Genomic DNA, 69,741 nt, shown 5'->3' with positions numbered 1-69,741 from the left:
AGGCGTCAGGAAGCAAACCGCCATCGTCACGATTTAAAGGAGCGTGGGCGGAGTTTATATGCCAAGCCTCCAAACAAAAGCGCTGGTGGTAACGCCATGAGGAGAGACTGTTTACCTTTTGAATGGTGAGCATCACACGCTAATGCAACAGAGAACAATAGAAATTTGACACATACTCGACAAGTTGGAAGAATTATGAACCTGGCGCCCATACTCTTGGTAATTAAACAAATTCTTTTAGAGCTTAAAACACCTTTTTACTGTTTCAGTTATTTGACAACAATCGAACCGCCCTTTCTCAAAGAAACAAGAAGTGTTTTTTTTAGGCGCAAAATCAAACTGCTTGTGACAAATGGGGTTTTTCCCTGTTCTTGCAAGGCAATTACAATTAAGAACACCGCGTAACTGTTGAAATTTGAGCAACGTTCATAATTCATAAAATCAACTGAAAACGGAAGACTAATAAAACGGCATTGGCATAATCTTCATTATCTTGACAAATTCTTGGCTGAGTTCAAGCACCTGGAGTTCAATTTCAACTGTAACCCAGGTCACCATGTTTTAATGTGAGTAAACAAATTTTCAGTCATCATCGTCCCTGTTCATTAGTTTAAATTTTGTTCCACTTCCATTTGAATTCTGATCTTGGCAAAGTTGACACACTGAAGTCAGTGGCCTTATGTTTACATATTTACACTTAAAGCTGTGAAAGATCACAAGATTTGAGCGCAAACTGGATTAAGTGATGTGGATTGTCACTCTCCTGTACTTGATTTCAAGCGGTGGGTGTTCTTGAATAACTTATGCCAACTTCGCGATGGGTCTTCTGGTCCTAGCTGATTGATTTTTTATTCAGTGTTAACTTAGTGTGGCATTAATGCCTAAAAATTTCATGTATATGCAAGCTTAATGAGGCAACTGAATAAGACGTTTCTTGGGGTCGTATATCCCATATCAATTAGAACTCAAACAACAGAGCAGTTCCTGGATCTTCTGCCTTCGTTTCGAACCATCAAATAACCCTCAGCAATGATTAGCCTACTAGTATATGTCTCCTGTTTTCATTGACTCGATCAGGGGAATATCTTTAGTCTCTTTGTGTAAAGGCGTTTCTTAATTTCGCGGGAGGATTTGCAAATAATGAAGGTCGAGTCATGAGCCGTCAGCAATCGATTCGGAAGAAGATGCGTCACGCGAAATTTGCGTTAACAAAATTAAATGGAAAAATTCGAGCGAGATCCATTCGTCAGTTTATTTATGAATTCTCTCATATACTTTTTTAGATGCCGCAACATTTGGAGAGGCCAGCATTTTGTTCCCAGAAGAAACATTGGGTAAGATTTCTTACGTCGAATGTTTTCCTTCAATCTTCGCCTTTTTGCTCTCTACTGCAGCTTCCAAAATTGTCACTGACTGTGAGACCGAAGGTCGACGGCCGGCAGCTAAAACTGAAATCAGGGTTGTCGATATTAATTTGACAAATGCTAATAGAAAGAACTTTGGAATCTTTTTAGGATGAAAAAAGCTACAATGCTTACATTACCTCGCGGAAGTTTAATTTTGGAATTTAATATTCTACATAAGTATAAGTTACAAACCTTTGCTGTTTGAGATTTCGACTCAATACCAAAATAGATTACGACATGCATACGTTCATTGGTTAATTAACTTCTGCCTATCGAAATTTGACCTACGAAATATCTCCTTTTGCAGACAGTACGGAGCAAGGTGCTGAGGTGGTTAACTTCAGCTGGTTGTTAAATAATGATTATTTTGAGGTTTCGTCATCATCTTGTCTCTTATCGATGAAGGATAAAATTGATGTGTGAAAACGGCTATCTTTAAAACAAGGAACGGGGAATAGGAGGATGGGGAATGGGAATGGGTGTTGCAGAATTCTCCATTGCGATAGGGAAGATCTGTATCTTTCCGATTTCTTGCGTTTATTTACGATCGATACAATATCCGAACTTTCTACTTTCAAACGATCTCGATCTTCTGTTACAAGATAGTGATTCCTTTTATCTGCCATTACAACGGAAATACACGCCTAAATTACGTAAATCCAAGATTGACATCTCTTATTCGTGATTTGTTAAAATCCCAAGCTATTTCCTGTCAACTTGATTTTAACAGCTGTTTACACATCTGTAATTTACACCCGCACGCACGCAAAATTAGCGGCACGAATGACACATCACGCAACATCACGGGATTTACGCAATTTCTTATCTAAATTATTTCAGACCATTATTGATTTTCTATATCACGAACATTCTTACTACAAGTCTGTCATTACCGTGCTACGCTCAATTCTACACCTTAATCTTAAGTAACCCAACTATCATCAAATACAAATTTAGAAAATAAACTGTCACGCGAAACGCTTACAGGATTATCACGATACACTCCCCCCGTTGACTCGTTTACGAGTCAAGCATTAGTTGTGATTTCCACCGAGCATCCAATACTGCATTTCTACGAGGGAAATTCCTTGTGGGTTTTCCCATACCTCGATTACAAACACCAGTTGTCCGTAGTCCCTCCCCTTCACTCCGAACCTCTAACGGATAGAGCTTGTGAACTGGCCTGGAAATGTGCACAGGGTTCCAGTTTGTAATAACTATTAATTTAGCTCCTCTAATGATACTATCCCTACCTGTAACTAGACCTTCCACTCACCCATCTTCCATTCTCCTCCTTTCTTTTCTTATACATAGACTACAACTACATCTCCTACTTCAACTGTTCTTCCCTTCCTTCCTGATCTATACCGGTGAAATTTTCTAAGATTTGTTAAGTATTTCTTTCGCCACCTGTTCCAAAAATGCTGCATTCTGGTGCTAAGATACTTAAATCTGGAAGAGCAGTTTTCTTCTCTTATCACATCGTCTGGTTCTACGATCTCATCCGGCAATGCTTTGATCCTCCTTCCGCGTGAGGGGGCGTTAAGACTTTTTGAATTGAATTGAGCGTAGATTCCACTTCGGTGAGCAGAGTCGAGAATTCGTCGAAGGACAACCTAGCGTTACCTAGTGCTTTCCTCAAACAATCTTTAACACTTGCTACTATTCTTTCAAAAATCCCACTCCACCAGGGTGCCCTTCTAGTTAAATTTCCACTCTATTCTCTCGTACTCTAAATCTCGGGGTGGTTGAATGGCTTATTCAACGTTTTCTCGGTCGCCTAAAAGGTCTTTGCATTGTCTGATACGATCAGCGCTGGCGCCCCATATCTAGCGATGAACCTTCGCAAACAACGCCTAAATACGCAAGCTGGTAAGTCTTCCACTAGTTCTAAACGTGCTGCCCTGGTCACGCAACATGTAAACAAGGCGACATAAGCCTTGTCCATCCGTCCCGATCTACCCTTCACGTAAAAAGGCCTAGCAAAATCTACTCCCATCCTTGAAAAAGGTGGTGCTTCTCTGCTTTCAAGTCTGGAAGCACAGCCGCTGGCGGGTTGTTGTATGGTTTACCAACCAGCTTTTTGCAAACAACGCATTCACCCAGGATCTTCTTTACTACTTGCCTGCCTCTTGGTACCCAGTACTTTGATCTCAACTCCGCCAATGTGACTCTTACTCCACTGTGATGTACTCTCTGATGACATTCTTCCATGACTAACCTTGTCAACCTGTGCTGTCGGGGTAAAATTTCCGTTCCTCTGGCATCAAACTCTAGATCTGAATTAACTAACCTTCTCTCACATCTCGAGGCTTCCCTGTCTTCTTTTACGCCAAGTTCACTTACCAGTTGCTTAAAGTTCTCTTGTTTCTTTAGGTCGTCTTGGGCCGACTTGACCCATTCCACTTCTGCGTTTTTCAATTCAGCCACTTTTAACTGACCTGTGCGCCTAGTCCTTTGTCCAGAACGTGCCCTTAAGTTGTCAACAAAACAAATCACCCATGCAGTTACGGTTACGAGCCTTTGCATTGTGCTGTAATTGTTTGTGCTAACCACAGCAGCGATGCCAGATGTTTGTTTCGTATCTATTAACATTACCTTCTCTTCTGTTGGACAATACGTCCAGTCTTCTTTGTTACCTAACTTCAAGATTTCATTCACTCTGTGGCGCACGAATTGTTTCCATTCTCCTTTGTCCTGTATTTAGGTAAGCGCTGTTTTGCCTTCCAGCCGATACTTCACGCTATCCACTTCCAGCTGTGGTTGGGCATCCCTTATCGCGTGCATGAGTTGGGCAAGTATCCTCGCTGCCATCAACTCTAAGCGCGGAATTGAAAGCACTTTTACAGGGGCAACCCTGGTTTTGCTCGCAATTAATGTGACATGGGTTTTCCCGTCCTCAGCACTATACACAAGATAAACCATGGCGCAATACGCTTTCTTGCTCGCATCCCCAAGCCCATGCAAGTTACACCCTATCACGCACCCTCCCCCCGTTTCGTAAAGGCACTTACTGATTTAAATTACCTCCGTTTCCGCCTAATCTTGAACCCACTTGACCCATTTTCGTTTGATTTCTCCTGTCAACTCCTCGTCCCAATCGGTTTTGCCCTTACAAACTTCCTGAGAGAGTATTTTCATGCTCACGGTAATTGGACTTATTATTCTCAATGGGTCACTTTGCGCAGTTAAAATGGATTATGTCGCTCTCACAATTCCACGCCAGACCCAACTCACTGTAATGTGTTTCTACTTTGTCGTAAAACGTTTGTAATATCCGAGGGTCTCTGTCGCCGCACATGGGCTGTACTTTCAGGAGTTCGCTGATGTGGGCTCTTTCGATGGTGATCTTTCTTCCAAATCTTCTTTGTAACAGCGTTATAGTTTGCCTCGGTCAGGGCAAACCCGGCGATGCTAGCTTTGGCACGTCCTTCAATCCATCCACGAAGATTAGAAAACTTATCTACGTCCGATAGTGAGTCATTACAGTGAATAGCACTTCTGCCGGGTTACCAGTCCCAGAACTCTTGCCACTCGTGAATTCTTCCACTAAACTTCTTGACCTCCAGCTTTGGTAGGGGTGCCTTTGCCTTTTCACTCTTCGGTAGTGGAATTAACAGGGGTTGGCTTGTCGGCGGTGGTGCGGCAACAGGGTCTCATTTCAGCTTCTCTTCGATCGCGAGTACCGCTCCTCGTGTCTCTGCCTTGACTTTATCTGAATCTTCAATTTTGGCAGCAATCATTTCTTCTCCATTTTTAGCCTGCAGAGCAGGCCTAATTTTGGCGAGCGAGTGCTCAGTAATTTCATAACGAATATTATAACCGCCATCTTTGATTTTAATGGCAGCGGAAGACTGGGGAGAGAAATGAATTTGTACCAAGAGGGGCGATCGACGGCCAAAAACAAGGAGAGGGGCGGGGGTGGGGGAGTAGAAAATCTAGAATCATATCATCTAGGCGTTTCAGCGTTTCCAATTTTTCTCTCAGGACAATCTCCGTCTGCATAAGACTGTCCTTCTCCGTTCCATCATAGCCTTCAAAGAGGTCTCTCGCTGTTCCTAAATTCAATTAATTTAAAGGCCATTATTCACCACTTGGAAGGTTTATTTGGATCCAACATAATGACCAGCTCCCGGTTGGCTTGTTAGCTCAGTTGGTAGAGCTTTGCACTGGGTAGAGAGGTAGAGAGGGAACCAGTGGCTCATAATAGTTAAAAAAAACACTTAATCCACCTAAATCCACCTTTAAAGTATCAAAAGGTCTGGGGCTGGTTTCTTCTTGGGGTAATCTCAGATTTCACTTTGTTACACGATCATTATGACATGACGATTAACACCTTTCTTTGTTTTCTGAAAGAGTTCAAAATTTGTCTTCTCACTATTTAACATTCTTTCAGTTCGAGCGGGAAGTAGAGGGAAGCCATAGTAGAAGAGAATTTCCCTGTTTTCTTTTAAGGCGACTTTTCTTTTTTACCATAGGATCAACCTGCAACAGTTCGCTCGGCATGCAAACTTTCTGGATTCAGGAAGCTGCCATAACCGCCTCGTCAATCCGCGACAATGCCCATGATCCCGCCCAAGCACGTCTCCATGGTAACGGAGCGTGGATGCCGCTTATTCAAGACGCCAATCAATTTTTGCAGATAGACTTCGAAAACAAAGCTAACGTGTCAGCGGTCGCTATCCAGGGTCATCCTACAAATGACTTCTGGGTATCAAAGTATTCGTTATCATTTAGCAAGGATGGCAAACTCTGGGATGATATATCAGAGGTACTTTTTATGCGAAGTACTTAATACGGCTGTCTATCAGTGGTTTACAATTTTTGTTTGTTTTTTATCTTTGTTTTTGTTTTTGTTTTTGTTTGTTTTTTTTTTTAATGTGGAAAGGGGCGGTTTTGTAAGGGATTGGAACAGGGATTGATCATCCTACCATGTCAATCTGCGTAATTTTAGCAGACATGGACAAAAAATTTGATTACATCTGGCCCCAGTTGTTCAAAGGTTGTAGAAGCCTAGTGGACAGCCCGGTGCGCTTGGCGAACATGATCACATATCCGCCGGATGTCGATTTATCCGTTGGATAGTATTATCCGAGCTTTGAACAACTGAGCTGGGCCCTGGTTTGATCTCTTGGAGTGACGTATACCAATTTTTCTTGTGGTATCTCCTTATAATCGAGAAAAAGCAGAGTACGCCCAGCATTTATCATGACACAAATAACATTGATAACTCTGAAATGTGCCGTAACTATTCACAAAAGATGTACATATACTATTCAGATCTTTGAAGGCAGTGGAAGCAGACATGAAGTCAAAACCACCCAACTAAAAGAACTTAAAATGGCGCGTTTTTTACGCATTAAGCCCACGGAATGGAATGGTGCTATTGCTCTTCGAACAGAAATTTATGGCTGCATGCGAGGTGAGCAGTGATTTAATATAACTGAGTTGAAGAGAAGAATGTCTTTTTCAGAAATAGTTGTTAAAATTCGGAGATTAATTGCTTCTGCTTTGACTTGAAGAAATTCTCCTTACAATAACAACACAATATCAAACAGACAAGTAATGAGAAGATAGAATAATATCAATTAGGGGATCATAAGTCAGATAGTTAGGAGAATTGCTAATGAGATCTTAGGAGTGGAAGAGCTAATCACCGGATATGAGAGTTCCCAGCTCGTGCTAAAATAACTCAGTTGGTGGCAAGCGAGGCAGTAGTCATCAGTACAGGTTCAAGGAAACATTAGGCATTTGAAAAAAACCCTGCTAAATCAATCCTATGGGAAAATTGATTTGTATTTATATTTTGTTTTTGTATATCAGTGCTCTGTTAGCAATCTGACGATACGTCGTCATACAAAAACACGATTTTCTTTATCTCTGATAAGTTTCCTCTCTATTGTAACTCAGTAAAAACTTCTTTTTCTTTGCAAAGATTTTCCAAAATGTGGAAGTCGCCGACAAGACGAAATTCATCATTCCCGCCAAAAGCGAGTTGTCGGCGGCGACATCGCTAAGCCAAACTCATGGCCGTGGCAAGTTGAATTACTAGAGAATGGGACTAAGCACTGGTGCGGGGGCTCCATCATTCACCCTCAGTGGATCATTACAGCCGCTCACTGTGTGGATGAAATTTACTCATCGGCACCAAAAGAAATACGCGTTGGAGAGCACAACAGCAAGGTCCTCGAGGGCTACGAAGAGGTTATCGAAGGAGACAGGGTCTACATACATCCAGGATTTAAACACAACCGCCCGACGATGGTCAGCGCTGGAGACTACGACTTTGCTCTTTACCGTCTGAAGAGACCAGTCACGTTCTACAGTCGAGTCGGTCCGGTGTGTCTGCCCAAAGAAGACTCGACTATCAGCGACGAGGTTGGCCGAATGTGCTTCTTGACAGGTTGGGGTCACACCCAAGAAAATGGAAATTTTTCCGATATTCTTCGAGAGAACGAAGTGCCCTTAGTTTCTTTTGAGGAATGCAACAAAGAGGACTCTTATAACGGTAACATTAAGGAGCGTTACATGTGCGCAGGATATCCTGAAGGTGGAAAAGACGCTTGTCAAGGAGATAGTGGAGGACCCCTAGTATGTCAAGATGGCGCAGGAAAGTGGGTGCTGGCTGGTGTGGTGACTTGGGGTGTCGGATGTGCGAGACCGCAAAAATATGGGGTTTACGCTGATGTCCGCAGATTTCTCCCCTTTATTGAAAGCACCATATATGGTATGCACTAAATAAGATGGTAATAAAATATACTCTCGATTGTAAAAACGACGGCTAAAAAGCGTTATCAATGAACGATGAGACCCAATGGCTTTCTGGGTACACATGTCCATGGCAACCGCAATAGGCCATTTTACAGTTGTGTACTTAGTTGCCAAGCCTTTGATTTGGAGTGAGGCTGAAGGTGACCTTGTTGTGATAGAGACCAGTATCTAGTTGGCATGATAACAAAGTAATTTGCATTTGAAAAGCAGCAAGGTTTGTATCACCCTAAGTCTCATTCCGGTTCAAGCAAATGGACTATTAGCTGCAAGTGGTAAATGATAAAAGCCACCCAGCTTTCCTGACAGAAAAGAATTGTCCTAAACAAATATTTTCCATAAATAATGGAAAAAGTAAATCACTGATTATGTAACTGTGCAAAAATTTGGGTCTCATCGTTCATGGATCATACCTTTTAGGCGTTTCTGCAATCGAGTGTTTACATTTATAACAACACCTAGTGCACATCAGAAAAAAGCTTAAAGAGTATTTTTGTAAAACTGTGAGATGCGTATTTGATAACTCTACCCGTCTTACCAATGAACATACTTAAAACACTTCACTTACCTCAACAAGACATCACCAGCTACTCGATAGCTTTTCATATCCTTCACAGCCAAGTATTATGAATCATAGTGGGATTAAATTTAAATACAGTTCTCTGACGTGATACACATATCCATCCAAACTATTTAATTCTCGTTCCAGGTTACCCACAATGCGGTATTCGGCCATTTCCTTCTTTAATGTCTCGTATCGTTGTTGAACGCGAAGCTCGCCCCAACTCCTGGCCGTGGCAGGTCGATTTTCTGGTCAATGGTACTTCTCACTACTGTGGAGGCTCTCTAATTGATCCTTTATGGGTTGTGACTTCAGCTCACTGTTTCTATGTGTACACTAAACCAGACCAATGGCAGGTCAGGGTTGGCGAACACAACGAAACTAAATTCGAAGGATACGAGGAAATGATTGATATTGAAAACATAATAGTCCATCCCGGATTCATTATTGGCGATGCAAAACATCCTGGCGATTACGATATCGCGATCGTCAAACTCAAGCGACCGGCGGTTTTCCATAAGCTAGTACATGCCATTTGTCTTCCCGACATGGAAACTAGTTTACCAACTGGTAAATCCTGTTTTGCCACCGGATGGGGAAAGCAGGACGAGAATGCAGCTGAGTATTCAGATGTTCTTCGAGAAGTGGAGGTGAACCTCGTATCTAAAGAAGTCTGTAACAGCAACATCTCTTATGATGGGATCATACACGAGCGTTATTTTTGCGCAGGTGTTGAAGCTGGTGGTAAAGACTCGTGCAGGGGTGACAGTGGAGGGCCACTGGCTTGTCCAAAGGACGATGGAAGTTTTACTTTAACCGGGATCGTTTCATGGGGAGACGGTTGCGCTAGCGCTGATAAATATGGCGTGTATTTAGATGTACGCTATATGTCGCCATTCATTGAAAGCACTCTGCACGGTAAGTAAGTAAGTAAGTAAGTGAGTGAGTGAGTGAGTGAGTGAGTGGGTGAGTGAGTGGGTGAGTGGGTGAGTGGGTGAGTGGGTGAGTGGGTAAGTGGGTGAGTGGGTGAGTGAGTGAGTGAGTGGGTGAGTGGGTGGGTGGGTGGGTGGGTGGGTGAGTGGGTGAGTGGGTGAGTGGGTGAGTGGGTGAGTGGGTGAGTGAGTGAGTGAGTGAGTGAGTGGGTGGGTGGGTGGGTGGGTGGGTGAGTGAGTGAGTGAGTGAGTGGGTGGGTGGGTGGGTGGGTGAGTGAGTGGGTGGGTGAGTGAGTGAGTGAGTGAGTGAGTGAGTGAGTGAGTAAGTAAATAAGATCCTCTACTTCAACACGATGAGAATGAAGGCATTACATGCCTGAGGGGTCGTATGATATGGTACATGTGCATATAGTGCCAGTTACAACATTTAATGTAAAAAAATCTTGAAAAAAAACATTGGCTTTATGAATTATTTGAATTTGGTTGTTATAAGTTCCAGGGAATTATTTCAGGATACTTTCCTTGAAATTAAGATAGTGGTTTAATTTGTGACGATGAGAAAGATTAAAAAAAGCATGAAAAAAATCATGTTTAACGTTTTACACAAGGTTTGGTCAAAGACACATCTTATTTTAGAGCCTCGAACTTGGCATTTGATACCTCCATACACAAATGTAAAGGTTCCTTAAAAGGATTTTCATGTACGTTCTAATCTTCTCTGTCTGGTTACTCTACCATTTTCTAGGATATCCATCTTGTGGTGTTCGTCCAGTTCCTTCCCCTTCCTCCCGAATCGTAGGAGGCCTAGAAGCTCACCCCAACACCTGGCCATGGCAAGTCGCTCTTTTTGTTGATGGTACTTCTCACTATTGTGGCGGCTCGCTGATTGATCCTTCGTGGGTTGTGACCTCAGGCCATTGCTTTTATTATATTCCACAAGTAGACTGGTGGCATGTAAGGGTTGGGGAACATAACGCGACAAAATTCGAAGGCTACGAGGAAAAGATCGAAATTGAATACGTCACGATACATCCGGGACTGGACCCTTATTTCGAAGATTACGACATCGCCCTCGTCAAGCTCAAGCGACCAGCGGTGTTCCACAGCCGAGTACATTCAATATGTCTGCCTGATATGGACACTACCTTTCCAACAGGCAAATCCTGTTTTGCCACCGGATGGGGAAATCAAGAAGAAAATGCTACTGAGTATTCAGATGTTCTTCGAGAAGTGGAGGTGAACCTCGTATCTAAAGAAGTCTGTAACAGCAATATTTCTTACAATGGTACTATACACGAACGTTATCTTTGCGCTGGTTTTCAAGGCGGTGGTAAAGACACGTGTAGTGGTGATAGCGGAGGACCGCTGGCTTGTCAAAATGAGGATGGCCGTTTCGTACTGACGGGCGTTGTAAGCTGGGGTGAAGGCTGCGCCCGAGCTAATAAATATGGCGTGTATTTAGATGTGCGCTACATGCTGCCATTCATTGAGGGTACCCTATACGGTAAGTCGTGTAGAATAAGCCGACATAGTGCATTTTTGCCTCGCTCTGTGATTGGTCGATAAGAATACGTGTTACCCGATGGAAACAAATTACTGAGTAGCAAAACAGAAACAAATCGTAGCCTTATTTGGTTGTCTTTTTCGCCTTTCAGCTATTTTCCTTTGTTCTTGGTTTAGTGTTAATGACAATTAACTGATGGAAAAGCACCCTGAGTGAAAAGAAAAGAAGTATCTAAACGGCTTTGGTTGCCTTTTAGATCTGCTTCGTTAGGTTTGCTCTAAAGGTTGACCTAACGAGTAAAGGCGGCGAAATACGAGATACAAAAACCCTTAACTTGTCGCGCAACATTGTTTTGTTGCAAGTTTTTGTCGATGTTTCCCGTTTTTCACCATGCATGATCAACTTGTCACGCAACAAAAACATTTGTTGCAGGTTGAAGAAATTTGTTGCGAAATGTAGAGCGCGGGTCTACTTTGAGCAACAAATTTTGGCTTTGTTTCTCGTTTTTCATCAAACTCACAACTTGTCACGCAACAAATTTGCTCATGTTGCGTGATAAACTGAGGGTTTTTGTATCTCATATTTCGCCGCCTTAAGGTTTTTCTGTTACCCATCATTGCCTCAATTCTCACATACACTTGCTTAACTTTTCTTTATACAGGTGTGCCTTGTTTTCCAAAAATTTACATTTAAAATTTGAAAGAAAACTCGCGAAATTTTAAGAAGAGAATATTGACAGAAGAGCATAGCCAATTTAATAACCGCACTGAAGAGACTGTAAACTTCTTTATTTCAGACGGTTATTTTAATGATGGCGATTCTCCGATGAATTTCGATTATTTTATTCATTCTGTTTAGGTCATCCGAAATGTGGCACCCGCTTCCTATCCTCAGAAAGTTCTCCTGCTCTCAGCCATAACGAGGCTCGTCCCAACTCCTGGCCGTGGCAGGTTGAGCTGCTATTCAAAGATAGGCATGCGTGTAGCGGCTCTCTGATCAACCGGCACTGGATATTGACTTCGGCAACTTGTGTGAACACAAGCCATAGTACCGATAACTGGATGGTCCGACTCGGTGAACATGACCGAACAGTCATCGAGGGATACGAAGAAAGTATTAAAGTCAAAGAAATTTACACAAGTGCAAAACATCATGTCACACTGCTGAAATTGAAGCGAAAAGCTGTCCTTCACAAGCGAGTTCTTCCTATCTGTCTTCCGGAAGACGATGCAAACGTTATTGTAAATTCTTCGTGTTATGTGACCAGTTGGCAGTTTGCCAACAAGGACGGGAATTTCACGGATGTGTTAAACAAAGTCCAAGTTGAAATAGCCCCATTTCAAGACTGTAATGCATCATACAGTGGAAAACTCTCCGAGTATGAAGTATGTGCAAACTTCACCCGAGGGAAAGCACAAGGTTGTAATGTCGAGAGGGGTGCGCCTCTAGTTTGTCCAGGGATCGATGGACGATTTGTATTAACAGGCGTAGCTTCTGCCGAAGACGGATGTTCGAATGCGGGACAATATGGTGTCTTCCTCGATGTCAAAATGATGCTTCCGTTTATTAATGACGCTATTAGTATGATCCAGTATCCAGACAGTGTTTAAATAGTTCTGTGTAAGTTCGAACAGCTCGAACTTGTGTAACGAAAGTAATTTTTGCATCAAATTGCACAAAGCAACCAGGTGGACAATCAGACATGGTTTGATGCTACTCTGGTTTAAAGATTTAACGAATGTAACTGAGGAGTTACAGTGTTTATCGGAGCACACATGCCTAACTAACCATGCAGTTGGGTGGGACAATTCTAAAATTTTCACCACTAATCGACGTTACCACCAGCGCCTTTGTTTGGAAGCCTGGCATATCAACTGCGCCCACGCTTCTTTAAATCGTGTAGTCTCCCTAATGACATTCATGGATAGACAGTAGAGCCTTACGACTCGTTTCGTTTCCATCGTTTCCTTAATGAATATTCATGGTCGACGAATCGTACGAGTCGTGACACATAAGACGACTCTTACGGATCGTTCGACTCGTGAATACATTAGACGACTTGTATCAAGCCCTGGTATTGAACAACCCTCTGGTACATATAAGTCTTATGAATCTTAAAAAGGCCAGAAAACAAGTTATTCAAGTTTCGGTGTGAGAAGTACTGGTGAGTCACTCAAAGATGTTTCGGTGCGACCACTATTTGTTCAGTACTCGTTCAATTTCTTGTAAATTAACAAGCTGGAAACGTTTCCTGTGCTAAAGATTTTGGATTTTAACACTTACCTAGCCTCATTTGTTACTTAGTATAGGCTCGGAGAAGGAATTCTAAATTCACTTGGGTTTTTTTGTTTTTTGATATGTCTTAAACTAATAATTGTAAGTGAATCAATCTTTTTTGAGCAAAGCTGCGACAAATTAACACCCTTCAACAGTCTCAAAAAGTCCTGAAACCATTGAATTATTGCAGCTCATCTTAGATTACTTGAAACAATTTTTTGGACAATTGCACCTCGAATTAAAAGCGTTTGGGTTGCATAGTGACCCGTTTAGATGCTTGGTCTCCATTACTCAAGATATCCTCTTCAGGCCACGAGTTGCTATGGGTGTTCTTACTCTTTAACAGGTTGGCGAGTTTTCGTGCTAATCTTCTCAGATGGGACATCTTTTCTAAGCTAGAACCCTTCGTTCACACTACCTAAAAAAGGAAGCTCAGACGGGGAAACTGATCACAAACGCTTTTGTTAGCCCTTTCGCTTGGTGTCAAACTTATAGCCAAGGTTTTCCTCTAGAGGCCAACATACCCTTAGTAAACTCAAGTTGTTTAACAAAGGGGGAGGGGGGGGGGGGGCAACAACAGACGAGACCTTCAGTTATACTTTTTGAGTCTGACTACTGTGAATAGCCATCCACAACAGAAATGCATTGCCCTGTTTTTTACGTTTCATCTCCCTCAGAAAGCTCGTCAGAGCCACTCTCTGTGCTCTCAGACATGCTCTCGTCACTCTTTGGCGGAAGAGTTTGTAATCCTTTAAGCCGTTCCGTGCTTCTCTCAGTTTCTCATCAAGTACCATTGCTTTTGCTTGTGCCTCTAGCATGTCCTTTTTAGCGGTAGCCTGTTCATGACGTTTAGTCTTTTTTGTCAAACTTACAATGAGTTAACAGCCGAACGCGCAAACCGATTGCGCCACGGAGACTTCGCCACATGACGAGGGATTTCTTTTTGTTTATAATAATTTTCTTCCGCAATGCTCTATACCCTTCTGTGCGCAGGCTAAATTACGCAAGGAATCTAACAAATCTTGAAGTACAACGGTAAAATAACAACAAAGATCAACGTGTGCATTGCTGATCTTGAGAAATTGAGGTTACACATCCTCTTACAATTTTGTAACTCCTCTTCCTCTCTAGAATTCTTAATCGTCTTGTTTGCCGCGAGTTGATTACCGTACTGAACTTCTACTTATTTTTTGCTATAACAGACAGATAAAACATAACTGACCTTTCAATTCTCTCCTTTAACCCTTTAACTCTCAAGATCTCATTAAAAATTCTCCTTACTGTCTGCCATATATTTCTCGCAATGTTAGTTTTGAGAATTTGATAGTGGATCGACTTATAATCCCCAAATTGATATCTTTCTCCATTCTTATCACTTGTTTGCTTGATTAACCTTAAATTAAAACAACATGAAGGGAGACTGTTTACCTTTTGAATGGTAAGCATCACACACCACCGCAAAAATTTGACACATACTTGACAAGTTGAAAGAATTATGAACCTGACGCCCATACTCGCGGTAATTAAACAAATTCTTTAAGAGCTTAGAATGGACTCGCTAAAACACTTCGATACTGTTCCAGTTACTAGACGAAAATCGAACTATCCAAAAACTGAAAAGAAACAAGAAGTGCTTTCTTTAGGCGCAAAATTAAATTGCTTTTCCGTCTTCTTGCAATGCAATTACAATTAGGAACACCGCGTAAATTTTGAAATTTCAACAATGTTCTTAATTCATAAAATCAACTGAAAACGGAAGACTAATACAACGACATTAGCATAATCTTCATTATCTTGACAAATTCTTGGTCGAGTTCAAGTACCTGGAGTTCAATTTCAATTTCAATTGTAACCTAGGTCACCACGTTTTAATATGAATAAACAAATTCTCGATCATCATCGTTCCTGTTCATTGGTTTAAATTTTATTCCACTTTCATTTGAATTTTGATCTTGGCAAAGTTGACACACTGAAGTCAGTGGCCATATGTTTACATATTTACACTTAAAGCTGTGAAAGATCACAAGATTTGAGCGCAAATTGGGATAAGTGATGTGGATTGTTACTCTCCTGTGCTTGTTTTTAAGCGGTGAGTATTCTTGAATAGCTTCTTTCAAGTTCGCGATGGGTGTTCTAGTTCTAACCGATTGATTTTTGATTCAGTGTTAACTTAGTGTGGCATTAATGCCTAAAACTTTCATGTATATGTAAGCTTAATGAGGCAACTGGATTAAAAAAGAACTTAAGACGTTTCTGGGGGTCGTATATCCCATATCAATTAGGACTCAAACATCAGAGCTGCCTGGATCTTCTGCCTTCATTTCGAACCATCAAATAACCCTCAGCAATGATTAGCCTACGAGTATATGTCTCCTGTTTTCATTTACTCGATCAGGGAATATCTTTAGCCTCTTTGTGTAAAGGCGTTTCTTAATTTCACGGGAAGATCTGCAAATAATGAAAGTCGACATCACGAGCCGTCAGCAATTGAATCGGACGAAGATACGCCATGCGAAATTTGCGTTAACAAAATTAAATGCAACAATTAACGCGAGATCCCTTCGTCAGTTTATGTATGAATTCTCTCATATGCTTTATTAGATGCCGCAACATTTGGAGAGGCCAACATTTTGTTCCCAGAAGAAACGTTGGGTAAGATTTCTTACGTTGAATGTTTTCCTTCAATCTTCGCCTTTTTGCTCTTTAATGCGGCTTCCATAACCGTCACTTGTTGTGAAACAAAAGGTCGACAGTCGACAATTAAAGCTGAAATCAGGGTTATCAACGTTAATTTGACAAATGCTAATAGGAAAGAACTTTGGAATCTTTTTGGGACAAAAAAGCTGCAATGCTTTCGTTACCTCGCAGAAGTTTAATTTGGACTTTAATATTCTCCATCAGTATAAGTTACAAACCAGATTAATATCACTGTTTGCTGTTTGAGATCTAGACTCGACACCAAAATAGATCACTACATGCATACGTTTATTGGTTGATTAACTTCTGCTTTTCGAAACTTGTCCTACGAAATATCTCCTTTTGCAGACAGTACAGAGCAAAGTGCTGTGGTGGTTAACTTCAGCTGGTTGTTGAGTAATAATACTTTTGAGGTTTCATATTCACCTTGTCTCTTACCATCGACGGATAAAGATAATGTGTGAAAATAGAAATTTTAAAGAAACTTGTTGCTAAGGATTTTTCACCGTGACATCACAATATCCATCGAAGGCAGTACAGAAGAGAGGGAACCAAAGGCTCATAATATTTAAAAAAACTATTTATTCACCTGGATCGTTTCTTCATATTTACTGTATTTGGAATCGTTGCTACGCTTACTTGATTTTCTTATTACGGGGTTTGTTTGCATTATTCGAATGATGTTACACATGAATTGTCAACTTTTCTTTCACATAAAACTAATTTACATGGTAATGCAAAGCCGGTGGAGGGATGCGGCCACTTGACCTGATTTATACCTCGATGTTGACATCTGTAAACTCTTACAATAAGATCTTTATGTTTTAGGCCACACAAGCTTTCGTATACGAACAAGCGGTGTTATACCACGCCAATGTCTCAGCTAGCAATTTACAATAGTTTCTTCTAAAGACTTCTCATGCAATTATGAATCACCAACTGCTGCGAAGTGCACCTCCTTTCAATATTCACAAAACAAACAAACACAGCTTTAAGAACACCTAATTTTAGATGTAATGTCCGTTTGCGCTGATGAGGAAACGAGATTAGGTTTCGAATTGTAATATCTGTTGATTTTGACAAATGTGTAGTGATAATGGTTTAAAGGAAATGAACACGTTATAGAGAAGATACAATAATAAGGAAGGTAAAAATGCACATGAATGTCGATGAAAGGGAGATTTTAGAAGCTGCTTCGAGAGTGTGACAAGAACAAGGGATTCGCTGAGGGTTCCGGTGAGATTAACAGTCAGTCGTAAAACGGCTTGAGCATTAAGCCGTTAGGCGTAAAAAACTCCAAATTTTAACCGTTAGTCGTGAAGAAAATTACCCGTAAAAATGTTTCCTCACTACAGTGTGTCATTTTGTGTCATTTTTTAGTTAACCGTAGGGGTTAAATGGCCAAAATTTTATCTGTTAGCCGTAATAGTCATCACCTCGTTGGGATCCTCTTCGTGTGGATTAAAGCTTCAGACATTCGGATTTAGACTATCAAAAGCTCTGGGGTTGATTTCCTCTTGGGGTGCTCTCAGATTTCAGTTTGTTACACGGTCATCATAACAGGACAATTAACGTCTTTCTTTGTTTCCTGAGAGTTCAAAATTTATCTTCTCACATTCTATTTTCTTCCTTTTTGGCAGATAATATTCTTTCAGTTCTAGCGGGAAGCCATTAAGGGAAGGGAAGGGAAGGGAAGCCATTAGTTTTCGAGAATTTCCCTGTTTCTTGTTAGGGCGACTGAAACAACCTTTTGTTTTCCACCATAGGATCAACCTGTAACAGTTCACTTGGCATGCAAACTTTCTGGATTCAGGAAGCTGCCATAACCGCCTCATCAATTCGCGACAGTGTCCATGATCCCGCACAAGCACGTCTCCATGGTAACGGAGCGTGGATGCCGCTTATTCAAGACGCCAATCAATTTCTGCAGATTGATTTCGAAAACGAAGCTAACGTGTCAGCGGTCGCTATCCAGGGTCATCCTACAAATGACTTCTGGGTATCAAAGTATTCGTTATCATTTAGCAAGGATGGCAAACTCTGGGATGATATATCAGAGGTACTTCTTATGCGAAGTACTAAATACGGCTGTCTATCGGTGGTTCTCAATTTTTCGTTGTTTTTTTGTCTTTGTAGTTGTTTTTTTGGTCATTGGAAAGGGGCGATTTTGTTAGGGATTGGAATAGGGACTGATCGCCCTACCATGTCAATCTGCGTAGTTTCAGCAGAAATTGGACAAAAAATCGGGTTACATCTGTTCCCGGTTGTTCAAAGGTTGTAGAAGCCTTGTGGACAGTCCAGTGCGCTTCGTGAACATGATCACTTATCCGCCGGATGTCGATTTAACCGTTGGATAGTATTATCGGAGCTTTGAACAACTGGGTCTGGGCCCTGGTTTGATCTCTTGGAGTGACGTATACCAATTTTTCTTTTGGTATCCCTTTATAATCGAGAAAAGCAGAGTACCCCCAGCATTTGTCATGACACAAATAACATTAAATATACCGTAACTATTCACAAAAAAAATGTTCATATACTATTCAGGTCTTTGATGGCAGTGAAAGCAGACATGAGGTCAAAACCACCCAACTAGAAGAGCTTCAAATGGCGCGTTTTTTACGCATTAAGCCCACGGAATGGAATGATGCTATCGCTCTTCGAATAGAAATTTATGGCTGCATGCGAGGTGAGCAGTGATTTAATACAACTGAGTTGAAGAGAAGAATGTCTTTTTCAGAAGCAGACGTTAAAATTCGGCGATAACTTCTGCTTCTGCTTTGATTTAGACAAATTTTCCTTACAACAACAATACAATATCAGGATGACAAGTGATGAGAAGATAGAATCATATCAATTGGGGGATCATAAGTCAATATCAAATTCTCTGAACTTTCATCATAAGAAATGTATCACAGATAGTTAGGAGAATTGCTAATGAGATCTTGGGAGTGGAGGAGCTAATCACCGGATATGAGAGTTCCCAGCAGGTACTAAAATAACTTAGATGGTGGCAATAGTGCTCTAGCAAGGCAGTAGTCACCAGTACAGGTTCAAGGAAACATTAGGCATTAGAAATAAACCCGGCCAGATCAATCCTATGGGAAAATTTATTTGCATTTGTATATCAATGCTTCGTTGGAAATTTGACGGTACGTCGTCATCCAAAAACACGATTTTATCTATCTCTGCAAGTTTTCTCTCTGTTGTAACTCAGTGACAACTTCTTTCTTTGCATAGATTTTCCAAAATGTGGAAGTCGCCGACAAGACGAAATTCATCATTCTCGCCAAAAGCGAGTTGTCGGCGGCAACATCGCTAAGCCAAACTCGTGGCCGTGGCAAGTTGAAATACTGGAGAATGGGACTAAGCACTGGTGCGGGGGCTCCATCATTCACCCTCAGTGGATCATTACAGCCGCTCACTGTGTGGATGAAATTTACTCATCGGCACCAAAGGAAATACGTATTGGAGAGCACAACAGCAAGGTTCTCGAGGGCTACGAGGAGATTATCGAAGGAGACAGGTTCTACATACATCCGGGATTTAAACACGACCGCCCGACAATGGTCAGCGCTGGAGACTACGACTTCGCTCTTTACCGTCTGAAGAGACCAGTCACGTTCTACAGTCGAGTCGGTCCGGTGTGTCTGCCTGAAGAAGACTCGACTATCAGCGACGAGGTTGGCCGAATGTGCTTCTTGACAGGTTGGGGTCACACCCAAGAAAATGGAAATTTTTCCGATATTCTTCGAGAGAACGAAGTGCCGTTAGTTTCTTTTGAGGAATGCAACAAAGAGGACTCTTATAACGGTAACATTAAGGAGCGTTACATGTGCGCAGGATATCCTGAAGGTGGAAAAGACGCTTGTCAAGGAGATAGTGGAGGGCCCCTAGTATGTCAAGATGGGGCAGGAAAGTGGGTGCTGGCTGGTGTGGTGACTTGGGGTGTCGGATGTGCGAGACCGCAAAAATATGGGGTTTACGCTGATGTCCGCAGATTTCTTCCCTTTATTGAAAGCACTATATATGGTATGCACTAAATTAGATGGTAATAAAATACACTCTCGATTGTAAAAACGACGGCTAAAAGGCGTTATCAATGAACGATGAGACCCGGTGGCTTTACATACATACATATATACTTTATTTAATTCTCCCCAAGGGGCTTTTCAGAATTAATTTACAATGTGTATATATAATATGAAAGACTAATGATATAAAATAATAACTTACTTGTACTTGATATAGAAATAACTTAAAATTACTACTACTAAATTAACAATCATAACAACTAAGCTATATGTTGAGATACCAGTATCCTATTTCTTCCCTAACTCAGCCTTTGCTGCTTTATAAATGATCGTAGTGATCGAGCAGTTCTAGTGTTGTTGCTGAGATTATTCCACACTTTTGCTTCCCTATAAAAGAAACCACGCTGGGCAGCCGCTGTCCGGCATTTTGGCAAGTTTAGATCTTCACTGTTGCGGAGATTGTAAACGTGCGAAGTTGATCGCTTCCCTATTTTACAGCTTTTTTTACGGCTTTCTGGGTACACATGTCCATGACAACTACAATTAGCTGCTAAAAGCCACCCAGCTTTCCTGACAGAAAGGAATTGTCGTAAACAAACTTTTTCCTTAAATAATGGAAATAGTAAATTACTGATTATGTAACTGTGCAAAAAAAACCCATAAAGCCATTGGGTCTCATCGTTGATGGGTCATACCTTTTAGGTGTCAACGTGTCCGCAATCGAGTGTTTACATTAATAACAACACTTGGTGGACATCAGAAAAACTTAAAGAGTGTTTTTGTAAAACTGTGGGATGTGAGTTTAATAACTCTTCCGATCTTATCAACGAATATGAACAGTAATAGAACACGTACGTATCCAATCTTAGCCACTTCACTCGGAACACTATTTCATCCTATCTGTTTGTTTCAGTTTCCTCAACAAGACATCACCCGCTACTCGATAGCTTTTCATGTCCTTGACGGCCAAGTATTATGAATCGTCCTGGGAATAAATTGAAATACGGTCCTCTGACATGATACACATATTTATCCAAACTCTTGCAATTCTCGTTCCAGGTTACCCACAATGCGGTATTCGGCCATTTCCTTCCTTAATGTCTCGTATTGTTGGTGGACGCGAAGCTCGCCCCAACTCCTGGCCGTGGCAGGTCGATTTTCTGGTCAATGGTGCTTCTCACTACTGTGGAGGCTCTCTAATCGATCCTTTATGGGTTGTGACCTCAGCTCACTGTTTCTATGTGTACACTAAACCAGACCAATGGCAGGTCAGGGTTGGCGAACACAACGAAACTAAATTCGAAGGATACGAGGAAATGATTGATATTGAAAGCATAATAGTCCATCCCGGATTCATTATTGGCGATGCAAAACATCCTGGCGATTACGATATCGCGATCGTCAAACTCAAGCGACCGGCGGTTTTCCATAAGCTAGTACATGCCATTTGTCTTCCCGACATGGAAACTAGTTTACCAACTGGTAAATCCTGTTTTGCCACCGGATGGGGAAAGCAGGACGAGAATGCAGCTGAGTATTCAGATGTTCTTCGAGAAGTGGAGGTGAACCTCGTATCTAAAGAAGTCTGTAACAGCAACATCTCTTATGATGGGATCATACACGAGCGTTATTTTTGCGCAGGTGTTGAAGCTGGTGGTAAAGACTCGTGCAGGGGTGACAGTGGAGGGCCACTGGCTTGTCCAAAGGACGATGGAAGTTTTACTTTAACCGGGATCGTTTCATGGGGAGACGGTTGCGCTAGCGCTGATAAATATGGCGTGTATTTAGATGTACGCTATATGTCGCCATTCATTGAAAGCACTCTGCACGGTAAGTAAGTAAGTAAGTGAGTGAGTGAGTGAGTGAGTGAGTGAGTGAGTGAGTGAGTGAGTGAGTGGGTGAGTGAGTGGGTGAGTGGGTGAGTGGGTGAGTGGGTGAGTGGGTGAGTGGGTGAGTGAGTGAGTGAGTGGGTGAGTGGGTGGGTGGGTGGGTGAGTGGGTGAGTGGGTGAGTGGGTGAGTGGGTGAGTGGGTGAGTGGGTGAGTGGGTGAGTGGGTGAGTGAGTGAGTGAGTGGGTGGGTGGGTGGGTGGGTGAGTGAGTGAGTGAGTGGGTGGGTGGGTGGGTGGGTGGGTGAGTGAGTGGGTGGGTGGGTGGGTGAGTGAGTCAGTCAGTGAGTGAGTGAGTGAGTGAGTGAGTGAGTAAGTAAATAAGATCCTCTACTTCAACACGATGAGAATGAAGGCATTACATGCCTGAGGGGTCGTATGATATGGTACATGTGCATATAGTGCCAGTTACAACATTTAATGTAAAAAAATCTTGAAAAAAAACATTGGCTTTATGAATTATTTGAATTTGGTTGTTATAAGTTCCAGGGAATTATTTCAGGATACTTTCCTTGAAATTAAGATAGTGGTTTAATTTGTGACGATGAGAAAGATTAAAAAAAGCATGAAAAAAATCATGTTTAACGTTTTACACAAGGTTTGGTCAAAGACACATCTTATTTTAGAGCCTCGAACTTGGCATTTGATACCTCCATACACAAATGTAAAGGTTCCTTAAAAGGATTTTCATGTACGTTCTAATCTTCTCTGTCTGGTTACTCTACCATTTTCTAGGATATCCATCTTGTGGTGTTCGTCCAGTTCCTTCCCCTTCCTCCCGAATCGTAGGAGGCCTAGAAGCTCACCCCAACACCTGGCCATGGCAAGTCGCTCTTTTTGTTGATGGTACTTCTCACTATTGTGGCGGCTCGCTGATTGATCCTTCGTGGGTTGTGACCTCAGGCCATTGCTTTTATTATATTCCACAAGTAGACTGGTGGCATGTAAGGGTTGGGGAACATAACGCGACAAAATTCGAAGGCTACGAGGAAAAGATCGAAATTGAATACGTCACGATACATCCGGGACTGGACCCTTATTTCGAAGATTACGACATCGCCCTCGTCAAGCTCAAGCGACCAGCGGTGTTCCACAGCCGAGTACATTCAATATGTCTGCCTGATATGGACACTACCTTTCCAACAGGCAAATCCTGTTTTGCCACCGGATGGGGAAATCAAGAAGAAAATGCTACTGAGTATTCAGATGTTCTTCGAGAAGTGGAGGTGAACCTCGTATCTAAAGAAGTCTGTAACAGCAATATTTCTTACAATGGTACTATACACGAACGTTATCTTTGCGCTGGTTTTCAAGGCGGTGGTAAAGACACGTGTAGTGGTGATAGCGGAGGACCGCTGGCTTGTCAAAATGAGGATGGCCGTTTCGTACTGACGGGCGTTGTAAGCTGGGGTGAAGGCTGCGCCCGAGCTAATAAATATGGCGTGTATTTAGATGTGCGCTACATGCTGCCATTCATTGAGGGTACCCTATACGGTAAGTCGTGTAGAATAAGCCGACATAGTGCATTTTTGCCTCGCTCTGTGATTGGTCGATAAGAATACGTGTTACCCGATGGAAACAAATTACTGAGTAGCAAAACAGAAACAAATCGTAGCCTTATTTGGTTGTCTTTTTCGCCTTTCAGCTATTTTCCTTTGTTCTTGGTTTAGTGTTAATGACAATTAACTGATGGAAAAGCACCCTGAGTGAAAAGAAAAGAAGTATCTAAACGGCTTTGGTTGCCTTTTAGATCTGCTTCGTTAGGTTTGCTCTAAAGGTTAACCTAACGAGTAAAGGCGGCGAAATACGAGATACAAAAACCCTTAACTTGTCGCGCAACATTGTTTTGTTGCAAGTTTTTGTCGATGTTTCCCGTTTTTCACCATGCATGATCAACTTGTCACGCAACAAAAACATTTGTTGCAGGTTGAAGAAATTTGTTGCGAAATGTAGAGCGCGGGTCTACTTTGAGCAACAAATTTTGGGTTTGTTTCTCGTTTTTCATCAAACTCACAACTTGTCACGCAACAAATTTGCTCATGTTGCGTGATAAACTGAGGGTTTTTGTATCTCATATTTCGCCGCCTTAAGGTTTTTCTGTTACCCATCATTGCCTCAATTCTCACATACACTTGCTTAACTTTTCTTTATACAGGTGTGCCTTGTTTTCCAAAAATTTACATTTAAAATTTGAAAGAAAACTCGCGAAATTTTAAGAAGAGAATATTGACAGAAGAGCATAGCCAATTTAATAACCGCACTGAAGAGACTGTAAACTTCTTTATTTCAGACGGTTATTTTAATGATGGCGATTCTCCGATGAATTTCGATTATTTTATTCATTCTGTTTAGGTCATCCGAAATGTGGCACCCGCTTCCTATCCTCAGAAAGTTCTCCTGCTCTCAGCCATAATGAGGCTCGTCCCAACTCCTGGCCGTGGCAGGTTGAGCTGCTATTCAAAGATAGGCATGCGTGTAGCGGCTCTCTGATCAACCGGCACTGGATACTGACTTCGGCAACTTGTGTGAACACAAGCCATAGTACCGATAACTGGATGGTCCGGCTCGGTGAACATGACCGAACAGTCATCGAGGGATACGAAGAAAGTATTAAAGTCAAAGAAATTTACACAAGTGCAAAACATCATGTCACACTGCTGAAATTGAAGCGAAAAGCTGTCCTTCACAAGCGAGTTCTTCCTATCTGTCTTCCGGAAGACGATGCAAACGTTATTGTAAATTCTTCGTGTTATGTGACCAGTTGGCAGTTTGCCAACAAGGACGGGAATTTCACGGATGTGTTAAACAAAGCCCAAGTTGAAATAGCCCCATTTCAAGACTGTAATGCATCATACAGTGGAAAACTCTCCGAGTATGAAGTATGTGCAAACTTCACCCGAGGGAAAGCACAAGGTTGTAATGTCGAGAGGGGTACGCCTCTAGTTTGTCCAGGGATCGATGGACGATTTGTATTAACAGGCGTAGCTTCTGCCGAAGACGGATGTTCGAATGCGGGACAATATGGTGTCTTCCTCGATGTCAAAATGATGCTTCCGTTTATTAATGACGCTATTAGTATGATCCAGTATCCAGACAGTGTTTAAATAGTTCTGTGTAAGTTCGAACAGCTCGAACTTGCGTAACGAAAGTAATTCTTGCATCAAAGTGCACAAAGCAACCAGGTGGACAATCAGACATGGTTTGATGCTACTCTGGTTTAAAGATTTAACGAATGTAACTGAGGAGTTACGGTGTTTATCGGAGCACACATGCCTAACTAACCATGCAGTTGGGTGGGACAATTCTAAAATTTTCACCACTAATCGACGTTACCACCAGCGCCTTTGTTTGGAAGCCTGGCATATCAACTCCGCCCACGCTCCTTTAAATCGTGTAGTCTCCCTAATGACATTCATGGATAGACAGTAGAGCCTTACGACTCGTTTCGTTTCCATCGTTTCCTTAATGAATATTCATGGTTCGACGAATCGTACGAGTCGTGACACATAAGACGACTCTTACGGATCGTTCGACTCGTGAATACATTAGACGACTTGTATCAAGCCCTGGTATTGAACAACCCTCTAGTACATATAAGTCTTATGAATCTTAAAAAGGCCAGAAAACAAGTTATTCAAGTTTCGGTGTGAGAAGTACTGGTGAGTCACTCAAAGATGTTTCGGTGCGACCACTATTTGTTCAGTACTCGTTCAATTTCTTGTAAATTAACAAGCTGGAAACATTTCCTGTGCTAAAGATTTTGGATTTTAACACTTACCTAGCCTCATTTGTTACTTAGTATAGGCTCGGAGAAGGAATTCTAATATGTCTTAAACTAATAATTGTAAGTGAATCAATCTTTTTGGAGCAAAGCTGCGACAAATTAACACCCTTCAACAGTCTCAAAAAGTCCTGAAACCATTGAATTATTGCAGCTCATCTTAGATTACTTGAAACAATTTTTTGGACAATTGCACCTCGAATTAAAAGCTTCATAGTGACCCCGTTTAGATGCTTGGTCTCCATTACCCAAGAAATCCTCTTCAGGCCACGAGTTGCTATGGGTGTTCTTACTCTTTAAAAGGTTGGCGAGTTTTCGTGCTAATCTTCTCAGAAGAGATATCTTTTCTAAGCTAAAACCCTTCGCTCACACTACCTAAAAAAGAAAGCTCAGACGGGGAAACTGATCACAAACGCTTGTGTTAGCCCTTTTGCTTGGTGTCAAACTTATAGCCAAGGTTTTCCTCTAGAGGCCAACATACCCTTAGTAAACTCAAGTTGTTTAACAAAGGGGGGGGGGGGGGCCAACAATAGACGGGACTTATGACATTTTTTTATGGATTAAAACCTGCAGTTATACTTTTTGAGTCTAACTCCTGTGAAGAGCCATCCACAACAGAACTGCATTGCCCTGTTTTTTGTGTTTCTGTGCTCTCAGACATGCTCTCGTCACTCTTTGGCGGAAGAGTTTGTAATCCTTTAAGCCGTTCCCGTGCTTCTCTCAGTTTCTCATCAAGTACCATTGCTTTTGCTTGCGCCTCTAGCATTTCCTTTTTAGCGGTAGCCTGTTCATGACGTTTAGTCTTTTTTGTCAAATTTCCAGTTAACAGACGAACGCGCAAACCGATTGCGCCACGGAGACTTCGCCACATGACGAGGGATTTCTTTTTGTTTATGATAATTTTCTTCCGCAATGCCCTATACCCTTCTGTGCGCAGGCTAAATTACGCAAGGAATCTAACAAATCTTGAAGTACAACGGTAAAATAACAACAAAGATCAACGTGTGCATTGCCGATCTTGAGAAATTGAGGTTACACATCCTCTTACAATTTTGTAACTCCTCTTCTTCTCTAGAATTCTTAATCGTCTTGTTTGCCGCGAGTTGATTACCGTACTGAACTTCTACTTATTTTTTGCTATAACAGACAGATAAAACACAACTGACCTTTCAATTCTCTCCTTTAACCCTTTAACTCTCAAGATCTCATTAAAAATTCTCCTTACTGTCTGCCATACATTTCTCGCAATGTTAGTTTTGAGAATTTGATAGTGGATCGACTTATAATCCCCAAATTGATATTTTTCTTCATTCTTATTACTTGTTTGCTTGATTAACCTTAAATTAAAACAACATGAAGGGAGACTGTTTACCTTTTGAATGGTAAGCATCACACACCACCGCAAAAATTTGACACATACTTGACAAGTTGAAAGAATTATGAACCTGGCGCCCATACTCGCGGTAATTAAACAAATTCTTTAAGAGCTTAGAATGGACTCGCTAAAACACTTCGATACTGTTCCAGTTACTAGACGAAAATCGAACTATCCAAAAACTGAAAAGAAACAAGAAGTGCTTTCTTTAGGCGCAAAATTAAATTGCTTTTCCGTCTTCTTGCAATGCAATTACAATTAGGAACACCGCGTAAATTTTGAAATTTCAACAATGTTCTTAATTCATAAAATCAACTGAAAACGGAAGACTAATACAACGACATTAGCATAATCTTCATTATCTTGACAAATTCTTGGTCGAGTTCAAGTACCTGGAGTTCAATTTCAATTTCAATTGTAACCTAGGTCACCACGTTTTAATATGAATAAACAAATTCTCGATCATCATCGTACTGTTCATTGGTTTAAATTTTATTCCACTTTCATTTGAATTTTGATCTTGGCAAAGTTGACACACTGAAGTCAGTGGCCATATGTTTACATATTTACACTTAAAGCTGTGAAAGATCACAAGATTTGAGCGCAAATTGGGATAAGTGATGTGGATTGTTACTCTCCTGTGCTTGTTTTTAAGCAGTGAGTATTCTTGAATAGCTTCTTTCAAGTTCGCGATGGGTGTTCTAGTTCTAACCGATTGATTTTTGATTCAGTGTTAACTCAGTGTGGCATTAATGCCTAAAACTTTCATGTATATGTAAGCTTAATGAGGCAACTGGATTCAAAAAGAACTTAAGACGTTTCTGGGGGTCGTATATCCCATATCAATTAGGACTCAAACATCAGAGCTGCCTGGATCTTCTGCCTTCATTTCGAACCATCAAATAACCCTCAGCAATGATTAGCCTACGGGTATATATCTCCTGTTTTCATTTACTCGATCAGGGAATATCTTTAGCCTCCTTGTGTAAAGGCGTTTCTTGATTTCACGGGAAGATCTGCAAATAATGAAAGTCGACATCACGAGCCGTCAGCAATTGAATCGGACGAAGATACGCCATGCGAAATTTGCGTTAACAAAATTAAATGCAACAATTAACGCGAGATCCCTTCGTCAAGATATGTATGAATTCTCTCATATACTTTATTAGATGCCGCAACATTTGGAGAGGCCAGCATTTTGTTCCCAGAAGAAACGTTGGGTAAGATTTCTTACGTTGAATGTTTTCCTTCAATCTTCGCCTTTTTGCTCTCTAATGCGGCTTCCATAACTGTCACTTGTTGTGAAACAAAAGGTCGACGGTCGACAATTAAAGCTGAAATCAGGGTTATCAACGTTAATTTGACAAATGCTAATAGGAAAGAACTTTGGAATCTTTTTGGGACAAAAAAAGCTACAGTGCTTTCGTTACCTCGCGGAAGTTTAATTTGGACTTTAATATTCTCCATCAGTATAAGTTACAAACCAGATCAATATCACTGTTTGCTGTTTGAGATCTAGACTCGACACCAAAATAGATCACTACATGCATACGTTCATTGGTTGATGAACTTCTGCTTTTCGAAACTTTTCCTACGAAATGCTGTGGTGGTTAACTTCAGCTGGTTGTTGAGTAATAATACTTTTGAGGTTTCATATTCATCTTGTCTCTTACCATCGACGGATAAAGATAATGTGTGAAAATAGAAATTTTAAAGAAACTTGTTGCTAAGGATTTTTCACCGTGACATCATATTATCCGTCGAAGGTAGTACAGAAGAGAGGAAACCAGAGGCTCATAATATTTTTAAAAAACAATTTATCCCCCTAGATCGTTTCTTCATATTTACTGTATTTGGAATCGTTGCTACGCTTACTTGATTTTCTTATTACGGGGTTCGTTTGCATTATTCCTATAATGTTACACATGAATTGTCAACTTTTCTTTCACATAAAACTAATTTACATGGTAATGCAAAGCCGGTGGAGGGATGCGGCCACTTGACCTGATTTATACCTCGATGTTGACATCTGTAAACTCTTACAATAAGATCTTTATGTTTTAGGCCACACAAGCTTTCGTATACGAACAAGCGGTGTTATACCACGCCAATGTCTCAGCTAGCAATTTACAATAGTTTCTTCTAAAGACTTCTCATGCAATTATGAATCACCAACTGCGAAGTGCACCTCCTTTCAATATTCACAAAAGAAACAAACACAGCTTTAAGAACACCTAATTTTAGATGTAATGTCCGTTTGCGCTGATGAGGAAACGAGATTAGGTTTCGAATTGTAATATTTGTTGATTTTGACAAATGTATAGTGATAATGGTTTAAAGCAAATAAAGCTGTCGAGGAAATGAACACGTTATAGAGAAGAAACAATAATAAGGAAGGTAAAAATGCACATGAATGTCGATGAAAGGGAGATTTTAGAAGCTGCTTCGAGAGTGTGACAAGAACAAGGGATTCGCGGAGGGTTCCGGTGAGATTAACAGTCAGTCGTAAAACGGCTTGAGCATTTAGCCGTTAGGCGTAAAAAACTCCAAATTTTAACCGTTAGTCGTGAAGAAAGTTACCCGTAAAAATGTTTCCTCACTACAGTGTGTCATTTTGTGTCATTTTTTAGTTAACCGTAGGGGTTAAATGGCCAAAATTTTAACTGTTAGCCGTAATAGTCATCACCTCATTGGGATCCTCTTCGTGTGGATTAAAGCTTCAGACATTCGGATTTAGAGTATCAAAAGCTCTGGGGTTGATTTCCTTTTGGGGTGCTCTCAGATTTCACTTTGTTACACGGTCATCATGACAAGACAATTAACGTCATTCTTTGTTTCCTGAGAGTTCAAAATTTATCTTCTCACATTCTATTTATCTTCAGTTCTAGCGGGAAGCCATTAAGGGAAGGGAAGGGAAGCCATTAGTTTTCGAGAATTTCCCTGTTTCTTGTTAGGGCGACTGAAACAACCTTTTGTTTTCCACCATAGGATCAACCTGTAATAGTTCGCTTGGCATGCAAACTTTCTGGATTCAGGAAGCTGCCATAACCGCCTCATCAATTCGCGACAGTGTCCATGATCCCGCACAAGCACGTCTCCATGGTAAAGGAGCGTGGATGCCGCTTATTCAAGACGCCAATCAATTTCTGCAGATTGATTTCGAAAACGAAGCTAACGTGTCAGCGGTCGCTATCCAGGGTCATCCTACAAATGACTTCTGGGTATCAAAGTATTCGTTATCATTTAGCAAGGATGGCAAACTCTGGGATGATATATCAGAGGTACTTCTTATGCGAAGTACTAAATACGGCTGTCTATCGGTGGTTCTCAATTTTTCGTTGTTTTTTTGTCTTTGTAGTTGTTTTTTTGGTCATTGGAAAGGGGCAATTTTGTTAGGGATTGGAATAGGGACTGATCGCCCTACCATGTCAATCTGCGTAGTTTCAGCAGAAATGGGACAAAAAATCGGGTTACATCTGTTCCCGGTTGTTCAAAGGTTGTAGAAGCCCTGTGGACAGTCCAGTGCGCTTTGTGAACATGATCACTTATCCGCCGGATGTCGATTTAACCGTTGGATAGTATTATCGGAGCTTTGAACAACTGGGTCTGGGCCCTGGTTTGATCTCTTGGAGTGACGTATACCAATTTTTCTTTTGGTATCCCTTTATAATCGAGAAAAGCAGAGTACCCCCAGCAATTTTCATGACACAAATAACATTAAATATACCGTAACTATTCACAAAAAAAATGTTCATATATTATTCAGGTCTTTGATGGCAGTGAAAGCAGACATGAGGTCAAAACCACCCAACTAGAAGAGCTTCAAATGGCGCGTTTTTTACGCATTAAGCCCACGGAATGGAATGATGCTATCGCTCTTCGAACAGAAATTTATGGCTGTATGCGAGGTGAGCAGTGATTTAATATAACTGAGTTGAAGAGAAGAATGTCTTTTTCAGAAGCAGACGTTAAAATTCGGCGATAACTTCTGCTTCTGCTTTGATTTAAAGAAATTTTCCTTACAACAACAATACAATATCAGGATGACAAGTGATGAGAAGATAGAATCATATCAATTGGGGGATCATAAGTCAATATCAAATTCTCTGAACTTTCATCATAAGAAATGTATCACAGATAGTTAGGAGAATTGCTAATGAGATCTTGGGAGTGGAGGAGCTAATCACCGGATATGAGAGTTCCCAGCAGGTACAAAAATAACTTAGATGGTGGCAATAGTGCTCTAGCAAGGCAGTAGTCACCAGTACAGGTTCAAGGAAACATTAGGCATTAGAAATAAACCCGGCCAGATCAATCCTATGGGAAAATTTATTTGCATTTGTATATCAATGCTTCGTTGGAAATTTGACGGTGCGTCGTCATACAAAAACACGATTTTATCTATCTCTGCAGGTTTTCTCTCTGTTGTAACTCAGTGACAACTTCTTTCTTTGCATAGATTTTCCAAAATGTGGAAGTCGCCGACAAGACGAAATTCATCATTCTCGCCAAAAGCGAGTTGTCGGCGGCAACATCGCTAAGCCAAACTCGTGGCCGTGGCAAGTTGAAATACTGGAGAATGGGACTAAGCACTGGTGCGGGGGCTCCATCATTCACCCTCAGTGGATAATTACAGCCGCTCACTGTGTGGATGAAATTTACTCATCGGCACCAAAGGAAATACGTATTGGAGAGCACAACAGCAAGGTTCTCGAGGGCTACGAGGAGATTATCGAAGGAGACAGGTTCTACATACATCCGGGATTTAAACACGACCGCCCGACGATGGTCAGCGCTGGAGACTACGACTTCGCTCTTTACCGTCTGAAGAGACCAGTCACGTTCTACAGTCGAGTCGGTCCGGTGTGTCTGCCCAAAGAAGACTCGACTATCAGCGACGAGGTTGGCCGAATGTGCTTCTTGACAGGTTGGGGTCACACCCAAGAAAATGGAAATTTTTCCGATATTCTTCGAGAGAACGAAGTGCCGTTAGTTTCTTTTAAGGAGTGCAACAAAGAGGACTCTTATAACGGTTACATTAAGGAGCGTTACATGTGCGCAGGATATCCTGAAGGTGGAAAAGACGCTTGTCAAGGAGATAGTGGAGGGCCCCTAGTATGTCAAGATGGGGCAGGAAAGTGGGTGCTGGCTGGTGTGGTGACTTGGGGTGTCGGATGTGCGAGACCGCAAAAATATGGGGTTTACGCTGATGTCCGCAGATTTCTTCCCTTTATTGAAAGCACTATATATGGTATGCACTAAATTAGATGGTAATAAAATACACTCTCGATTGTAAAAACGACGGCTAAAAGGCGTTATCAATGAACGATGAGACCCGGTGGCTTTACATACATACATATATACTTTATTTAATTCTCCCCAAGGGGCTTTTCAGAATTAATTTACAATGTGTATATATAATATGAAAGACTAATGATATAAAATAATAACTTACTTGTACTTGATATAGAAATAACTTAAAATTACTACTACTAAATTAACAATCATAACAACTAAGCTATATGTTGAGATACCAGTATCCTATTTCTTCCCTAATTCAGCCTTTGCTGCTTTATAAATGATCGTAGTGATCGAGCAGTTCTAGTTTTGTTGCTGAGATTATTCCACACTTTTGCTTCCCTATAAAAGAAACTACGCTGGGCAGCCGCTGTCCGGCATTTTGGCAAGTTTAGATCGTCACTGTTGCGGAGATTGTAAACGTGCGAAGTTGAACGCTTCCCTATTTTACAGCTTTTTTTACGGCTTTCTGGGTACACATGTCCATGACAACTACAATTAGCTGCTAAAAGCCACTCAACTTTCCTGACAGAAAGGAATTGTCGTAAACAAACTTTTTCCATAAATAATGGAAATAGTAAATTACTGATTAAAAAAACCCATAAAGCCATTGGGTCTCATCGTTGATGGGTCATACCTTTTAGGTGTCAACGTGTCCGCAATCGAGTGTTTACATTAATAACAACACTTGGTGGACATCAGAAAAACTTAAAGAGTGTTTTTGTAAAACTGTGGGATGTGAGTTTAATAACTCTTCCGATCTTATCAACGAATATGAACAGCAATAGAACACGTACATGTCCAATCTTAGCCACTTCACTCGGAACACTATTTTATCCTATCTGTTTGTTTCAGTTTCCTCAACAAGACATCACCCGCTACTCGATAGCTTTTCATGTCCTTGACGGCCAAGTATTATGAATCGTCGTGGGAATAAATTGAAATACGGTCCTCTTACATGATACACATATTTATCCAAACTCTTGCAATTCTCGTTCCAGGTTACCCACAATGCGGTATTCGGCCATTTCCTTCCTTAATGTCTCGTATTGTTGGTGGACGCGAAGCTCGCCCCAACTCCTGGCCGTGGCAGGTCGATTTTCTGGTCAATGGTACTTCTCACTACTGTGGAGGCTCTCTAATTGATCCTTTATGGGTTGTGACTTCAGCTCACTGTTTCTATGTGTACACTAAACCAGATCAATGGCAGGTCAGGGTTGGCGAACACAACGAAACTAAATTCGAAGGATACGAGGAAATGATTGATATTGAAAACATAGTAGTCCATCCCGGATTCATTATTGGCGATGCAAAACATCCTGGCGATTACGATATTGCGATCGTCAAACTCAAACGACCGGCGGTTTTCCATAAGCTGGTACATGCCATTTGTCTTCCCGACATGGAAACTAGTTTACCAACTAGTAAATCCTGTTTTGCTACCGGATGGGGAAAGCAGGACGAGAATGCAACTGAGTATTCAGATGTTCTTCGAGAAGTAGAGGTGAACCTCGTATCTAAAGAAGTCTGTAACAGCAACATCTCTTATGATGGGATCATACACGAGCGTTATTTTTGCGCAGGTGTTGAAGCTGGTGGTAAAGACTCGTGCGTGGGTGACAGTGGAGGGCCACTGGCTTGTCCAAAGGACGATGGAAGTTTTACTTTAACCGGGATCGTTTCGTGGGGAGAAGGTTGTGCTAGAGCTGATAAATATGGCGTGTATTTAGATGTACGCTATATGTTGCCATTCATTGAAAGTACTCTACACGGTAAGTAAGTAAGTAAGATCCTTTATTTCAACGCGATGAGAATGAAGGCATTACATGCTTGAGGGGTCGTGTGATATAGTACAAGCGCATATAGTGCTGGTTAAAACAACTAATGTAAAATATTCTAAGAAGAAAGAAAACATTGGTTTGATGGCTAATTTGAATGTGGTCGCTGTAAGTTCCAGGGAATTATTTCAGGATACTCTTCTTGAAATTGTAATTGTGGTTTTGTTGATGACGATGATGAGAAGGACGAAAAAAAGCATGTTAAACGTTTTACACATGGTTGGGTCAAAGACTTGGCATTTGATTCCTCCATACACAAATGTAAAGAAGGTCCCTTAAAAGGATTTTCATGTACGTTCTAATCTTCTCTGTCTCGTTACTCCACCATTTCCTAGGATATCCCTCTTGTGGCGTTCGTCCAGTTCCTTCCCCTTCCTCCCGAATCGTAGGAGGCCTAGAAGCTCGCCCCAACACCTGGCCGTGGCAAGTTGATCTTCTCGTAAATGGTACTTCTCACTATTGTGGCGGCTCGCTGATTGATCCTTCGTGGGTTGTGACCTCTGGCCATTGCTTTTATTTTTTTCCACAAGTAGACTGGTGGCATGTTAGGGTTGGGGAGCATAACGAGACAAAATTCGAAGGCTACGAGGAAAGGATCGAAATTGAACACGTCACGATACATCCGGGATTAAACCTTTCTTACGGACCCGGCGATTACGACATCGCCCTCGTCAAGCTCAAGCGACCAGCGGTGTTCCACAGCCGAGTACATTCAATATGTCTGCCTGATATGGACACTACCTTTCCAACAGGAAAATCCTGTTTTGCCACCGGATGGGGAAGGGAAGAAGAAAATGCAACTGAGTATTCAGATGTTCTTCGAGAAGTGGAGGTGAACCTTGTATCTAAAGAAGTCTGTAACAGCAATATTTCTTACAATGGTGCTATACACGAACGTTATCTTTGCGCTGGTTTTCAAGGCGGTGGTAAAGACTCGTGTGGTGGTGATAGCGGAGGACCGCTGGCTTGTCAAAATGAGGATGGCCGTTTCGTACTGACGGGCGTTGTAAGCTGGGGTGAAGGCTGCGCCCGAGCTAATAAATATGGCGTGTATTTAGATGTGCGCTACATGCTGCCATTCATTGAGGGTACCCTATACGGTAAGTCGTGTAGAATAAGCCGACATAGTGCATTTTTGCCTCGCTCTGTGATTGGTCGATGAGAATACGTGTTACCTGATGGCAACAAATCACTGCGTAGCAAAACAAAAACAAATCGTAGCCTTGTTTGGTTGTCTTTTTTCGCCTTTCAGTTATTTTTCTTTGTTCTGATTAGCCATTGGTATAGCTTTGGTTTAGTGTTAATGACAATTAACTGATGGAAAAGTATACACTGAGTGAAAAGAAAATAGGTACGGCTACACGGCTACCCTATACGGTGAGTCGTGTAGATTAACCCAGCATAGTGCATTTTTGCTTCGCTCTTTGATTGGTCGATGAGAATACGTGTTACCCGATGGCAACAAATCACTGAGTAGCAAAACAAATCAAATCGTGGCCTTGTTTGGTTGTTTTTTCCGCCTTTCAGTGATTTTAATTTGTCCTGATCAGCCACTGGTGTAGCTTTGGTTTAATTTTAACTGATGGAAAAAGTATATACTAAGTGAAAAGAGAATAAGTATCTCAACGGCTTTGGTTGCCTTTTGGATCCGCTATCGTCCAGCTCTTACTGTGTCTGGCAGGTTAAGTTTGGTCTTAAGGTTTACCTAGTGAGTAATGTTTTGCTGTTACCCATTATTGCCTAGAACTGTCACGTACATTTGCTTAACTTTCCTTTGTACAAATCTGAAAGAAAACTCGCGAAATTTTAAGGGCACGGCCAATTCAATAAATGCACTGAAAAGACTGTTAACTTCTTTATTTCAGACAGTTATTTTGATGGTGGCGATTCTCCGATGAATTTTGATTATTTTATTCATTCTGTTTAGGTCATCCGAAATGTGGCACCCGCTTCCTATCCTCGGAAAGTTCTCCTGCTCTCAGCCATAACGAGGCTCGTCCCAACTCCTGGCCGTGGCAGGTTGAGCTGCTATTCAAAGATACGCATGCGTGTAGCGGCTCTTTGATCGACCGGCACTGGATTCTGACTTCGGCAACTTGTTTGAACACAAGCCACAATACCGATAACTGGATGGTCCGGCTCGGTGAACATGACCGAACAGTCATCGAGGGATACGAAGAAAGTATTAAAGTCAAAGAAATTTACACAAGTGCAAAACATCATGTCACACTACTGAAAATGAAGCGAGAAGCTGTCCTTCACAAGCGAGTTCTTCCTATCTGTCTTCCGGAAGACGATGCAAACGTTAACGTAAATTCTTCGTGTTACGTGACCAGTTGGCAGTCTGCCAAAAAGGACGGGAATTTCACGGATGTGTTGAACGAAGCCCAAGTTGAAATAGCCCCATTTCAAGACTGTAATGCATCATACAGTGGAAAACTCTCCGAGTATGAAGTATGTGCAAACTTCACCCGAGGGAAAACCCGAGGTTGTAATGTCGAGAGGGGTGCGCCTCTAGTTTGTCCAGGGATCGATGGACGATTTGTATTAACAGGCGTAGCTTCTGCCGAAGACGGATGTTCGAATGCAGGACAATATGATGTCTTCATCGATGTCAAAATGATGCTTTCGTTTATTAATATGACTATCAGTGCGAACTAGGATCCAGGCAGTGTTTAAATAGTTCTGTGTAAGTTAGAACAGCTCGAACTTTTGTAACGTGATTCCTACGTTAAGGTTCACAAGACATTCCCGCGTGATTTTCCGCAAATTATTTACCAAATTTTTCCATACGCTCGAGACTTTTTATCTATCAAGTTTTATTTAAGTGTTACTTTAAAAACCCTTGCTTCCAGCTACTAAAAAAATATACCATGAACCGATGAAAAGACGCGTGTAATTATTTCCAGCACAGGCATAAATGAGGTTAGATAGGCTTATCATATCTCCTAAACGAGCATTGTAACCTATCTTTTTTATTGTATTTTTCAAAAAAGACATTGGTAGGGAACATTTAAGGAAAGTTTAACGAAATAGCTCGATAATTCTTTTTCTGAGAAATCGCCTTAAGACCGCTGACATATCTTGTGATTGACTTCTCATAAACTCACTGTGATATTTTCCATTCTCCTGATTGGCTATTGTGACAAACTTTGGTTTTGATTTGCAGCACTCGATCAAACAGGGCTCTGCTAAAGAAGGGCGGAGTCAGCTAATTTTATGAGCGAAAGGTGGATATTTTTGAAGTCAAACATTTTAAAATTATTGTGATACGTCATTGCGTTGTCGCTCTTCCGAAATATGTAGAAGCTATTCTCGTCACTTCCGCCTCGATGATGATATTTACTGTTCTAGTATATGCCAAAGAGGAATGACAACCAAGGGTTTACGAATTAGGTTTGTTTTAAATGAAAAGGAATTTTCAAAGAATTTGTCAAAATATTGCCTTCTCACCCACTATCTTGACCAAGTCCTTAGAGGCGATCACTCAGAGCGAACAAATCATGCATACAACTGTAGATTCACCCAAGCCAAAGCTTTCTACTTTCTTGTTGTTTTGCCTCTCTGCTCGCAGATTTACGGTAAACGTACACCGAGCATACCCTCGCAGAATAGATTCTAGAGATAATAATAACCATAAATTACTGAAGCTCCCGTTCACTCGATTTCAAAATTGTTAAAGGGAAAGTTTGCCAAGTTTTCATTTGTTAAATGATTACTCGCGAATAAGTTGCATAGTTGATCTCGTTTCTGTAGGACATAACCGCTCTCTCAGTATAAACGGACATCAACCAGAGATTATCGCTACTACTAGGTTCCCGAATTTGTGGGACGTTACCAGCTGAAAGCCAGCAACAGCACCTGATGAGTACACAGTATATCAGTAATAATAATAATAATAATATTAATAATAATAATAATAATAACATTTATTTATACCGCGTAAATTCAACTATGCAGTTTTCAAATGCGCGTTACAATTAAAGATCAAACAGTAAAATACAATATATAAAATATAACAATATATAGTCAAAATTACACGAATGAATAATTATCTAATCTATAAATTACAATATTTTATCAGAAAAGGCTTTTTTAAAGAGGTGAGTCTTCAAATTACGTTTAAAAACTTTAAAATCGGAGGGGCATCTAAGATCTATCGGAAGATTATTCCACAGTTTTGGTGCGGCGGCTATAAAGGCTCGATCACCAAGAGTAGGAAGAGTCCTGAAGTTTGGATTTGAAAGCAGATACTTGTTATTTGATCTGAGGCTGTAGGAAGAATTGGGTTTAAAGTTTACGAGAGATGATAAATAACTAGGAGCTGTACTATGGATTGCTTTGTGAGTGATTATAATAATCTTATATTCTATTCTAAACGTTACAGGTAGCCAGTGTAATTTGTATAAAATTTGTGTGATGTGGCAATACCGTGGTGCTAGATATAGGACCCTTGTAGCTGCGTTTTGAACACGCTGTAGTTTAGTGCAGTAGGGTAGTCCGTATAAAAGTGAGTTACAATAGTCCAATTTGCTTGTGATGAAAGCGTGGACTAATTTCTCGGCAGATTCTATGCTTAGATATTTTCTGACGCGTCTAATATTGTATAGATGAAAAAAAGCACTCCTACAAGTTTTTGTTATGTTGAAGTTCAGGTTAAAATGGCAGTCAAACCAAGCCCCTGAGTTTCTAAGGGGTTCCGTGCTGGGAGAGATGATGGATTCGCCAATAGTTAGAGTAGCGCTTTTAGTTTCCTGTAGCTGCACCTTCATCCCAATGAGCATAAACTCAGTCTTAGAATAATTGATTATGAGTTTTTCATGGATCATCCAGCTGCGGATGTCACAGAGGCACTCTTCCATTGCTGCAATGGCGGCGTCTTGATCGGAATCATCGTTTGGATTGAATGCCAAATAGATACCGGTATCATCGGCGTAACTGTGCACTGTTGGTAAGTGCTGGCTAATTACATCAAAAAGCTCACTGGTGTAAAGGGAGAACAGCATTGGGCCGAGACAGGAGCCCTGTGGCACACCAAACTTCAGATCAAAACTGTCTGACTTTGCACTGCCGATTACAATACGCTGGGATCTATTCAACAGATATTTTATTTATTTAGCTTCGCCTAATTATCTCAAGCAGGGAGACCACTACAGCTTTAGCCAATTACAGTGGATCCTGCGTTAACAATGACAAGGCCAGAACGCTTGGCTTCTTTGACTTCGTTATTGAACCAAGGAACCCGCGGACAAACCGTCATAGTCTTCTTCTGAAGTGGAGCATGTTTATCTAAAAGGCTGGTCATGGTTAAACCGTAACAGGAAACAAGGTCAATAAGTGCATCGGGTGGGTCCTGGCATAGTCTCGATTTCCTGAGATCATCCTTGAACGATTCAATGTCTATAGCCTTAGTCTTCCGGTAGCAGACCTCCTTAACAGTTGTAGGCGGCATACGGATAGTTAGTTCAGATAGAACTGTGCAATGGTCTGACAAGAAACTGTCAGAGATGGGCGTGGTCTGAACAAGGCCATCCAAGTCCCGTGCAATGATCAAGTCTAAAGTGTGTCCAGAACGGTGAGTTAGTGTAATCACGTGTTGTGTTAGCCCCATGCACTCCAGGAGATCTAAAAACTTTATAGCGTCGGCATCATCTGGGACGTCCACATGAATATTCATGTCTCCTACAATGAGGAGACGTTCAGATGACAGCACAATTGATTCTAGGTATTAAGCAAATTCGCTGAGAAAGGTGGATATCGTTACTGGGTGTTTTTCTGAGTTCGGTGTCCGATAGATAATGGCTACCTGACTTTGTTGTTTCCTAAGATGACAACATATTCACCAAACTCAAACGAGGTCTTTTCCCCAGCTGTGTGAGGGGTCACGGACAGTTCTGTGCGAGACAACAGAGCGATACCACCCCCACCTCGCTGAGAGCGTATTTGATCATGAAGCATGTATCCAATAGGAGTGCATTCAGCCCTAACCGCCTCATCGTCCGAGGATAGTCAAGTCTCAGTTAATGCACATACATCAATCTTATTACTGCACAGATATTCTTGGAAAACTGCAGTCTTATTGCGTACGGACTGGCAATTCTGTAAGCAGAAATTCGGTATTCGTAATGGAGTAGGGTTGTTGTGACAACAAGTAATGTTGATAAGATTTTTAATGTTCCGACGAACACCAGTTTAGGTCATTGTGTTTTTGTTTACAATATCATTTCGCGAGGACACTATTGCCGGTATTCTGCTAATCCCTGTGGGACCTGGGTTTAGTCTAAATACTAAATCACCGATCAGTAGAGGATGAAATGTCGCGCTTGATCTAGAATAATAAATGCACGAGCGTTTGCGTGTCGTTTGATACTCGGGCATATACGGAATAAAGGATGACGTAACAGGAAATAGTACCCGCGGGAGATCTCATGATAGCAATTCATTCCATTACTGTAATTCTGTGAATCCAGTAATAATGGTAGTCTCCTCGGAGCCGTTTTTTGGACGTCACGCAACGTTCCCCCAAAACAACGACTGCTGACGTCAGCAGCCGTTGTTTTGGGGGAACGTTGCGTGCGTCCAAAAAATGGCAGCGAGGGAGACTAGTAACAATGGTGGTATCATCGGAAGAATGCAAGTTTATTATCACGTAATCTTTGATTTGTCACGAAAGAGGAATATTAATTTCACTTGAAGACTTGTGATATAAATGCAAATACTCTTCTTACTTTCAGCAATCCAGAAATGGAATTTGTTATCGTTTCGTACTACATCATATTTCTTTGCGTAATTCAATATTCAGGTGAGTCAGTGTGATAAAGATTATCAATTTACGTTTCATTTGATTATGGTGAGCGCTAAGTTGCAAAAAATGCAGCAAATAAGCAAACGAATCATTCCTCAATCGTACTTAGTTGTAAGACTACCAAAAACAAAGCGAAAAAAGTCTCTCTTCTCGTGTAATGAGATGGCATGTTCATATTCCATTTACAAAATCAAATCAAATATTGATTGCCAGAAGATTGGCAACCAGCCGGACGCGAAAACTAATACTCTCAAGTGGCATTTTGGTCCAAACTGAAAGGAATTAGCCAGAATTATGCTTCATAAGTGACTATTTAAGGAAGTGACTGTCATGTAAATATAACCTCGTTCAACGTCGTTTCGCAAAGATTATCAAAAAATTACTTTTACAAATGATCACGCCAGACATCCAAAATTTATGCGTCAGCACCGTAATTGATTTTGGTTTGTCGGTTCTACGTTATGCAGTGCAATGAAAGGTCCCTTAAACGATGTATTTATTATCATGCTTATTTCTGATACTATAAGTTTGTAAAATAAGGAGTTCTTTGAGGTAAGGTGGGTAAAAAGTCCAGCGGTTAAAAACAGCACACTCTCGTTCAGCAAATGTTTTCATCTAAATCAATTGTTCCTGTAATGCTTCTATAATCATCGTTATTCAAGCATATTTAATTTCAGTGGTTGTTATCCAAAACTGCGTTTTAGCTAAACGTTGATTATAAACTTTTCTTTTGTTCGTGTCATATCGCCGAAATGGGAATGAAAATCTGTCATTTGCAAAAGGAGTGCTCCACTAGCCGGTAGGATGAATCGGTCATTTCATTGCTTGTGTGAATTGAATGAATTAGTGCGTCGACTATGTGGAAAAAGAATTGCGCCATTAATCACAGAATGAAAATATATAACTTGAAGAATTATCTGGCGCTGTAGCTGTGCTGTTTTAAAGATGTAATCAATGTACGCTACTTTCGTGCTCTAGCCGCTTCCTGCGTGCTTTATAACAGAACAGAGCACAGTCAAGGCTTCTCTATTTGTTAAATGAAGCACGCTCGCGCAATTGAATTTGATTAGACAAATTTACTAGCTATGTTATAATAATGAATGAAAATAAAGGAATCGACAATCCCCGAATAATAATCGTAGAGTGCGTTGGCGCTAACTCTTAAGATGGAAAAATGCGTTGAATCCTGATTACGAAAACAACAATAGTCGTGATTTTCAATTTACAAAATTCTCATTTATTGACTTTGTCCTTACCAACAGAAGAAGTCTTTCAGGTAAACGGCCAAAATCGGTCAGTGACGAATGCTTCAGTTGTCGATTTTCGTTCTCAGTCGCGAAAAATGCCAACACCAAAGCCACTGAAACGTAACTTTCGGTTTTTCGTTTAGTATATTGATTTTTCCCCTTCTAAGAAAGTTTTCGCTGTCTGTCAGCGATACGGATTTTTTAGCGTTTTAGCCGTCATAATCCGGGAAAGGTCTGACAAACTACCTCGTGCTGTGAATCGTGAAGGCTTCGCCGTTCATTCATCAACCTGACCGAGTGGGACCAAAGGCGAGTGACGTTCAGCAGCTGATTGGCTATATCAACACACGTGAAAAAATACGATATTTTTCACGTGTGTTGTTACAGCTTTTCTTAGGGCCGAAAATTCCTGTATAAAACCGCAGTTTATGTAATAGAAGTGTATCTTAAATGAGAGAGCTGTTTTTAGAAGAATTCTTTGAACGAGTGTCGGAATTTATTTGTATTAAAGCTCTAGACGTTTAAATTGTGAGAGCGCTTTTGAACACTGTGTCGTCAATTCCTAAGGACTGGAAATTCCGTGATCTCTATCGTCCGCGCAACCCACTGATAAGATCAGTGACAAACGCAAGATGAATAAATTTTGTAATGTACCTTACCAGCAATCCCTAAACATTTTGACTCGGAAAATCAAAAGTCAGCGGAGTTTCATACATAGACGTGCGAAGATATGGAATTTTAAGTCGAACGTTGAACTCGAGTTACTGAGCACAAAAAGTGAATGGCCACCGTGTATACCAAAGATTAGGTTGTTATTAACACAAAAAATTGGTATAAAGCAGTAACGTTTAAACGGTTTCAGCAGCGCTGTAAGTACTCACATCCTTTCAAAATAAACTGTACAATGTCGATGATTTTGTTTGAATCCACGCGATTATTTTCATACGGAATTACTTAATCGTGTTTGTTCGAAGAACTCGCTACTCACGTCGGGTTCTTACTAAGCATGATTAATTGCGAATTTGTTGTCTCAATGCGAGCGAATGTTTCGTATTTCACTAACTGTACTGTCCTGTCTAACTGATGTTGGATTTTGAGTCAACAAGAAACCCGCTTTACCAAGTGATGAACAGAACGTTTATGAGACTGGTATTGTTTGCTTGTGATACCTTCTTACAACTAGAGGGTGGTAATTGTTATACATGTGCATTGTGAAAACGGTCTCTAAAACGGTTTCTAAAACGTGTTTGAAATTAAGTCAAAGACGTACAGTTCTTTGACGCCGGGAAAATAATTCCCAAAGTTGGGCGATTCGATCAGGAAGCACCACCTAGAGGTTTATATCAGTAAAAACTAAGCTACAAATCTAACTTCAATTTGTTGTACCTGTAAAAGGAGCTAACCCCTTCCCAGTTAATGTTCAAAAATCAACATGAGACGGAAGAATTGAAAGAGTGACAACTTCTTCCACCACGTAACTACCAATTTTATCTCATTAAACCACGCTAATTCCTGTTTAAAAGTAGGAACTTAAATTACAAGCATTGTATCATCTCTACTCTTCCACGAGCAGTGTCGAAAGAGACTGGGTAGAGATAGTTATGATATAAGAGCGGTTTCATTTTTTAAGCATTAATAACGGTTTTCTAACGTGTTCTGCGTCATGAAATTTTCTATATCGCCATCAGTCTCAATTGTTTAAGGATATTTATTTTGCTGAACTTCAGAATCTTTCAATTGGACGGTACAACCAGCAAATCCAACATTGGTAACAAAAGGAGAGGACAAGTCGCTCACCTGGAAGTTCAACTTAACTGCTGATGAACAGGCCAAGAGTCAGACATTTTATTTAATTTATTGGAAAAAGTTCAATCCGTCACGTTCAGATTATGATCTGATTGGTTCCAAAACCTTTTTAAACTTTTTAGGAACACTTTCTTATAATGAACCCAGGGCACCACATATTGAGATTAATAGGAATGATCCAGCCACTTTACTTATCAACGATGTCAGGACAGAAGATGAAGGAACATACAAGATTGAGTACAGTGTACAGCTCGATGGGACTGTTCTTGCTGATCATGAAGTAAATGTTACAGTTTTAGGTAAGGTACAAATTAGCAAATTTCTTCTTATAGACTGCTATTTTGAGGTAAATATTAAGTGGCATGGAAAAATTCATTGCCAGTAAACGTAGCAGTGGCGAAGGGGTGTGGCTCGTAATTGACGCGTCTACCCTCTATAGTGCATTTGAATTAGTTTTGTATGGGATTCAGACCTCTCCCCTGTCACATTAGGTAAAAGAGGGACTTACAATGAATTTATGTTGTAGTAAACCGTGCAGAATAGCTAACTTTCCGTATGTTTGAAAGCCAGGAAAACTGTCTGGGGGTATGTGAGGTAGAGCACAACTGGTAAACTTCTCGGGTTAATGAAACAAAAAGCGTCTCCTTTCATCATTTGACGTTTTCTCTTTTGTTTTTGAGATGTGGCTCCATGAAAATTGAAAGAAGACGAGAATTGCTGTTCCAAAGCACTTTATGAGGAAGGTTTAACAATAGGTTGACCTCGTTCAGCAGACTTATTTTTTCTTTGCCGGCGTTTAAACATGTCTGAACAAGACAGACAGTTGAGAATGAAATTCCTATTGAACACAATCCACAGATTGTGAAATCAGGTTGAACCGAAAGCTGTGTTGCTCAGTTGTACTAACAGGAAGTTTTTTATGACTTTCTATGGTGACATAGGAAATTGGTTGTAATTGAGGAATAAACTTTGTCTCTTGATTCAAAACCATATTATTTTAAAGAGCACCCTGAGATTGTGAATGCGAGCGGGAACCAAGACGTTTGCGAGGGCTCTATGGTTACTTTGAGTTGCAATGCAACTGGTAAACCAACACCAAATATTACGTGGACTAGAGTGTGGGACAATAGCACTGACAGTGGAGAACTCCCGTCTTTAGATGGGTATTATGTCATACGCAATATCGACGGAAGCTCCAATGGAACATATCGCTGCACAGCTTTCAGTGGAGTTGGGAATCCTGTCAATCAGACAATGGAGGTGATTATAGGAAGTAAGATCATATTCCTACATGTACTCATTTGTGAAAGTTTAGATCCCTAATTTAGTAGAATGATTATCTTCATTTACTCGATCGTCTAATTTCGCTTCAAGTATCAATATTGTGATTAATAAATAAACGTCTCCGACGTTTATTTAAAATCGCCAGTTTGGACCTGGTGTTTTTTTGGCCGTCTTTTAATAGGGGCCCAGCGTTTAATCGAGAAAACAATGTACATGTCTTTTCTTGTATGAAAATCTCTTTGAAAATCTCTCAACAGCTCTGGTAATTGAGCAACATAGCTACTTCACACGAAGTGGATCTTCCCTGCAATTATTACGTTCCTACTTAAATAGCATAAGGAAGTTTAGCCCCACCTGTACCGTAATTGGAACGACTTACTTCTCAGCAAGATGTTATCTATAATATTCCATAAAAAAGGCACTCAACAAATATTACTTTTAATAGTGTTATTATTAAAATAATAATCAAAACAAACCATAACAATACCAAGCAAAAAAAAAAAAACTTTTTGATATTTTACTACTAAGTTGACATGATCGCGGTCATATTGTGTCTTGTCTTTGTGTGATGTGTTGTTGAATTTGTTGTTGTTGTTGTTTTTTCTTAATGAAGATAAAGAGCTTTCAAGTTAGTCGTAATTAAAGGGCCCTAATTAATTTAAATCATACTTTGCCTTAATATTCCATTTCTCATCCTATAATATGGGAGCAACCTTAATTTTACTTCTGCTCTCATTAAACAAGTATAACTGGAGTTTCTCATGCTCTTAAAATGTAACTTTGATTTAAACAAATTTTTAGGAATCAAACCTTTCCAAAGCTGGCCCTGACCCTTTCCTTTTGATCTGTATAGCAAGAGAAATTACATGCTATTTAGGAACTATTGCCAACAGAAGAATCCACAAATATGTTAACCGATAGTATTTGTTTCGGGAAATGTAATAATTGCACATTACATCAAAAATTGTAATTGGGCAGCTGTTTGGAATTCGACAATCCTAGTAAAACTCAGCCACATTGGCTAATCATTTCCTAACTTGAATCTTTTCAGAGCTAATCCTTGAATCATATCGTTAAATTTTCAGAAACTTAAGGAAATTTGATTTAAGACAGTTCTATCCTGATTAAGAGTTACACACCTATCTTACTAATTGAATTTGAATATTTGAAGCCGTTTGCCCGGAAGGGTTAAGCATTGATTCACTTTTAATCATAACCATGACAATTTCCTCAAATGTGATGGGTGCATTAGCAGATTTACTTTTCACATATTTTTCTGTAGAGTTGTTATTGCCAAGTGTAATAGGACGGTTGACTGTAATTAGACACCTGTAATGGGACAATTAAAGCAACCAATCACACTAAGTCTACTTAGCTAAATCCACCAATCACTGAATTGATTACAACCCCTTACCTTAAAAAATTAAGTAGTTTCCACAATTATTTTTTTTTAGGTGAGTTTTATTTCATCTGGATCATTTAAACAAACAATCGCAATTTTGAAAATAAATTTATATAGTAGCCTATTAATTAACAATTATTAGCTGAAGTCGAAGTTAGCATTATTAAATAATTTCCAAGACGAAGTCAAAGACTATACAAGAGATTATAGTCTCATGTTCAACAATATTCAAGCAGTCTGAGGCGAACAATCGTTCTAGTGTAAAATGCCCAGATGCTTTCGAAATCTGTTATAAATTTGTGTTGTAGTTGAAACCATTTTGTTACAATTGTTTTCAGTATTCGCATCATGATAACAAACCAGTCTCCAGAATAATTTAACAAGTTTCGTTAATTCAATCAGCAAAAACTTATCTTTCTTTCGATAAGCGTTGCATCAAACTTAACAGCATCTTTTGTGCGCTTTAGAATTGAGCCTTTTTCTATGGCGTTTATCAGCTCTTCGGTAGCTTTAAAATATAATAGAGATAATATCAATTTATATAGCACTATTCAGCTAACCTTCCGTAGTGCTTTACAATCATTATGCTGCGGTAAGAACTAGAATCTAAAAAAACTAAGATAATCAGACATGGTTTGATGCTACTCTGGTTTACAGATTTAATGAATGTAACTGAAGAAGATTGGGTCTATGAATTGTAACTTCTTCGGTTACATTCATTAAATCTGTAAACCAGAGTAGCATCAAACCATGTCTGATTGTCCACCTGGTTGCCGTGTGAACTTTAAAATATCTTTTTTAACTAAGATAAATTTAAAAAGCTGAAAAAGTATAAATGCGTTTATTACCTTATTATTATTATTATTATTTACTTTTTGTTTGTTTCTTCAAGTCCCACCTGCCATGGAACGCATACAAAATGTAACAGTCAAGGAAGGCAAAAATGTCGCATTGGAGTGCAAGGTCACCACAGGATCTCCTCCCTTAACTGTTTTTTGGGAGAATGTTAAAAGTGGTCAGGTTATTATAGGAAAGCTGTTGAACATCACTAACATCACAGGATATCAAACAGAGTACAGATGCATTGTAAACAACACTTGTGGAAGTGATTCTTCAACTGTATTCATCGATGTACAGTGTAAGAACACATCCTCTACATGATTGTTTTTTACTAAAAGCGAAGCGACTAGTGCTGTCTTTTTTTTTCTGTAATTGACCCTACAACTAAAAACGATTTACCGATGGCTATAAGTTTTCCAGTGTTAAACTATAAGCACATACGTACATAAAAATTTATCCAGCTGGTGATAAGAATGCGTTGGGAAAAAGAACGGGGTTGAAACGTGCTTCCCTTGACGAAGCGAGAAATCGTAGTATGTAGCGTCTCAAATATATCCGTTAAATGATTAAGGAGACGACCAGGACCAGGATTTGAGAACTCTTTGTCTCTGTTTTGTCTTTTCCATCCTTAGTTCAATTTTCTCTCTTACGTCAATCGTGTTTCTAGCTATTCTCTGAGGTGTATGCATGTATGACCTACGAAGTGTTGATATAGAGTAATATTATTGTTAAATGTGACAAAGCTGGATGAATGTTTCTATTGTTGATTTTTTTGGGGTACGTTGAACCGGCCTGTAATTAAAACAGTGTTATCTAGGTTAGCAAGTTTACTAAAAGAAACATTACTTTGCAAAGATACAAATAACACCAGGGCAGATTAATTGCTATTCTTTCGTAAATATTCCCATAGTTTGCTTTACATACTTATTGGCTTTAACAATCGAAGTTCAGTAGCCCTTGTGATATTGGTCTCCATTGAGATTGCAAATCTTTCCTTTACCTTTTTGTATCTAGATAAACCATCAGCCACCCGGTCAAGCTCAACCATTGAATTGGAGTTAGGAGAAGACAGGTCTATTGGTTGCCCTGTGGATATTGGAAACCCCCCAGCTGTCCTTACGTGGTACAAAGGAAATGATACCAGCGGCAAAAAAGTTACTAATTGCTCAACTCTGGAGGTTCAGAATGTTGCTTTGAGAAACAAAGGATGGTATACCTGTTTTGCAAAAAATGAACTAGGAAATACAACCGTGAACTTATTGCTAATGGTCGGTAAGTTGAAAAGGTTTAAGTACGTTTTCCAATAAATCATTTAAGAACTGGTTCCTGCTTAGCGTGTGTATATAAAGTTATGGATGTACGCAGGACGTCTGGAGAGCACTAGTGAAGCGTAAGAGTGTTATTATTCCACATTTTTATTTCATTAAGTAAGTGCAGATATCCGTTTTAACTTTCTTACTCAATATATACGTAGGTTGTATAATACTCTCATAGATGGAGGTCCATTATTAATGAATAATTTCCATCTTGACCGAACGCACAATGTCAATTGCAGGGTTTAAATAAATTATTTTTGCACTCGATGCGCGCGCTTTGCTTCTGCGTAATTATGATAAGCTATCTCGTATTTTAAATATATATTATTAGTACATAATCGCATGATTTTTCTCGAGCAATTTGGAATGACTATGCACTTGTAAATTTTTTTTAAAAATTTACTCGTGCATATATATTTTAAATTGCACTCGAAATCATATGATTATCTATACATGTCTTTTACACTATCTAACTAATTTGGTAATTCATTGAAAATAATAATAATAATCATGACAAAAGTAACAATGATAATAGTTATGATAACTGGTTTATAATGTATAGTTTGTCATAACAGCATCCCGAAACCACTTACGAAAAAAATTGAACATCTCTTGTCGATCATTAAAAGCCTTATTTGATTTTTCCACAGTTAAGCCAGCATCAAGTACAGTTGCCACTTTATCCCAAACAACTCCCACAGGTAAATGCTGTTTTGTTTTCATTTTTTCTTAAACCAAGACCTTCTAAAATATTTTTATTAAAATAAAACATGTGAATTTGGGGTATGCTTCTTTCCCCCTTTATTGCAATTGCTAAAACTGCATCTCACCTGCAGAGATTACGGCTTTATTTGATTTCATCCGCAGGTCAAGTAAAATGTACTTCTTTAAAAAAGTTGTGATTAAATTACTTCGTGGGAGAGAAAAACTCTCTAAATTTCCCTTTTTCCCAATGAGTGGTTTATGTTGCCCAGCTGGGAAGCGCGGGTTCGAATCCTTTCAAAGCAATTACTAAAATTGCGGCTCACCACTTTACCTGATACATTGCCCAGAATGCCGTTGCCCGTCTGGTTGCTGCTCTAGGTCCATAAAAAATTTGATAAATTTGAAAGGGTCAAAATAACTAGTAAAAACCTTGTTTGAATATTTCTTTATTAAGCTTTACAAAAGAATCCTTTTTAGGTCCTGAGGAATGTAATTGCCGATGTAACGACGTCATTCTCAAAGCCATAATTGGGGTTCTTGCCTTCATAATCTTTCTTCTAATAATTTACATAATCTGGCTACGCAGGAAAGGTAAGAAACAATTCATTTTCTATGTTAGAGAGTTTGGCTACAAAATTCATTAAAGACAAGAGAAATATTGGAACCACGTCCATATCATCTGCCTTTTTTACTATTGTTATTTTTCAGGCGCCGTAGGGAAACAGAGGTAAGAATTTGTTGCAACTCGGATTGTGTCGATGAAATACGCCAGACATGAAAACATCACAAAAAACTGAAAAATTTATTGGCTGAACGATTGTGAATATATGCCGAAAACCATTTATTTGAACTGCGGATTAATAGTAAACAATAAAAATTTCCCTGTTGGCTATGAATAATCGTATGCTTTCTCAAATGTAGGAGTTATGAGGATGACAGAGGTGTTTACGATGTAAGTAAAAGCTGAGATATTGAGGTCATTAGTGTGCGACGAGAAACTTTCCAACTTTACTTCTCTTTTCTTCAGGAAAATAAGCGCTTGCAGTAAATGAAAAGAAAAAATGAGGGTTTTTGCTAAAAACACTTGTTAAATCAGTGGCAGATACAAAATAGTAGCAGAGGCCTCTTGAGCGGATAGATCCGTTTTTCCTGGGATCAAGTCCTTTACCAAGCTGGATTTGTATTCGGTTGTTCCGCGTTCAACTCCTTGGCTGCGCATGCGCTTCATAGACAACCACACGGTTTGCACTCGGTTAACATTTTCCTTCCAAATAATTGTTTTTGAGCTCTTTTTGCCGCCCTATTCTCTCGGTGACCTAAACATTGATCAGTAGTTGAGGGATTGGGGCGGAAGAGTGAGCACGGCTATGGTTTTTTCAGGTAATTTAGTGTTAACAACTGGGTTGAAAACGTAAATTAGCCACCGTAAAGGGTAAAAAAGCTGACGTTTCGAGCGTTAGCCCTTCGTCAGACGAAGGGCTAACGCTCGAAACGTCAGCTTTTTTACCCTTTACGGTGGCTAATTTACGTTTTCAACCCAGTTGTTAACACTAAATTACCTGCTATACTCTCCCACCGACGCAGCATCACAGTTTCTTTAGAAACTTACCCCTTTATTCATTATGGTTTTTTCAGGTGTGTATTTCCCCAAGAATTTCACTTCCAATCGACAATCCTTATGTCGCCGTTCGTAGTTTCGGCGAACATGCTATAAACCTGGATTATTCCGTTGGCCATGAAAGTTTTAATAACAAAGAACATTATGTTTTGTTACAGTAAAATAAAGGAAGAACATAAACGTTAGTCATATCGAAATCGGTCAGCTGTATTACTGTATTATTAAAGATCATATCACCAGGTATGATCATTATTGGGATTGATCACAGTTTTATGTGTTTATACCTAAACGGGTGTGTTGGTTCAATAGAACGGAATAGGATTGGACGATATCGAACCAAGCCAGCCCGACTCGAGAGAAGACGCCCAGCCCCCTGCGGAGTACATGGATCTCTTAGAAGCCGGCAAAAATGGGAGAAAAGCAGAAAGTGCCAGTCCAGTTCCTGATTATGCGCATCTTCATCCAACAACTCGATCTTGGGAAGTTCCGAGACATCATGTTACTATAGAAAAAGAAATTGGTAAGGGTGCTTTTGGTCAGGTTGCCAAGGGAACAGCAGTAGGACTTCGAGGGATGCGCGAAACGACCGCAGTGGCCATTAAGATGCTTAAATGTGAGCTCATATACTAACTTTAAATATTTTCCTTGGAAATGGAAACTGGTCTAGATTTAGGTTTTGCTCAGCTCTTTGCTATTTGATTTCTCGTGTTGTTATTTGAGCACTTTTTATATTGCTTGTTAAGAAATTTTCCACTCCATACTTTCAACTCGAACTTTTAGCGAACGCTATTGAATCGGACAAGAGCGATTTGATGAATGAACTCGAAACAATGAAGCAACTGGAACCACATCCTCACGTCATCAAACTTCTGGGATGTGTTACCGAATCTGGTATGCGTTGTCAGTGTGTTTTCTTCGTCACCTATTTTCTTTATGAACTACTCTGTAACAGTATCCCTTAGATGATAAGTAGTGCACAGTTGCAGTACTTAGTTGTGTACTTAGTTGTGTACTTAGTTGTGTACTTAGTTGTGTACTTAGTTGTGTACTTAGTTGTGTACTTAGCTGTGTACTTAGCTGTGTACTTAGCTGTGTACTAAGCTGTGTACTTAGCTGTGTACTTAGCTGTGTACTTAGCTGTGTACTTAGCTGTGTACTTAGCTGTGTACTTAGCTGTGTACTTAGCTGTGTACTTAGCTGTGTACTTAGCTTTGTACTTAGTTGTGTACTTAGTTGTGTACTTAGTTGTGTACTTAGTTGTGTACTTAGTTGTGTACTTAGTTGTGTACTTAGTTGTGTACTTAGTTGTGTACTTAGTTGTGTACTTAGTTGTGTACTTAGTTGTGTACTTAGTTGTGTACTTAGCTGTGTACTTAGCTGTGTACTTAGCTGTGTACTTAGCTGTGTACTTAGCTGTGTACTTAGCTGTGTACTTAGCTGTGTACTTAGCTGTGTACTTAGCTGTGTACTTAGCTGTGTACTTAGCTGTGTACTTAGCTGTGTACTTAGCTGTGTACTTAGCTGTGTACTTAGCTGTGTACTTAGCTGTGTACTTAGCTGTGTACTTAGCTGTGTACTTAGCTGTGTACTTAGCTGTGTACTTAGCTGTGTACTTAGCTGTGTACTTAGCTGTGTACTTAGCTGTGTACTTAGCTGTGTACTTAGCTGTGTACTTAGCTGTGTACTTAGCTGTGTACTAAGCTGTGTACTTAGCTGTGTACTTAGCTGTGTACTTAGCTGTGTACTTAGCTGTGTACTTAGCTGTGTACTTAGTTGCGTACTTAGTTGCGTACTTAGTTGTGTACTTAGTTGTGTACTTAGTTGTGTACTTAGTTGTGTACTTAGTTGTGTACTTAGCTGTGTACTTAGCTGTGTACTTAGCTGTGTACTTAGCTGTGTACTTAGCTGTGTACTTAGCTGTGTACTTAGCTGTGTACTTAGCTGTGTACTTAGCTGTGTACTTAGCTGTGTACTTAGCTGTGTACTTAGCTGTGTACGTAGCTGTGTACGTAGCTGTGTACTTAGTTGTGAACTTAGTTGTGTACTTAGCTGTGTACTTAGCTGTGTACTTAGCCGTGTACTTAGCTGTGTACTTAGCTGTGTACTTAGCTGTGTACTTAGCTGTGTACTTAGCTGTGTACTTAGTTGTGTACTTAGCTGTGTACTTAGCTGTGTACTTAGCTGTGTACTTAGCTGTGTACTTAGCTGTGTACTTAGTTGTGTACTTAGCTGTGTACTTAGCTGTGTACTTAGCTGTGTACTTAGCTGTGTACTTAGCTGTGTACTTAGCTGTGTACTTAGCTGTGTACTTAGTTGTGTACTTAGCTGTGTACTTAGCTGTGTACTTAGCTGTGTACTTAGCTTTGTACTTAGTTGTGTACTTAGTTGTGTACTTAGTTGTGTACCTAGTTGTGTACCTAGTTGTGTACTTAGTTGTGTACTTAGTTGTGTACTTAGTTGTGTACTTAGTTGTGTACTTAGTTGTGTACTTAGTTGTGTACTTAGTTGTGTACTTAGTTGTGTACTTAGTTGTGTACTTAGTTGTGTACTTAGTTGTGTACTTAGTTGTGTACTTAGTTGTGTACTTAGTTGTGTACTTAGTTGTGTACTTAGTTGTGTACTTAGTTGTGTACTTAGTTGTGTACTTAGTTGTGTACTTAGTTGTGTACTTAGTTGTGTACTTAGTTGTGTACTTAGTTGTGTACCTAGTTGTGTACTAAGTTGCCAAGCCTTTGATTTGGAGTGAGGCTGAAGTTGACCATGTTGTGATAGAGACCAGTATCTAGTGAGCATGATAACAAAGTAATCTACATTTTAAAAGCAGCAAGGTTTGTATCATACCAAGGTCACCCTTAGCCTCACTCCTGTTCAAAATAGACTATTTGCTCCAATAACAGTGCCACTCCATTTGAGCAGAGCAAGTAAGCATCGCTTGCCATAACTTTAGTTTTTTTAGTAAAACAGACATTCCTGGACTTTCTAATAGACTTAGATCGAGATAGAGAGAATGTTTGCGACTGAACTGACCAGTCTAACGCAAAAACAGAGACGATTACCTTATAAGGTATAATTTAACAATATTTTCTTAAGGAACCGTAATTTAATTTTCCATCCATTCTTCTTAAAATTACCATGAATTCCGGTTCTTGTGCTTTCCTTGAAGAATGGTGACGGTGACCTGTTACTTATCTATCAAAATTTTTGGAGAGTAATTTTTATCATTTAGCGTGTTTAATTTCTTCAGAACCACTGTTGGTTTTAATTGAATATGTGCCTTTTGGGGATCTACTGGGTTACCTGAGAAAGAGCCGTGGATTAAAAGACACTTACTACAAAGACCCGGATATCAAACCCCAAACAAATCTGACGTCACAGCAGCTAATGAGGTTTGCTTGGCAAATTGCTGATGGAATGAGTTACTTGTCCTCAAAATCTGTAAGTTAATTAAAAACAAAAAAGACAAACTTTATTCTAAAATATTCTTGTAAGGTGTATCGTCATGTTAAGCTCTCTCTTGCATAGAATATTATGTCTTCACAAGTTCACGCTCGGGAGATGGAAACGTATTCCTACTGTCTTTTTGAGGCTATTTCTTTAGTGCCGGGAACCCTCCCAATTCTCACGCAATCATCAAAGTTTTATTCCAATGTGTGAATGGCGATATTTGTGCATTGTTCCAAGTGCACCCCATCGAAATAAAATCTCCGGGTTTCTCTAGTATAGGCCAAGGCAGAGATGGGAATAAAGAGGATCTTGCGAGATATTCAGGCTAAACTGGAGTATATAACAAATTCCCATTTATGTGTCAAGGAAGAAAAGGAGTTAAAACTTGAAATTTCAAAAATTCGTCTTAAGTCGCTAACTGTTACACTACAGAATCCTATTTCGATTAAAACGTTCTATGAAATAACTGCGTATTGCAGAATAAAAGTAGTTTGCGTCTTTTTGGAGTATGGAGCACTTATAGTAATTTTAATTTTCTGCCATCTGGAAGACGAAGGAATACGCCCACCGCGTCATGTTGCTTGATATTTCTATTTCCCTGTATGAACCATTTCCTTCAATTCTTTTCCTTCTGCAGTCGCTAATTTTTGTTGTGGCATCAATTCTTTCCTAGATCATTCACCGAGACCTTGCAGCCCGTAATGTGTTGGTTGGACAAAAGGAAACGTGTAAAGTGACAGACTTCGGAATGGCTAGAGATGTGCAGCTGGAAAATATTTATGAACGAAAGACTAAGGTAATAAAGAACGAAGGGAGGTGGAGACGGTAGTACATATCGTTCAGTTTAGTGACCTTTCACAATCATTGTTGTGGTAGGACTAATATATTCCTGAATCCGATCATGAGATCCTTGAATGGGACCCAAATGAAAATATCAGTCATGCGTATACGGGTAGAACTTTAAATATCACTGTGTTTGACTAGTCGCTTCCTATAATGTTTTAGCTGTTTCACAAAGTTATATTTAAAATCTTTAGGGCCGTCTTCCCGTGAAGTGGACAGCTTATGAGGCTTTGTTGTATGGTAAATATACCACCAAAAGTGACGTGTAAGTATACCCGATTATTACTCGTAGCAATTTTCCAACAAGTTTTATAAATTTTAATCAGGGCATGAATTCTATGCTTTGTCAAAGAATACATATATTTTAGTTGTCGTATATACTGTTTATGTCAATAATCACCTAATTTATAATCGTTTGATTCGTCTTTTCTGCAGATGGAGTTATGGAGTTTTGCTGTACGAGATTTTCACCATAGGTAACATCGAATGGAAGTTTATGAGGCTCTGTAGTTGTGTTTTGCTATATACCATGTTTAATGAAATAATGTATCTTGTTCAGTTGGACAAACGTATGTGATGAGCTCCCCCATGCAACCTCAAACTCCATCAAATGATACAGGTGATGTTTCAGTGACGGTCGTTTTTTTCAACACATTTATATTTCGATGGTCTTGCGGTTCTTCCAGGCGGCTCACCTTACCCACGAATGGATGGAAGAAAAATTGCAAACTTACTTCAGGATGGATACAGGATGCCTAAACCACAACATGTAGATGAAAAATTGTAAGTTTTCGTTTTCAACCCGTTCTCTCTCATCATGCAAGGAAACGTTCTTTAAATCGCTAACAGATCATTTGAACAATACCAGGTATCAGATGATGATGAAATGCTGGAAGAATGACCCAGATGCAAGACCAACTTTTACTGAATTGAAAAATCAGCTTAAGGACATGGAAATCCTACACAAGGTCAGAATTTTGATCAACATGAAAGTTTATTTTCACGTAAGACCGACTGGCTAAGGCTCAGCTATTAATGTTTTAAACTACAGCATGGAGCCTAGATAACGTAGTAATATGAACTCATCTCTGTAATTTTTACGAAGTTAGGATTGCATCTTTTTGCCATGTAACTGAAGCTAGCACCCCACGAAACACAGCGTAGAATCGAACTAGAATGTCTATATGACAACTGACACTTTATGGTTACTTAAAAGGATGATTGCAGAAACTGCACTGAGACGCACAAAGAGTAGCAGACGATGACGCCATAAAATCATTGTAGTTTCTCCTAGAATTCGTTTTGGTGTGAAAAGCTGACCACTTGTGAAGATAATCTCTTCTAACGTAAGAGAAACACTTTTTTCATGATGCTGGTTATTATGTTATTTTTCTCTGCAGAAGCTGATCAACATGACATTGTACGACGAGCAGTTGTATGCAAACGTCGAGGATTTAAAAGTGTAGTTAGGTACACGTCCGCGGTGTATGACTGGTTAACAGTTTGAACATTTTGCCACAACGAAGTTTCAGGGATTAATCATCTTTTCCTTACACGCTTACTTGGTAGAAATATCCATGTTGTGTTAAGCAGTTAGGCTGGAACGTTGTAATTTAATTGATTTTATATTCTTAGACGCTGAAACGCTTTCATAAGTTTACCGATAAAGTATACTCTCATTTTCTCTTCAACATGTTTAGCACTTACGCATGCGCTCGACACAAGCGTTTGTGTTCAGTTTATTTTCTGGCTCAATTCTAAAAGGCAGCACAGCGTGGAGAAAAAATCCAATTTACCAGATTGATGAATTTAAGTAAATTGCTAAAAAAATTGTTTTGCCGCGAAACCCCCTTGTTTGCAGGAAACACGCAACACTTTGGTCTTTCGTCGCTCGTCTTTATTTACCTTATCAACTGGTACCAAGTTAAAGTTTTTACACACTTGTGAGGGGAGCGCAGGCTTATACAAAACAAAAGCAAAAGTGTTTAAAAGAAATTAAACTGTATAAAATACTTATTCAACACACTACGACTTCGCATGAGATTCGCTGATCACGAGAAAACTTAATTAATTGCATGCAAATGCAGCTTGAGCGTTTCAATAGTACATACAAGTCTAATAAATCTAAAAAGGCCAGAAAAGAAGCTATTCATTTCTCGGTGTGGGAAGCTAAGCATTGGTGAATCACTCAAAGATGTCTCGGTGCGACCACTATTTGTTCAGTTCTCGTTGAATTTCTTGTAAATTAACAACCTGGAAACATTTCCTGTGCTAAAAATTTTGGATTTCAACGCACACCTAGCCTCGTTTGTTACTTAGTATGAGCTCAGAGAAGGGATTCTTCATTCGCTTGGGCTTTTTTTTTTTTTTTGATGAGTCTTAAACTAATAATTAGAAACGAATCAATCTTTTTGGAGCAAAGCTGCGACAAAGTAATATCACACTACAGTCGTGAAAAGTCCTTGAACTACTAAATCATTACAGCTCGCCATTTCGCTCGGTGTTAAACTTAGTCAAGGTTTTCAAGGCCAACATTCATTTGGTAAACTCAAGTTGTTTAACAAAGGGGTTGGTCCAAAAATAGATGGGACTAATGACATTTTTGACGGATTAAAACCTACAGTTATCCTTTATGAGTCTGACTCCTGTGAAGAGCCATCCACAATAGAACTGCATTGCCCTGTTTTTTGTGTTTCATATTCCTCAGAGGGTTCGTCAGAGCCACTCTCTATGGTCTCAGACATGCTCTCGTCACTCTTTGGCGGAAGAGTTTTTAATCCTTCGAGCCGCTCCCGTGCTTCTCTCAGTTTCTCATCAAGTAACATTGCTTTTGCTTGCGCCTCTAGCATGTCCTTTTTAGCGGTTACCTGCTCATGAAGTTTAGTCTTTTTTGTCAAACTTTCTAAATAAGCACTGGTTTCCCTTGTTTTTGGGTGGTATCCTGCAAACCCTCTCGGTGAGGTTGGCTTTATATTCTCTGCACGAAGGTTGTCTCGCTCCAGCCTCACGGCCTCGTACATCGCGTTCAGGTCATCAATCTTTTGTTTACTTTCCTCGAGCTCTATTTGCAGCGCTTTTATGGTATCAACAGTCTTTTCGTCCGCTTCCAAAATTAAGAGTCGTTGCTGCATTGTCTTTACCTTCTTTTCCAATTCTCTCTTTTCTTGCTGAATTTTCTCGTTGTTTTCTTTGAACATGGCCACCCTTTTGTTTAATAGCTGAATCTCTTTGTTCAGTTGGTCTTTTTCTATTGACGATTTTTTAAGCTCAGCAGATTTTTTTAATTCCTTGTCTTCCATTTGTTCTTGGGAGCTGTTTATTTCTTCAAGAAGGTTGTCGTAGGCAATCTTTAGATCGCTGTAGAGTTGACGAGTGGCAGACATCTCCAGCCTCAGCTTCTCATTTTCTCCTTTCTCTTTTAATAGGCTGGACTCGAGCTCTCGTATTTGCTTTCTCAAAGCACCTAGTTCCTCTTCTATTTCTTCCTGCTTGTTCATCATAATGAGACATTCACCTGCCTTGACATTCAATTCTTTGGACGCTTCTATAATTTCGTTTTCAAGCTCACGATTTTCTCTCTGCAGTTTCTTTATTACTTCATTTTTCTCTCGAATTTCCTTACCATCCGTCGCACGGTCGTGCTTTTCCTCTCTCAGCTGACTCTGTATCTGTTGCAGGTCCTTTTGCAGATTTGCGTTTTTCTCTTTCATTTCTGTGACTGTTAGATTTGCCTTCGCTTGTTCTCTAGCGGAAGCACACAGTTCTTCTTCAAGCGATGTGACTTTGTTTTTACAGGACTGCAAGTCTTTAAGAAGCTCATCATTACTATTTGCCTTTGATTTTTTTGCGCTCTCCAAATCAGAAACTCTCGAGAGTGCCTCCATTAATTCGTTCCTTTGAGAATTTAATTTACTTTGCCTGTTTTCCAGAGATTTTTCCAACTGAGAGTTCTTTTGTTGTAGCCCGGTTAGTTGATCTTCTAAATGCTTGATCGTCTCTTCGTAAGTGGAATTACATTCTTCTAACCCAATCAGAGCGTTTTGAGTCGAATTTAGCTCCACTTCCATTTCATTCATGGCCTTAGATACTATCTGCAGTTCATTTCGATCGAGTTGGGCGGAGTGTTCAGCTTTTCTTGACAACTGTTCCAACTCAGTTATTCGTTTATCTTTCCAAACCATCTCTTTCTCTAAGGAATCCTTACTTGCAATGTAAGAGTTCATTTCCTCATCGAGCTGTAAGATTTTTTCTTCCAAACTTGTATTCTTATTTTGGATATTCTCTTTTTCAAGCGAAAGATTCTGACATGCATTTTCAAGTTCTATTAACTTCTTATGGCTGACCAGATCGGGTTCCGTTGTGTTTTTAGGTGTCTGCGACTTTTTCATTGATGGACTCTTTGGAACTTGAAGTTCATTTAATTTTCTCTGCAACCTTTCGTTCTCATGTCGTAAAGCCTCTAACTGGACTTTTTGTTCTGAAGAATTTCTTTTCAAGTCATTCAATTCGTTTTTGAGGCTTTGTTTTTCCTCTGCAATAGCGGTATTTTTAGTCTGAAGTGCCGCAATAATCGATCCTTGAGAGAGAAACTCGCTGTTCAATCTTTTGACTTCTTTTTGAGCGTTGTAGAGGAGGGTTTCCTTTTCATTTGCGTTTTGTTTTAAGTCAGCCACATCAGACTGCAATTTATTGTTTCTCTCCTTGATTTTCAAAATACTGTACTCAAGCTCGGAGATCCGATTGTCCTTCTCTCGGATTATCCCGTTGAGTTTCTCTTCCCCTTCTTTGAGCCTCTCTCGGGTTTCCTTAGTTTTCAAAACTTCACTCTTCAGTTCGCTTTCCAAAGTGTTTTTCAGATTTTCTAAGAGTAACACTTGGGCATCCTTTTCCGACATTGCATTCTTGTAGTCTTCGATTCCACCTTTGAACTGGGACAAATTCTTCAAAACGTTGTTGTACTCCTCTTTAGCTTCGGCCACTTTGAGACGTTCATTCTCTAACTCCTCTCTCAAGGTAGCAATGTCCTTCTGTTTCTGCTGAACTTGCTGTTGAAGTTCCTTGATCACTTTCTGATGCTGTGCTAGTCTATCACTGAGCACTCTTTGTTCCTCATCAATGCCTTCTTCTCTTGTTTCATATTCTGCTATAGTTTTCTTTAACTGAAAATTTTCATGGTCGAGCTCCCTGTTCTTCTTTAAAGTCGCATTCATTAAGGCGTGAGTAGAGGAAAGCTCATCTCTCAGTGTCTGAATGTCCTTTTCCAAATCTTTCTTTTCGGACATAATTATATCCAAAACGGTTTCATTGCCCTCAACCGCCTTAGCACTGTGGTCCCATATAGCTTGCATTTCCTGGAGTTTGCATTGTGCCTCAACAAGCTCGTCCTCTGCTCTACCGACTTTTCCTCTTTCTTCCCGTAACTCTTTTGTGAGAAGACTTCGCGAAGCCTCCAATCGTCCATTTTGTGCTTCAAGCTGAGCGAGCTTCTCCTGCATCATCTCGAGATTATTGATTGCTTGGTTCGCTTCTTCGCGAGATTTTGTCCACTCAGTTTTAGCATTGCCGGCTTCATCTAACAATTCCTCGTTCCTTGTCATTAGAATCTTTTCTCTCTTTTTCAAGGCTTGAAAACTTTGTTCGAGCTGAGAGTGGGTTATCTTTAAGTTTGCTACCTGATCTTGTAAGGAGTGTTCTCTTGCAATACTGCTCTGCAAATTCACTTCTGCTTCACTCAAGCTCTCGTTTAATCGGCTCAACTCCGAGATATCATCCTCTGGTTCATCGTTGTAGTATAAGCCACTTTGCAGCGGAGATGACTGATCAATAATCACCTGATTTTCCTGAATGGCCTGCATTTCAATTTTCATCCGTTTCAGTGAATCTTTTGCCAAATCCAGTTCCTCTTTCAGTGCACCATTTTCCGTTCTCAAACTTACTAATGCAGTTTCCTTACCTCCCAAATCTTTCTTGTACTCTGACAAAACCCTTTGAATTTCAACAATCTGATTTTCAGCCATAGAAAGATCCTCACGCTGCTTTGAAAGATTGTTCTCCAGCCTTTTCACTTTGATCTTAAGATCATCTTTTTCGCTGCCTAATTCCACTAGCTCTTCATTCAATGAAAGTATCTCTGCTGTTTTAACTTTCAGTTCCTCATGAGCAATTTGTTCACCATTTGAGACTTTTTGAAGACGGTCCTTGAGGTTTGAGATAATCTTCTGCTGGGTAATAATTTCGTCTTGAAGCTGTTGATGACCTCCTCGAAGCTTCTCACACTCACCGAGTGCGCTGGTCAGATTTCGTCTTAGCTCTGTAGACTTTTCCTCTAAATGGGCCTTTGCAGACTTCATTTCATCTATGTGGCTATTCTTTTGTTCTTTCTCCTTGGTTAAGGCATTGAGCTGAATTTTCTGTTCTACACACTGCTTGCTTAGCTTTAGAATCTCGTTTCGGTTTAATTCGCCTCGGTTTGTCGCCTCTTGTAACTGAGCTTGTAAGGCCATGTTGTCTCTCTGCTCATTCTCGCATTTGAGCTCCAAGTCTGATAACGTTCTGTTTACCTCCAAAACCTCTTCACGTAAATTCCGTCTCTCTTTGTCATACAGGTCATGTGCTACCTTAAGGTCTTCAAGGAGTCGTTGGGATTTCGAATTCTCAAATTGAGAGTCGAGACAATCTTGACGAGACATTTTAAGGTCTTGTTCAAGCTTTGTAATCTTAGCTTTGTTGTTTTCTATTTCCTTTTCAAGAATGGCTTGCCGTTCTTTGCTCTTCTTCAACAATAGATCAAAATGCTGCTGTTGAGAAGTGTCCTCGTGTCCCTTGTCTTTATGGTCTCGTTCTTTCAAAAGAGCATCAACAGTCGCCTCATACTGGCTCAGCTTAAGTTTCAGTGACGAAATTTCATTTTGAGCATTCTTTAACTTAGACTCGCTGGATTCGTGATAGAAGGCAGTGGTTTGCAGTTCCTTTTTCAGTGCGAGTACTTTCTCTTCCAATGAATCCTTTGAGTTTTTAAGTTGTTCAATATGGCTGTCTTTCTCGCACATTTCCACTCTGTAACTCTCCGCAATTCTTTCCTTTTCTCGAACTTTGTTATTCGCAAACATAAGTTCGTCTTGAAGTTTCTGTACTTTACTTTCGGCAGCCTGTAAATCTTCTTTAAGACGCTCTCTTTCACGAGCAGTGGATCCTAACTGGAGATGAAGACTGTTGGCTTTTGCTGTTTGCGATCCCAGATCGATGTTCACGCGCTTGTTTTCCTCATTTGCATCAGAAACGTCTTGTTCAAAAAGACCCAGTTTCGTCTCTTGCTCTTGGATCTTTCTATTAAGCCTGCTATTCTCGTCCAAAGCAAATTCGTGAGATATTTTGCTTGTGATCAGTTCGTTTTTTACTTTATTCAAGTCGGCTTGCAAACCTTTCATCGTGCCTTGACAGTCTTCACACTCTTTTGTCTTTTGCTCTAAATTAGATTTTGTAGACTCTAACAGCCTCTCGTGCTCGGTTGCTATGATTTCCAATTTCATCAGCTCTTCTCTTTGATTAACAACGTGAATATTAGCCTCAACTGTTTTTTCTTGAATTTCTTCATTCTGCCTTTTCAAAGATTCGATCTGAACTTCGTACTTCACGATTTTGCTCCACAAATCCTGAAGTTCCTCCTCTCGTTGTGTTTTTGTCTTACCAGATTCATCGAGATCCTGTTGTATTTCAATAACTTTTTCTTCTAGTTCCATCCGCCGTCGGATAGTTTGATCTCTTGAGGTCAGAACTTCCTCCAGCTGTTGTTTAATCGCAGAAGCTTTTTCTTCAAGCGCTTCAACCTTGCTGCGGAGTGCCTCCTTCTCTTTGAAGAGATTCTCATTTTGCAACTCTAATGAAGCAATTTTTGAGCGATATGAAGCAACGTCTGTCTCTTTGTAAAGAAATTTGCTACGATCTTCTTGGAGAGTTCTCACAAGATTGCTTTCTTTGTTTTCTTTTTCTCTGATGAAGGATTCCATCGTCTCAATTTTCTCTTTGGCCACCGACAGGTCGATCTCAAGGTTGGCTTTCTCTTGAATTGTGTTTTCACACAATTCTGCCAAACGCCTAATTTCTTCGTCGCTGCTTTCCAGTTTCAAGGTTAGTCTCGTAAGTTCTTCTGCTTCAGTGTCATGTAAGGAGTCCGTATATGACATGTCAGTTCGTAGAGTGGCCAAATCAGTCTCTAAGGAGCTTATTTTATCCTTAAGTCCCTCCACGAAAAGCTCGTTTTCCGCAATTTGGTACCGAAGTCCTTCGTTTTCTCTTTGAAGGTCTTCCAACTGTTTCTCTAGATTGATGTCCCCTTCACCTTTCCTCCTGGCATTGGTATTACTTTCGTAAAGCTGAAGTTCTAGCTCTGATTTATTCTTGGATGTCTCTTCTAGCTCCTCTTCCATTCTTGCGAGTCGTTGTTTCGTCAAAACAAGCTCATGTTGCTTCTCCTTTAAGCCTTGCTCAGCCAATTCGACCTTAGACTGCAGGTCAGCGATGGATTTTTTTGCAGTTTGAAATTGTTGGATCAAATCCTCTTTTTCGTTCTCGGACAGCTTGAAATTCACTTGCATGTCTGCCATGTCTTTTTGAGTCTGCAAGAGGTCATCTTCAATTTCCTGGTTTTCTTTTTCGTACCGCTCTTGCAGCTCCTGAATCGCAGCGTGTTTTTCATTAAGTTCGTGGTATTTCAATTCCATGCCTGCGGCCATGACTTTAAGCTCAGCAATAATTGAATCCTTCTTTTCAAGTTCTTTTTTATGTTCCCCTTCACTTTTTCTTTGCTCTGAAATCCCTTGCTGCAAGGCTTGGTACTCCTCGTGCAGAATAGAACATTGCTCTTTTTCCCTCTCAAGGTTTTCTCTTAGTTGAAATATTTCCGCCTCGTAAACGTTTCCATGGATTTCCATTTTGTGCATCTCCTCGCGGGTTTCCTTAAGCTTCATCTCGAGGTCTTTGTTTTCTTTTTCTTTTCTCTGAAGTGTAAAACGAATCTCAGTCGTCTGTCTTTTTGCTTGTTGGAGAAGGGAATCAGGATCTGGTTTGTGTTCCTTCACCTCATTTCCGGGTCGTGACTCTAGTTCTGCTATTTTATCGAGAGATTCCTTCAATTGTAGATTTAGCTCTTCCACCTGCGATTGGCTCCGACATAGCTCTGTCTCAGATTCAGAAAGCCTTTGACTTATTAACGATATTCCTGACTCTAGGTCCCGAATATGTTGGTCAAAATCAATTTCTTTTGGTGTGGCTTTCGATTCTACTTTGAAATTTTCATTTTCGAGGAGATCAAGGCCTGTCTTGTCGGTCTTCTTTGAAAGCTGGAAAATCTCGTCTTCTAACTCTTGAATGCGCAGCTTAGAGTAAAGGTTTTCAGCTTTTAAATCTTTCAGCTCTCCTTCGGAGTTGCTCAGCTTCATTCTTGAGTCGGATAAGGATTTCTCAAGTTTCGCCTTGTCATTGTGTAAAATATCATTGCTTTTTTTCAACTCCACTAGTTCTTTTCTGGTTGCTGTTAATTCCTCATTACAAATATCCAGCTTTTCATTGTATATCTTTACCTCGTTTTCTAATCCAGTACAGTTTTCGCGATACATTTGGAGCTGATCACGGATAGCATCTAGGTCATGCAATAGAGAGAAGTTTTCGTGCTCGTTTCTTTGCATTTCTTCAAATTCGGTTTTCACCCGTATTGTGGCCATTTTATTCGAAACCATAAGTAAATCGTGTTTTAACGATTCGTTCTCTTCATGCAGCATCATCATAGACTCCTTACATACTTCAAGTTCTTGTTTGTTTCGTGAGAGTTCCATCCCTAACTCTGAAGTTTCAGCGTCCTGGTTACCAATAGGTATGTTTAGACTTAGGAGGTCTTTCTTTAGCTGTTGTACCTCTTTATCCAACTCCTCCTTTTCCTCCTGAAGTTTGTATATGATGCTGTCCTGATTTCCGTTATACCAGCTCTCAATTTCTGTACATCTCTTTTGGCTTTTAAGTAATTCCTCTTGGTATCTTTTGCCTGTTTCTCGTGCCTCTACCACTTTATCTCTTAGTCTCATATTTTGTTCTGTGAGCTCTTTGATCCGCAATTCAAGATTTTCAACCTAAAGAAAGGAAAAAGAATTTTCTATGACATATTTGATTTGGCATTCAGGCGGTATTCATCCTCAAACAGAGTTATCCGTTGACAATATATTTATGATGGAAAGACGATTGTTTTAATGGAATTACAGGACGACTTTATGAAGAATCCAAAAGTTTAAGTTTGTCATGGGAAACGTCAATCTGTATGGAAGAAAGCATATTGTTCAAATAGTAAGTTCTGAATATTTTTTAAATTCCAGCGAACAGCTGCGTAACTATTCAATCAATAATTTTCTCGGGTAAACTCGGCTGGGAATCTGGACACCCTTTCGGTGTTAACGTTCTACGAATCCAATAACCCTAAAATTTACGAATTCGGCAACATTTATGAATTCTTTAGAACCTCTTCTAGTGTTAACCTAGACTTAGAGACATTATCAAATAAGTTATGCTTATTTGAGTCTACGTACAATTTCTAAGAAGTTTAAAACTCAAAGGTTTTACTTTCGGCAGCGATTTTGGAGAAAGATTTCAATTTGGTTTGAAGGCTTTTTTCGACAAAGTCATTTTGAGGAGGTTGCTTATCCGATTCAGCCGTTCTGAATTAGGTATCCAGCCTAATAATTGCAAAGCACTGATTCTGTATACAAACGTTAACGCGTGCTTTGGAGCGGCCGTTGTTTGAATTAAGCCACAGATCACTGCTAACAAAGGGAAACATTACAACGTAGCTCCCTTGAGCGATGTTAGGCCTTCAAATGAGCGATGAAAAACTTTCTTGAAAACTCAAAAAACCCAAAATATTGTCTCTTAGGTTCACTGGTAGAAGTTTTTGCAAGAATCAGATACTTGAAGATTTCGTGCAAAGACGACAACAAAGAAATATTTTGTGACTGGAAAAAATGTTTGTGCTCGAACACAAACTATAGCTTTCTCTCACCTCATCAGCGTCATTTTCATGACGTTTCTTAAGATTCAATCTTCCCTCGCTTTCTCTCTCCACAAGAACATTATTATTGTTGAAGGTATCGCTATGTGTGGTGTCCATAGTTAATTCTCAGTTTGTTTCACTATCGGTAAAGTCTGATCCGCTTATGTCTGGTGATGTTGGCACCAGTGGAACTCTAATTAGCTCTAACGATACAAACGCACGAAAATATTAAGATTTTCAAAAATGTCATGCCTTTTCCAAAGACTTTGCCATCTTGACGTTCTCGTAACAGCCTCAATAAACAATCGTTGCCAAAGTCAGCGATGAGAAGCGTTTTATTGTATGCGTGGAATCCTTTCTGTAAGAATATGCAAAATACCTTGCAACTGAACAATGCTTGGTCTTTAGAAATCATTTGATATGAAGTCTCTTGAGAACAAGCTTCTTAAGGATGATTATTGTTTTAGATTTTAAAGTATTTTAATTGAATGATCAAGTTTTACAATGCAATATTAAAGGTCAGGAAATGAAAACGTTTGGCGGAAAGCTTCTTCGATCCACGTCTCCATCTGATCATTAATGGAATGTTATGTCCACGCATTCTGCCCGATATGTACTTCAGTATTCAATTTTATTCAGCGCATTCCGGAAAAAAAAAATCATTCAGAGCTTGGCCAAAAGGCCTGGGAGAATCTATTTATTTCTATGGCAAGAATGGGTAGCAGTCCAGTTAATCAAGTTTGATTGGGTCTTTGCGATACGGAGTATTGTGATTAAATCCGTGGTGGTGCTGAGTAACGTTTACGTCGATGAAATAGCGTTAATCGCTTAAATAGGAACTTTTATGCTAGAAGCGACGTTAAAAGAAATGCGCATGTGCACTCGACAGTGAGGACAAAGCAGTCTCCTATTCCCACAATTTTCTGACGTCGACAAAGGTAAACAGCAGTTATTCCTCGACTGAAATTCATCTAGCTGAACTGTTCTTATGAACTAGTTTTTCACACGTCTCTTAAATTATACAGCTGCAGATAGTAGAATACATGCTTTGTTAGTAAGTCTTCCTTCTTCACTTTTCTTCCCATTTATTTATGTCATTATGAAAAAAAATATATTTTTTGCCACTCAGCAAACATGGTGTAGTTGATGTAATCATATATCGCTACCGTTTAAACTTTCTCTTAGAATACTACGCATTCCATTCCACCAAGACCTACTAAGAGAAAACACTAGTGAAGGACATTATTTTCTGTCGATTTTACTCAATTCTGCTATGGCTGCATGGCTGCTGAACAAATCATTTGATGGTATTTCAATAATTGCACGATTTTTTACCAACACAAATAGTAAATGAGGTGAAAGCAGCCGGCTAAAGATAACAGAATAGCCTGCGGTTTCGGTTGCTAAAATACTTGTTACTAACCGAGTTTGAAGTCCGTACTGTAAATTACAGACCGAGGTTTTTTTCCAATCAGATTTATAACCTAAGGGGGAAGCGCGAGCCTTTAATCCAAACAGGAAAAACGAGGCTCCGCAACTTACAGCATATACCGAGAAAACAAGGTTAGTAATATATTCATTGCGTCTGTCAGTTAAAATAGAAGGGGACAATTTCAATTCAAACAAAGTTTTGGAATTAGCGGGTCGCACTGTGAAATCTGGCCCGCCGAATTTACCAGGAAAACTGGGGGAAAGCAAACTACGGAAGCAATTTTTCATTAGGCACACAGCCAAACAATGAGCTATTGTTTTTTCTGTTTCATACACCTTCAACCGATGATCTCATAAATATTTTTTTAAAAGCTTTGTAGAAGGTTGTGCTGATTCATAGGAAAAATGTAACATCAACTTTATCTAATTATTCCGGTCCGGTTAACCCACGACACAACACTAGATTTTTAAACCTGCGATATTTAATAAATGTTTTGGAGATAAGATTATCGGACCGGGTGTTTGCATGTGGTTCTTTGAGCTATATTTCGTAGGAATGAAACGCAGAGCTTTGAAATCGCAGAGTTTTAAGGTGCAAACTGTTTTTATCACTGTTCAAGCGAAAAATTACGAATTTACCATGTGGGGAAAGCAAATCTATCATTAGTCATCATCTTACATTAGCATACTGGCTGCAATTCATCAGAATATCTTGTCCAAATTGCGTTGTCGCCTTTATTTAATATCCTGACGGAGAAATCTCTTCCTTCTAAAGGTAAACAACTCATTTAGTATGGCGAGAAAGTGTCAATCTCATCAGTTTCCCCTTCGGCTTAATGGCGGCTCGCAGAATTTCTGTTTAAGGTGTTTAAATGCGTTATTTTTGCAAATTTCCTCCCTATTCGGGCAATACTAAAAGCACAGAATCTTGAAATTTTAACTATAGCGTGAATAACTGTCACTCTGAAAATGCGATAAGAATTGTATCACTCAATGCATCACTTTTAAGTCAATAGTTTCTCAGCCAAGTTTTAATTCAAGTAATTTTCGTATGCAACTTGTCTCTGTAACAACTAAATTGTTAGGATTTCGCAAGCAAACACGAGCGAAAAGTGAAAAAACAGCCAGAATACGTTTGATTGCAAAATATGGAATGATAAATTATTAGGAAACGAAGTCGAGTTAAATCAATTTATTTAGGTAAGCTATAAGATCGTTATTGTAATGAATATTTTTCTTTCACCTCAGAAGAGAGAGGTGTTAAAAGCTAAAACTTGAAAGGAAGGATTTTAAGCCTTTTCATTCAACATGTAACTGACAGCAAAGCTTTCTAGTTATTTTTACTCAAATTCGTCATTCTTAAATTCTCGCGCAATGTACGTCTAATTACAAGAAATACGTATTACTTGGTATGGCTAAAGTACAAACAAAAAATTTTAAAAATAAACAATTTATGAAACCTATTATTCATAACACAAAGACGTCTTTCATTACAGAAAGGAAAATATGTCCTTTTAAGCCAAAGCTCGCAACGTGTCTGTCACTGGAGTTTTTTAATTCTTCGAAATCAGCTGCAGGATTGAAACTTTAATTTCAATTGATTGCGTCGAAAC

General features: G+C 39.9%; 5 protein-coding genes and 1 pseudogene across 7 annotated transcripts; 4 read left to right on the top strand and 2 right to left on the bottom strand.

The window, feature by feature from the left end:
• Positions 1 to 200: 200 nt before the first annotated feature.
• On the top strand, positions 201 to 13,968 carry LOC131797610 (transmembrane protease serine 9-like). Of its 3 annotated transcripts, none has more exons than XM_059115261.2 (9): positions 201 to 219; positions 704 to 782; positions 1,284 to 1,334; positions 5,885 to 6,177; positions 6,687 to 6,828; positions 7,342 to 8,133; positions 8,884 to 9,654; positions 10,414 to 11,172; positions 12,031 to 13,968. In XM_059115261.2, the coding sequence occupies exons 2-9, from the start codon at positions 746 to 748 to the stop codon at positions 12,780 to 12,782; spliced, it is 3,597 nt and encodes a 1,198-aa protein (XP_058971244.2). In that variant the 5' UTR covers positions 201 to 219; positions 704 to 745; the 3' UTR covers positions 12,783 to 13,968. The 3 variants fall into 3 exon arrangements, with proteins under 3 accessions (XP_058971244.2, XP_058971243.2, XP_058971242.2); XM_059115260.2 differs by lacking the exon at positions 201 to 219 and adding an exon at positions 524 to 566; XM_059115259.2 differs by lacking the exon at positions 201 to 219 and having other exon boundaries at positions 582 to 782.
• Positions 2,899 to 3,935, bottom strand: LOC136281608 (uncharacterized; annotated as a pseudogene).
• Positions 13,969 to 15,400: 1,432 nt separating the features above from the next.
• On the top strand, positions 15,401 to 26,047 carry LOC136281496 (transmembrane protease serine 9-like). The gene is made up of 8 exons (XM_066167880.1): positions 15,401 to 15,538; positions 16,051 to 16,101; positions 17,913 to 18,205; positions 18,691 to 18,832; positions 19,384 to 20,175; positions 21,237 to 22,007; positions 22,799 to 23,557; positions 24,416 to 26,047. The coding sequence occupies exons 1-8, from the start codon at positions 15,502 to 15,504 to the stop codon at positions 25,165 to 25,167; spliced, it is 3,597 nt and encodes a 1,198-aa protein (XP_066023977.1). The 5' UTR covers positions 15,401 to 15,501; the 3' UTR covers positions 25,168 to 26,047.
• A 1,689-nt stretch (positions 26,048 to 27,736) lies between these two features.
• Positions 27,737 to 37,759, top strand: LOC131797588 (transmembrane protease serine 9). Its single transcript, XM_059115223.2, has 8 exons — positions 27,737 to 27,876; positions 28,389 to 28,439; positions 30,208 to 30,500; positions 30,986 to 31,127; positions 31,679 to 32,470; positions 33,519 to 34,289; positions 34,691 to 35,455; positions 36,283 to 37,759. Exons 1-8 carry the CDS (start codon positions 27,840 to 27,842, stop codon positions 37,014 to 37,016), a joined length of 3,585 nt encoding a protein of 1,194 aa, XP_058971206.2. The 5' UTR covers positions 27,737 to 27,839; the 3' UTR covers positions 37,017 to 37,759.
• Positions 37,760 to 41,099: 3,340 nt separating this feature from the next.
• LOC131797571 (fibroblast growth factor receptor-like) lies at positions 41,100 to 54,822 on the top strand. The gene is made up of 12 exons (XM_066168962.1): positions 41,100 to 41,157; positions 44,135 to 44,512; positions 45,217 to 45,486; positions 47,792 to 48,037; positions 48,754 to 49,011; positions 49,706 to 49,756; positions 50,238 to 50,351; positions 50,469 to 50,487; positions 50,682 to 50,712; positions 51,688 to 51,991; positions 52,159 to 52,269; positions 54,623 to 54,822. The coding sequence occupies exons 1-12, from the start codon at positions 41,100 to 41,102 to the stop codon at positions 54,820 to 54,822; spliced, it is 2,040 nt and encodes a 679-aa protein (XP_066025059.1).
• Positions 54,823 to 56,870: 2,048 nt separating this feature from the next.
• LOC131797570 (putative leucine-rich repeat-containing protein DDB_G0290503) lies at positions 56,871 to 66,814 on the bottom strand. The gene is made up of 4 exons (XM_059115201.2): positions 66,707 to 66,814; positions 58,309 to 65,786; positions 57,571 to 57,624; positions 56,871 to 57,006 (listed from the first exon to the last, which is right to left on the bottom strand). The coding sequence occupies exons 1-4, from the start codon at positions 66,812 to 66,814 to the stop codon at positions 56,871 to 56,873; spliced, it is 7,776 nt and encodes a 2,591-aa protein (XP_058971184.2).
• Positions 66,815 to 69,741: the final 2,927 nt, after the last annotated feature.

The sequence above is a fragment of the Pocillopora verrucosa genome, chromosome 6 (assembly GCF_036669915.1).
Source record: "Pocillopora verrucosa isolate sample1 chromosome 6, ASM3666991v2, whole genome shotgun sequence".
Lineage (NCBI taxonomy): Eukaryota > Metazoa > Cnidaria > Anthozoa > Scleractinia > Pocilloporidae > Pocillopora > Pocillopora verrucosa.
Note: the sequence above shows the minus strand (reverse complement) of the source record. Positions and strands in the feature narration are given on the sequence as shown.

Excerpts from the sequence above, each read along its gene's own strand:
- LOC131797610 (XM_059115261.2), top strand. The coding sequence starts at position 746 with ATGTGGATTGTCACTCTCCTGTACTTGATTTCAAGCG. Across the intron at positions 8,134-8,883 it reads TATTGAAAGCACCATATATG|GTTACCCACAATGCGGTATT; the intron begins GTATGCACTAAA and ends TTCTCGTTCCAG. Across the intron at positions 9,655-10,413 it reads CATTGAAAGCACTCTGCACG|GATATCCATCTTGTGGTGTT; the intron begins GTAAGTAAGTAA and ends ACCATTTTCTAG.
- LOC131797571 (XM_066168962.1), top strand. The coding sequence starts at position 41,100 with ATGGAATTTGTTATCGTTTCGTACTACATCATATTTCTTTGCGTAATT. Across the intron at positions 49,012-49,705 it reads GAACTTATTGCTAATGGTCG|TTAAGCCAGCATCAAGTACA; the intron begins GTAAGTTGAAAA and ends ATTTTTCCACAG. Across the intron at positions 50,713-51,687 it reads ATGACAGAGGTGTTTACGAT|AACGGAATAGGATTGGACGA; the intron begins GTAAGTAAAAGC and ends TTGGTTCAATAG.
- LOC131797570 (XM_059115201.2), bottom strand. The coding sequence starts at position 66,814 with ATGGACACCACACATAGCGATACCTTCAACAATAATAATGTTCTTGTG. Across the intron at positions 65,787-66,706 it reads ATGAAAATGACGCTGATGAG|GTTGAAAATCTTGAATTGCG; the intron begins GTGAGAGAAAGC and ends TCCTTTCTTTAG. Across the intron at positions 57,625-58,308 it reads GTGGATGGCTCTTCACAGGA|CCTGCGCTCCCCTCACAAGT; the intron begins GTCAGACTCATA and ends GTTTTGTATAAG.
- LOC131797588 (XM_059115223.2), top strand. The coding sequence starts at position 27,840 with ATGTGGATTGTTACTCTCCTGTGCTTGTTTTTAAGCA. Across the intron at positions 32,471-33,518 it reads TATTGAAAGCACTATATATG|GTTACCCACAATGCGGTATT; the intron begins GTATGCACTAAA and ends TTCTCGTTCCAG. Across the intron at positions 34,290-34,690 it reads CATTGAAAGTACTCTACACG|GATATCCCTCTTGTGGCGTT; the intron begins GTAAGTAAGTAA and ends ACCATTTCCTAG.
- LOC136281496 (XM_066167880.1), top strand. The coding sequence starts at position 15,502 with ATGTGGATTGTTACTCTCCTGTGCTTGTTTTTAAGCG. Across the intron at positions 18,833-19,383 it reads AATTTATGGCTGCATGCGAG|ATTTTCCAAAATGTGGAAGT; the intron begins GTGAGCAGTGAT and ends TTCTTTGCATAG. Across the intron at positions 23,558-24,415 it reads CATTGAGGGTACCCTATACG|GTCATCCGAAATGTGGCACC; the intron begins GTAAGTCGTGTA and ends CATTCTGTTTAG.